This window comes from Pan troglodytes, chromosome 18, assembly GCF_028858775.2.
Source record: "Pan troglodytes isolate AG18354 chromosome 18, NHGRI_mPanTro3-v2.0_pri, whole genome shotgun sequence".
In the NCBI taxonomy this organism is placed as follows: domain Eukaryota; kingdom Metazoa; phylum Chordata; class Mammalia; order Primates; family Hominidae; genus Pan; species Pan troglodytes.
This window is the reverse complement of record NC_072416.2, coordinates 25,162,972-25,235,060: the sequence shown is the minus strand read 5'-3', so window position 1 is coordinate 25,235,060 and position 72,089 is coordinate 25,162,972. Positions and strand designations below refer to the sequence as shown.

Genomic DNA, 72,089 nt, shown 5'->3' with positions numbered 1-72,089 from the left:
TAATGTTTTTTTTATTTTTTATAGGGACAGGATCTCACCATATTGCCCAGGTGAGTCTCAAACTCTTGGTCTCAAGCAATCCTTTCACCTTGGCCTCCCAAAGTGCTGGGATTACAGGTGTGCACCATTGCACCTGGCTGATACTGTAATCTTAATGTCACAATGCCTTACCCATTGAGGTTCTCATACCCAATATAACGTAAACTATTGACTTCATCAAATCAGCAACTTGTAAATACCTTGCAGTCATAGATTTAGCTAAATCTCTTATGTTCAATGCCTATTTTTACAGTCTCTTAGCTGCACTTTGTCTTCACCTTCAGAGGGATACAATATACCTTTGCTGGAGCACTCAACAGCCTTGCCATTGCACACAATCTTTGTGGGCGAGATCTTAACCACATTCAATGTGACGGGGCTTGCTAGAAAGCTGCTGCATTCCATCCCTAACCAGGACATTCTTGAAAAAGGAGAGGATCCAAAGGTTAACACAATTGGCAGAACTTCAGGAAGTAATCTTAGCCCAGGATGCCTTGGCTAATAATCAGCCCGTCCACACACCTTTACAGACTCATGGACCACTGCCAATCATCTGGCCTTCTAGTCTTGCCAATGGCAGGAACAACAATTTCTTACCCAGAGTTTCTGCCTTTGGAGTACAGAACTCCACGAATCTCTTGCCTCATAGATATCCAACATATAAATCAAGGTCACACATGTCTCTGTACCTACAAAAACCACAGTACAAAGCCTCCCTAAGACACTTCTTATATCATTTTGTGTTCTGAACAAAGCACGCATTTCACTTCTCAACAGACATAATGCTGGGCTCTGGAATGAGTCATTCAATGGGACTTTCAATTTCCTTACCAGCCTCAGGACACAAGCCTCATAGAGAACCATAATGGCTTAATTAAACCAGTTCAAACTCAATTAACTGAAACATGGCACGTTTTTAGTCATCAGTCAAATATCAAGGGCGAATTGCAATGAAAGGCCTGTCAACAATTTTGACTCTGGGTATATAACCCAAAAGAATTGAAAGCAGATTATTGAAAAGATATTTATATACCCCTCCATGTTCATAGCAGCATAATTCCCAATGGTTAAAATCCAATGCTTATCCATTGACAGACAAATGGATAAGCAACATGTGGTATACCCATACAAGGGAATATTATTCAGCCTTAAAAAGGAAGGAAGGCCAGGCACAGTGGCTCACGCCTGTAATCCCAGCACTTTGGAAGGCCGAGGCAGGCGGATCATGAGATCAGGAGTTCGAGGCCAGCCTGGCCAACATTGTGAAACCCTGTCTCTACTGAAAATACAAAAATTAGCTGGGAGTGATCGTTGGCGCCTGTAATCCCAGCTACTCAGGAGGCTGAGGCAGGAGAATCACTTGAACCCAGCAGGCAGAGGTTGCAGTGACCTGAGATTGTGCCATTGCACTCCAGCCTGGGTGACAAGAGCAAGACTCCATCAAAAAAAAAAAAAAGGAATTTCTGCAATACGCTACAACATGAATGATTTTGTAGGACATTACGCTAAGTAAAATAAGCCAGTCACAGAAAAACAAATACTGTATGGTTCTACTTAAAGGAAGCCCATAGAGTTGTCAAAATTAGAGAGACAGAAAGTAGAATGGTGGTCCCCAGCGGCTGCAGAAAGACAGAGTGGGGAAATTATTGTTTAATGGGTACAGAGTTTTCATTTTACAGGATGAAGACTTGTGGATATGGATGGTGGTGATGGTTGCACAACAATATCAATTTATTTTATACCACTGAACCGTGCACTTCAAAATGGTTAAGATGGTAAATTTTATGTTGTGTATTTTACCATAATAAAAAAATTGTAGAGGGAAAAACAGTCTGCCTCCACTTTTGATATGGGACTGCTAACATCTTCCACCCTCCCTCTCCCCCTCTGCCCCACATCTGGGCAAGCTAAGAAAGCCTGCTGCTCTCTCCTCTGGCACCAGCTGGAAATTCACACCCAACAAGCCCTAGCCCTCCCACCAGACCCACATTTCATTCCCATCCCCATCGCATCCCCATCCCCATCCCCATCCCTAACCACCATAAATGCTAAGGGAGTTTCCTTCCCTGGTTTTCTGAAGCCATTTTTGGACCTGCTTGGGAATCTGCCCTGCTCTCTCAGAAAGCTTCATTATATGAGCAATAAACCTTTTCCTACCCTCTTGGTGCATGTGGTGTATCATCAGTCTTGACATCTAAAACAAATTTTGGGTGGTGGGGTCCATGTCTTTGCAGGGTGACCACAATAGTACCTGGCACATTATGTGTTTAATAAACAGAGATTACTGTCATATTTATTTTATTTTATTTTTTGAGATGAAATTTCACTCTTTTTTCCTAGGCTGGGGTGTAGTGGTGCGATCTTGGCTCACTGCAACCTCCACCTCCCGGGTTCAAGTGATTCTCCTGCCTCAGCCTCCCAAGGAGCTGAGATTACAGGCATGCGCCACCACACCTGGCTAATTTTGTATTTTTAGTAGGGATGGGGTTTCACCATGTTAGCCAGACTGGTCTCGAACTCCTGACCTCAGATGATCCACCCACCTTGACCTCACTTACAGGCGTGAGCCACCGCGCCTTGTCTCTGTTTATTTCTCCATTTAAATTGATGGATATATGCAAACCTGATCATTATCATACTTATGCCTAGACACAAGAGAGGCAATAAACTAATCTAAGTGATACTTGTGATGCCAAAGATGTCAGAACACTTTCTGGGCCAATGGCAGATACCTCATGTCACCAGATGCTAAGGGTCCACAATAAAAAGCACTGAATGAAAATTCTGAGGATAAATATCTCCAGGTTGAGGAAGAAGGTTGCACATATCGGGTGCTCAATAAATATTTGTCGAATGAATGAATGAGTGAATGGCCCCAGTGTGTGGGGCTTGGGAAGTGATTGGATATAGGCAGAGAAAAGGAACAAGTCAAAAATAATTCAGAAATCAAGAACAAGCAAGTTGCCTTGATACACTTCATTCCTACACTTGGCAAACTTTAGTGATTAAGGAAACAATGTTTTAAAAAAAGTTTTGGTGATGAGACATTCAGGAAGATCTATCAATAAATAGCAAACCTGGTCCTTTTTAAGACACTGTGTATAAAAAAATTCCAAAAAGATTAAAATCAGTGCAGAAACCAAAGAACCATTTTTTTCTATATCATATTGATCATTTCAAGTGGAACTGTTAGCTATCTTAGAAAAATTGTGGTTCTCAATTGCTTTTGCCTCTATCTCTGAACCACCATTCCTAAAGGAAAACATTCAACCAGAAAATTTCAGCACATCACAATCTCTCTGAAGATTAAGAAGTCTCTGTGAAGGACTGAATGTATAAATTGAAAAATTTTTGTTGTCACATTTAGGTAAAAGTGAAATCGTTCTTCATATCCCCTTCCTTTCCATCTGTAGCTCACCTATGTCAACTTTCCTCTCAGAAGTGAAATAAAATTAAAGCTATGACACTGAGTGTCAGTCATGGAGGGACACGTTCCCCACTTAGCCTTTGCTGAAGTGTTTCCAGAGACAACTGTCTAATGCCAGGTCCCCACTTAGTGGGCTGCACTTTTCTACTCATTTGCACATAATCCAGAAGTCACATTTTGGGTTCACAGTTTCCACTGGGGTAAGCTCATTAGGCCTGGCCACCTCTGTGCTTCTTGTGAAGTCTCTGATTTGAAGGATTAGTATCCTTTCCAGACTGTGTGGGTTGACTTTCACCCATCTGGAGTTGCTTGGAACAAAAATAACTACCTCAACTCCTTGTCACGAAAGCAAAAAAAAAGATAGCATTAGAGTTCTGAGAACAGGATGTCATTACGGGTTGTGCCTTGTCAGCTACAGGTAAGATATTTGAGTGGCTCCTCAAGCCTCCCCAACTCCCTCTCCGACCTCGCTACACAGTCTTCCCAGGTCTGGTATTTGACCTCCAGACTGCCGCCCAGAAAGCAACTCAGAGCTCAGCAACACCATGATGATGAAACACAAATATCTGGGCCCCCAACTTTGGAGACTCCACTGGTTGCTTTTGTGCAGCTCTTTCTATATATGACTTTCAAAATAGCAGCCAACCCTCTCAACTGTTGGTTGATCTGAATATGTAAAGTTCAGCCTTCAAATCCAGCAAACAGTCAGCTATAGGATAGAGTTCAGGTGCTGGGGAATGACCACGGTTGGCTGCTACATTGGGAACCCTGGTGACATCATATATGGACTTGGGAATGTAAAGAAACATAGGAAATCTGAATTTATGACTTTTCTAATCTCTCTATCGGGATCCTTTTTTGGAATCAAGATGATTTTCCTTCTAAAAGGTCATTTTATTACAGTAATGGGCAGGGTAGACATACCTCACTAGCATACTCTCAAAATTTCTTGCATGCATATGCTTTCTCCGGCATGCATATGCTTTCTACTACAACGTGAACAAGCCTACGAAAGCTAGCCTAATGGTGGATGAGAGACCACGTGGAGGAGAGCTGAAGTGCCCTAGCCAGCAGCTAGCCTACACCCACAGCTATTTTGCCTGTGTTCCACTTGTCCTATTTGCATAATATTGTTCTTTAAGTTAACCCATTCTTAATTTATTGTTTTAATCTTAAGCAATAATATTCAAGAACTAATGAGTTTTGTGTATTCATTATATTTTTCCATAATATATATTATACTAATAAATGCCCATTCAAATTTTTGTTTGAGTGCTCAAGTGGGTATCATTTAAAATAATCTTATATACTATATATAACAGCCAAGGTTTGGGCAACACAACAGAAACTGCATGAGTTTATTTTATCAGAATTTTTTAAACGGTATGGGAGAACTAAAAAAGTAAAAAAGGGAACCCTTGAGTTAACAAAGAGATAAGAACTACGTAAAGCAGTTACTGTCCTGAAGGAATAAAGGGAAGAGCATGGGGTTATTAGAACGTAGAAGTTTGGAACCACCAGGAGCTGGGACCCTATGAGGAGAGGGTTGGCCCCTGACAATGCTGGTGTCTCTAAGGGAGCTCCTGAGGCTGATTCTAGCAGTGTAGGGAAAGAAACTGGAAACTGGAACAATTTCCTCTGTAATCAATGGCCCTTGCCAGGGTAAAGAATCACTGCTGAAGAGATGCTACTGGAAAAGCAAGCAAACAAAAAGGAGGGTGTCCCTTCCCCTTCTTCCTTCCTTCCAGTCTCCCTCATGACAGAGCATCTGGCTGGTGACGGGAAAAGGTGCTCCACAGAGCACCACCCCAACATCACACGGGCATCTGCTGACCCACAGCTGACTGCAGATGAGGAAGCTCAGCCTAGGTCACACAAACGCCTCCCAGCTGAGTCTAGCCTAAATTGCCAACCTGCCAAATCATGACTAATAAGTGACTATTGTTTTAAGCCACTACCTTTAAGGGAATTCAGTATGCAGCAATAGCTATCTGATCCATATAGGCCTACGAGGCTATAGAAAAACTATCACATGTAATCCCAGCACTTTGGGAGGCCAGGGCGGGCGGATCAACTGAGGTCAGGAGTTCGAGACCAGCCTGACCAACATGGAGAAACCTCGTCCCTACTAAAAACACAAAATTAGCCAGGCGTGGTGGTGCATGCCTGTAATCCCAGCTACTTGGGAGGCTGAGGCAGGAGAATCACTTGAACCTGGGAGGCAGAGGTTTCAGTGAGCCAAGATCGCACCATTGCACTCCAGCCTGGGCAAAAAGAGCGAAACTCTGTCAAAAAAAAAAAAAGAAAAAGAAAGAAAGAGAGAGAGAGAGAGAGAAAGAAAGGAGAGAGGCTACTGCAGAGAAAAGTCTAGAAGGATGGGTTCATGGGTTCATTGAGAGACAATAGCTTAACAACCAGCACACCATAGTTGGCAAAACACTACCATTGAAAAAAAAACATGCTCAAAAGGGGAAATGCCAGTTTGGGTAAATATGCTTTTGTGTTGGAGAGAAAGAATTTGGAACAGGCTTTTCAGACCCCCTTAAGGCCCAACAAACAAATTATAATTTAGACAAGTCTGGGATTCTTCACAGCTCAGCTTGTGGTGATGGTATTAGCTTCACAACTCCAAACAAGTTAAGCTGTCTGTGTGAAATCTCCTCAACAACACCTCACTGGCAAACCTGGAGGTGCTGAAAACAGAGCTTTCAATTCTTGTTTGCAACCAAGGGAGTTGAGTTGGCAGATGGGCACTGTGTCCAGCCTTGGGAAAGGACATCGCAGACTTTGCATCCTAAGAACTCATAACCACAATGGCAAGGTAAGACACAAGCTCTTGAAAGTTTCCATCACAGTGCAGCACAAATGACCTTGGCTATGTGCCCTGTTATTGCTGGTCCCTGCTTAAAAATCTCCTGTGACTTCCAACCACACAAATTTCCTACCTGGTTGCAAAAATGCCCTTGATAATTCACCCCTCCCTCTATCTTGCCCCCTTTACAACGTGGCTTGGCAGCTCCTCCCATCAAGAGTTAAAATCTATTTCCTCACCCCTTGAATCTAGGCTGGCCATGGGACTTGCTTTGGCCAATAGATGTGGCAGAAATTATGGCGTGACAGTTCTAAGCATAAGTCTCAAGAGGCTTTGCATGCAGCAACTTTCTCTTAGAACCCTGCCACCATGTGAACAATCCTGCCTGGGCTAGCCTAATGGAGGATGAGAGACCATGTGGAAGAGAGCTGAGGTGCCCCAGCCAACAACCAGCCTACCCCAGAAGCAGAGGCATCTGCTGACCCACAGCTGACTCCAGATGCATAAGGGAGCTCAGCCTAGATCCAGAACGCCTCCCAGCTGAGTCTAGCCTAGACTGCCAGCCTGCCAAATCATGAAGTAATAAGGGACTATTGTTTTAAGTCACTACCTTTTGGGGGAATTTGATATGCAACAATAGCTCTCTGATACATATAGGCCTACAAGTCTATAGAAAAACTATGCTGCCTCTCTCTCCAGCCACACCATTTCTTTCTCTTCTCATTTACTATTCTAATTCCTCTGTGTTATAGTCTGTGTCCCAAAATTCATGTCAAAATCCTAATCTCCAAGGTAATGGTATTAGAAGGTAAATCTTTGGTAGGTGATCAGGTCATGAGGGTGGAGCCCTCATGAATGGGATTAGTAACCTTATAAAAGAGAACCCAGAGAGCTCATTTGCTGCTTCTGCCATGTGAAGATACAGTGAAAAAAGAAGCAGGCCCTTGTCAGATACGAGTTTGCCAATGCCTTGATCTTGGAATTCCCAGCCTCCAGAACTGTGAGCAGTAAGTTTCTATTGTTTATAAGCTACCCAGCCTATGGCATTTTGTTACGGCAGCCTGAATGGACTAAGACAGTCTACCTAGACCATTATTTCCCTTTCATCATCCACCAGCCAATTCCAGCACATCTTTTAGATCTCAGCTTAAATACTCCCTCCAAGACCTCCCTCTATCTCTAATATGAATGAAATCCATATCTCAAGTTCTTCACAGAATCCTCTACTCTTTCCTTCATGGCATTTGTCATAATTTGTAATTATATATCTAGCAAAGTTCTTTGTTGTTAAACATCTACCTCCTCCACTCTCCTAGAAACTCCACAAGGACCTCCCTGCACCCGGTGCCTAGGCAATGCCAGACACATAGCAGATGCTCCATTAATTATCTGTCAAATGACTGAATGGCTCCCAAGTTAGTTAACTGGGCACCCTTGATAACAGATTCTGGCCTATTTGAAGGATCAAAGAAGAAAGTGGTGCTACCTTCTCCCCTGCCACTATCTTGCCCACTTGTGGTGCCAGTTCAGGAGGTTTGGAATGGATGTGGCTAATGATAGACGTAGACTTATTGCCTTTCTTGGATCATAATTCTGCCAGGCTCTGAGTCCATGTGGCATCGATGGCTAATTGTCCTCCAAAATTTATCCTCTCTTCTTCCATTTATACCCTCCCATGGAGTTTTAACAGGGCATGTGGTCACCCTACTGGGATCTCACTTCTCAGCTTCCCTTGCAACTGGATGTGGCCTTGTGACTAAATTCTCATGAACAGAATGTGAGTGCAAGTGATGTGTCAGTATCTTCATCACTTTCCTAAAAAGGGAACTGCTGGTCCTCCACTTCCTCTCTTTCACCCTTCCAATGAGCCAGAACATGCATGTGATGCTGGTGAGTCAGCTTCAGTCACATGAATAAAAACAAACTCCAGGAGATGACTAAGCAATAAGACAGAAGGAACCCAAGTCCCTAGACGAGTTCACAGAACCAAGCTACCTATCCAACCCTGGGCCCACCTGAATTATAACATGAGAAAAACATAAGTCCTAATCATATTTTTGAAGCACTGAACTTTAGGGCTTCTTTGTGACAGCAGCCTACCCTCTAGTCTAATCAATATACCTCACCAAGTCTCCTGCTCCTAAGGGAGACAAAGAAGCAAAATGAGTCTCAAAACATCATCCAAATGGAATAGATACAGACCTGTAATCCCAACACTGTGGGTGCCCAAGGCGGGTGGATCACTTGAGGTCAGGAGTTTGAGACCAACCTGGCCAACATGGCAAAACCCTGTCTCTACTAAAAATACAAAAATTAGCCGGACGTGGTGTTGTGCACCTGTAATCCCACCTACCCACAAGGCTAAGCCGGGAGAATTGCTTGAACCCAGAAGGCGGAGGTTGCAGTGAGCCGAGATCATGCCACTGCACTCCAGCCTGGGTAACAGAGTGAGACTCTGTCTCAAAAAAATAAATAAAAATAAAAATAAATAGACCGTTAATTAATAGATATAGCCTTGGTCTGTGACCAAAGCTCAGAATGTTATGATATTCCTTTCCTATGTCACCTCAACTTGCCCCTGTCATCAGACAGGACAAATTCCCCACTGGTCCTTTGCACTCACAGCTGTTACATTTGAAATGGGAGTTTAGCCTTCCCTGCCCTGGTTCCTCCTTAGACTCATTTGGGAAAACAGGAAACGTTATTATTTCTGCCATTACCTTTATCTCATGGAGCCTGACAGAGTGTAACCAATGGTAGGAATTAAAACATTCTAATTGCCAACTCACAACAACTCCCGAAAAAAATCATTTTAACTCATTATACATATTAAATTATGACATGCTTAATGTCCAAACCTAATAGATTCAGTACTCAGGAAATCCCTTATACAGGTAGACACCTTTCCTCCTGTACTTTAAGAAAATCTTACATCAATATGCGGGACTTCTCAAATTTTTCTATCACAGTTTTCTTAATAGGAAGGAGAATTTGTGCCAAAAGATGTATGGAAATTTAGCACAAAGTAGCCCTCTACAAGCGGAGGATTTCTTTAAAGCATTGTGTTTTATCTCAAGATTCCATGGCAAATGTTTATCTTCTCTGCTTGTTTTAGTATGAAATAGTTTTCATTTGCTTGTCATCATTTTTAAGGAGTTGAAAATACAATCAACCTCACTCATCATAAAATAAAGGCAAATTAAAACTACTATGACGTATTTTCACCTATAAAATTGAGAACATTTTAAAATGTGATAATAGTTCTATTAACAAGGGTGTGAGAAAACAATTCTCAGGCAGGGCATGGTGGCTCACACCTGTCATCCCAGAGCTTTGGGAGGCCAAAGTGGGAGGATCGCTCGAGCTGAGGAATTCAAGATCCACCTAGGCAACATAGTGAGACTCTGTCTCTACAAAAAGTAAAATATAAATTAGCTGGGTGTGGTGGCATGCGGCTATCATCCCAGCTACTGGGGAGGCTGAGGCGGGAGGACTGCTTGAACTGGGGAAGACCAGGTTGCCATGAGCCATGATCACACCACTGTATTCTAGCCTGGGTGGCAGGACCGGACCCTGTCCCCAAAAAAAAAAAAAAAAAAAAAAAAAATCCCTCTTCCCTGATTGGTGGGACTGTAAGCTGGTGCAACCTCTTGGGAGGAGCAGGTGGTTAGAAAACATGTATCAAATTTTTATGCAAAATTTAAATAGACCCACAATTAGACCCTAGGAATTTATTCTCCAGATATTCTCATGCATGCATGCAAGGTATATTTGCAAAGATTTGTATCCAGCACTATCTGTAATTGCAAAAATCCAGAAGCAACCTCAGTGTCAATCCTTAGAAGACTGTATACATGAGATACTGTACATGTTGGTTGGGTTCTCCGAGAAGCGCATGCCCAGATAGAAGGCAAAAGATTCATTAGGGAGTAACACCTCTGCCAGAAAAGCAGAAGAGATAGGATTGGGCAGGAGGGGCCATTAGAGCACAATTTAGAGCTACCACCATTTCAGAAGGCAGCAAAGATTGCCTGTTAGAGAAATGGTCAGGCCCTTGTACCCTCAGTCACTGGATGGGAGCCACTCCAAGAAGACCATGACCATGACTTAACAGCTAAGGGGACCCTGAAAGAGCTGCCAGGTTAAGGCTATCAGCTCCTCACTCCCCACAGCTGGACAGAGAGCCTTTGTTTAAGGAGGATCTGAGCAGCTCATCTCCAGGTCTGGCACAAGGGTTACCCATAGAACGAAGATGGAAGACATGAATCTATATGTATTAGTATGGAACAATCTCCATGATAGATTTTTAAGTGAAAGAGCAATAGTAAATTGCAAAAGAGAACATAACGTTTTGGGACTAGGCAGAAGTGATAACCGAACAACAGTGTGAATGGAGTAAAATGTCACCGAATTGTACACTTTAAAGCGGCTAATTTTGCTATGTGAATTTCACCTCAATTTTTTTTTTTTTTTTTTTTGAGATGGTGTTTCACTCTTGTTGTCCAAGCTGGAGTGCAATGGCAAAGTCTCAGCTCACCACAACCTCCGCCTCCTGGGTTCAAGCAATTCTCCTGCCTCAGCTTCTTGAGTAGCTGGGATTACAGGTGCGTGCAACCACGCCCGGCTAATTTTGTATTTTTAGTAGAGACGGGGTTTCTCCATGTTAGTCAGGCTGGTCTTGAACTCCTGATCTCAGGTGATCTGCCTGCCTCGGCCTCCCAAAGTGTGGGATTACAGGCGTGAGCCACCGTGCCCGACCCCATCTCAATGTTTTAAAAGAGAGAGAATACAGCATGCTGTCATTTGTGTTAATTTTAAGAAGGAAATGAATTTATGTGCATGTATAAATGCTAGACGTGGAATCTCTCTGAAAGGAGCCATGAAACACTCATACTATGGTCTCCAGTCAGGAAAGAGACTTAATTTTCACTGTACGCCCTTGGTGCTGCTTAAATTTTTATCATGTGCATGTAATTACACCCTGTCGTTAAAAATCATTAAAGATGTTTAATTGTTCTGATGAAGGAATACATTACTTGCCATCAAGAAAAATGAATGAAAAATTTTCTGCGAGACAATTTTTAGCAAGACACTGTTGTATTGATCATTCAAGTTCAGAAAATTCAGCCTCCATCAAGGGGCACAAACATCATATATCAGGTTCAGTTTGTCCTCTCTCTCAGAGTCAAAGTGCTTTAGGAACATAGACACAATAAGTTTCTGGAACCAAATGGCAAATATCAAAACTTGCTAGAACAGGAGAAAAGTGTATCTTATTGAAAATTCACCAGCTGCTATACCATTCAGCATTGGGAAAATCAGCATACCTTCTTAGACTTCATTATTTTAAAGATGGCAAAATAGCCAAGTCATGGATGTCTCCCCCTTTCATCAAAATGTAAAGAACTAGCTGCCTCTGGGACTCTCCACCAATTTTCAAGCACGTCTTTTGAACCCATTTGATGGTGTCACTCAATAAGGGCACCTTTTTCAACTTGGCTGCCTCTTTTTGACCCAAAATAATTTCAACCCTTTTCTGCAGCTCCGGGCTTCACCAGGCTTTCTATTATTGCATGTACCTTTCACAGTGATTCTAAACCGACCTCGAATGAAGAGACAAATGATTTTTTATCTATTTGTTTGATTGCACTTCTCCTTGTACTGCTCCAAGACAAGCCTTGTCTTTTGAGTTGCAAAAAATACTAGCGCTCTATTTCCAAAGTCAAACAAGTGGCTTTTCAATGTCTCTGCAAGTGTTTTGTTTCATGCAGTCAGTGCTGACTTTTCTCGATGGAGAGACATATGGTTTGGGCCCATTTTAGCAACTCTATAATAAAACTGATTATAAAAATAAGCATCTAAGAATATCTTAGGCTTTTAAGATTGACACCACTGCTTGCTACTCAATTGCTAGTTGTGGTTGGCAGTGCACGCAGTGTCTTTGTGGTCAAGTTCATTGTGGCAAGCTCAGAGGTCATGTCAGATCACAACACAGGGACTTTGAATTGGGTGGACATCCATTCATTACGTGGCACACATCACGAGCTTCAAGGTTTTGCTTCAAAAACTCTTCTGTCTTCTAGGTGAAAGTATAAGTTTAAACTTACTGCTCTTTAAGAAAGTAAATGAAAAATGACACTAAAGTCCCAAAAGCCAGAATTGTCAGCAATCCTAGGTGCAGTTCATTCATTCATTCATTCATGTATTCATTCAATAAATACTTATGGAGGGCCTATTTACCTGGCAGCACTTCATGAGGCCCTGGAAATACAATAGTGAGCAATAAAAACACACTCCTTCACCAGGTGGAGCTATAATCTACTAGGGAGATATAGATGTTAAACAAATTATCACACAGGCCGGGCATGGTGGCTCACACCTGTAATCCCAGCACTTTGGGAGGCTGAGGCAGGTGGATCACCTGAGGTCAGGAGTAGGAGTTCAAGACCAGGCTGACTAACATGGTGAAACCCCATCTTTACTAAAAATACAAAATTAGCTAGGCATGGTGCTGCTTGCCTGTGATCCAAGCTACTTGGGAGGCTGAGGCAGGAGAATTGCTTGAACCGGGGAGGCAGAGGTTGCAATGAGCTGAGATCGCACCATTGCACTCCAGCCTGGGCAACAAGAGCGAAACTCCAACTCAAAAAAAAAAAAAAAATTATCACACAAACAAGTACATAATTCTATATTGTGAAGTGTCCCAAAGAAAAATATGCCACTCTTAATAAGTACAGGAGGCTTACTTTAATTTGGAAAGTTAGAAAAGTGATGTTTAAAGTGAGAACTGTAAGACAAGTCACTTTGTCAGTGCAAAGTGGAAAGAAAGTATTTTAAGTAGCAAGGAGAGCATGAGTAAAGACCACGGAGAAGGAAAGCGAGGATGCAGTTAGAGAAATGAAAGGACCGCATTGGTGGGGCACCGGGTGAAGGAGATGATGAAGAAGATGTAACCAGAAAGGCTGGCAGGGACAAGGTCATGCTGGGTCTTGAAGGCCAGCATGAGCACTTGAGATTCTTAAAGTAATTGCAAGGGAGCCTTTGAGGGTTTTAATGAGGGCAGTATCTTTATCAGATGTGCACTTGTTTGGGGTTTCTCTGGATTTTGTTGAAAGAACAATTTAAGCAGAAGGCAGATTAGGAAATAGGAGAATCGAGAGGCTGTATATGTTGAGACGCAATGGTAGCCTAGGGTGACAATGCAGGAAACGGGAAGCAGTGGATGAACTGGGGATATGTTTTGAAGGTAGAATAGATGATGGCTGGGAAGACAGTGACTGTTCAAGGGCAGGGGGGTTGGGGGAGGTATCAAGAATGTTTAGAATATAGCTAACCACATACCCTTTTAGAAACAGTCTTCTCTGAACATTTCTCCTGTCTCCAAGCCTCAGTTTCCTCATCTATGAAATAAGAACACTACTACTTCCTTTTTAAGGTTGTTAAACTGGTTAAATGAGATTATGCAGGGAAAGCATCACTAGTCAGTGCTCAAAAATGTGCTTTTTAAATTTCCTCCCTTTGCCTCGTATTCTCAACTTTGTCCTTTGTAATATTATTGTTCTTTAAGTGGGCTTGGTTTTGTCCTATCTTTGCCCATTCACTCACTGCTCCCCATCCACCCAAATCCCCTCTGTATTCTGTTTATGCAAGACTGAGTTTACCCCTTCTCAGTCCATTGACTTATCTCTCCTCACTCATTGACTTGTCCCAGGCAATTTATTCTGCAATCTTGGACAAAAATCTGGATTTTCAGCCAGGTGCAGTGGCTCACACCTGTAAACCCAGCACTTTGGGAGGCCAAGGCGGGTAGATCATTTGAGGTCAGGAGTTTGAGACCAGCCTGACCAACATGACGAAACCCTGTCTCTACTAGAAATACAAAAATTAGCTGGGTGTGGTGACGTGTGCCTGTAATTCCAGGCATGCCTGTAATCCCAGCTACTCAGGAGGCTGAGGCATGAGAATCGCTTGAACCCAGGAGATGGAGGTTGCAGTCAGGCGAGCTCACGCCACTGTATTCCAGCCTGGGCAACAAAGCGAGACTTCATCTCAAAAAAAAAAAATAATAATTCATTATGTAATCCAGCTTTGAAACACTCTTTGGCTACACTTTTGTATGCTTTAAGGAGGAACAAAACACAGATGGTCTCCAACTTATATTGGTTAAATCTACAATTTTTCAGCTTTACAATGGTGCAAAAACAATATGCATTCAGTAGAAACTGTACTTCAAGTACCCATACAAACATTCTGGTTTGTCCCTTCAGTACAATGTTCAATACATTGTGTGAGATATTCAACACTTTATTATAAAGCAGGCTTTATTTTAGATGATTTTGCCCAACCTTAGGCTAATGTAAGTGTTCTAAGCATGTTTAAGGTAGGCTAGGCTAAGCTATGATGTTCAGTAGGTTAGGTGTATTAAAGCAAGTTTTACTTAAGATATTTTCAAGTTACAGTGGGTTTATTGAGATGCAACCTCATTGTAAGTCAAGGAACATCTGTACTTCAGAAGTCATCAAAGCTGCATGAGCAGGACACAAGTCATATCAAAAGCCAGGTAGACATAATGCTATAAAAAATCCCTCCATTGGGCCGGGCACGGTGGCTCACGCCTGTAATCCCAGCACTTTGGGAGGCCGAGGAGGGTGGATCACGAGGTCAGGAGATTGAGACCATCCTGACTAACACAGTGAAACCCCGTCTCTACTAAAAATACAAAAAATTAGCCGGGCGTGGTGGCGGGCACCTGCAGTCCCAGCTACTCGGGAAGCTGAGGCAGGAGAATGGCAAGAACCCGGGAGGCGGAGCTTGCAGTGAGCCGAGATCGCGCCACTGCACTCCAGCCTGGGTGACAGAGCAAGACTCCATCAAAAAAAAAAAAAAAAAAAAAAAAAAAAATCCCTCCATTGTCAGAGTGTGAGCTTCCAGCTCATTATCCCAGAAGCCCGAGATAGCAGCAGTTCTCAGATCTTGTGATAAAGGTCATCTCCTATCCTGGGGCTCTCAGGACCGTAATGCAAGAGTCTCCCTCTAAACCTGCCAGCCCCAGGGCCTTTCCTGCCTTCCTCATCCTAAGTCCTGAAAAGTTCACTGGGCCAAATGGTGAACCACGCACTTATTGCCCCATAACCCTTGGTACAAATGTCTCCAAATATATCCATCAAGCCTACATGTAGTACTGAGAATAACAACAGTAGCTAACATTGATTGGACACTTCTAAGCCCCTTAAATCCATTATCTTACTTAATTCTCACAACACTGATCAAGAGTTGGATAAAATAATCCACTCTCAAGCCAGCAAATCTAAACCAGCCACTCTTCCGTATGGATTCCTGCTCTTATGGTAACAAGGGCTTGCCTTCCCCACCTTTATTCTTAACCCTTCTGGAAAACCTCTGCTCCTCCTTTTCTGAGATGGAAAAATTTATAAGTGAAAAACCATTCCATCTTTCTGAGGTGTGGAGGGAGGAAAACAATCACTCCTGCCTTCAACTAAGAGTGTGAAAAATAAGCTTAACTAAACCTGAAATACATTTTCAAATGCCTTTGAAAACACTTATAAATCAAATCACATTTGTCCATCTCTCTGCTCTTCAAAATTATCATGCATGCACCTGAAGTTTAAGCAAAGAAATCCATTAAACAAACAAACCTAAAATCATAAAACCCAGATTTAGAGATTTATCCGCTCAGTCTAATGAATGCCCAATTCAGAATACAATTTTGTCTTCAAAGAGCCCTGAAGGTTCTTATCTTTCTATAGTGTTAGCAGAAATATTACATCTTTGAAAAGAAGAAAAACATTATTCCCAGAGCTAAAACAGAAAAGGCTTTGAACTATTTTAGGGATAAATCAACTCACAGTTACCAATAAACCAAAAAGAATAAAAAAGACTGTTTCAAACCAAGTTGACTACTCTTACATATATTCAAGTGTCAACTTACAAATCAGTCTTTAAATATACACGTACACTTTCTAACTCTCCTGAAATGTCACCCAAGCCCCCATTCAATCAGCTAAAAACAATTTAATTCTTTCTCTAGGGAGGAAATTAGGTTATCAGATAAGTAAACCTTAAATACCATTTCTAGGCCTGATGTGGTGGCTCATGCCTGTAATCCCAGCACTTTGGGAGGCCAAGGCAGGTGGATCACTTGAGGTCAGGAGTTTGAGAACAGCTTGGCCACATGGTGAAACCCTGTCTCTACTAAAAATACAAAACTTAGCCAGGCATGGTGACAGGCACCTGTAATCCCAACTACTCAAGATAATCTGCATACCAATTGTGGGTAGACATAGGTTTTTGTCCAGAGCCCTCCACAGACCCATCCTTTACCTACCATTGTCTCTCGGGCTTCAACCTTATTTGAAAGTCTTAATTTCCAGTTCCACATACTGCAAACACAAGACCCAGTCTTTCTGGTTCTTATTTTACCTGGAGATTAAAATACAGGCTGGGCGTGGTGGCTCATGCCTGTAATCCTAGCACTTTGGGAGGCCAAGGTGGGTGGATTGCTTGAGGCCAGGAGTTTAAGACCAGCCTGGGCAACATGGTGAAACCCCTGTCTCTACTAAAAATACAAAAATCATCCGGGTGTGGTGGTGTGTGCCGACGGTCCCAGCTACTCAGGTAGCTGAGGCATAAGAATCGCTTGAACCCAGGAGGCAGAGGTTGCAGTGAGCTGAAATCTCACCACTGCACTCCAGCCTGGGCAACAAGGCAAGACTGTCTCCAAAAAAAAAATTAAGTTTCTGTCTTACAATATCATAAGAAAATGGCTGGACAGGTTTTCCCCAAAGTTGGAGGGTACTTTTGTGATGGGTTTGGTTTAAATTGGTTTAAAATATAAGACACATAGTCCATAGAGAATTCACCTATGGACTATGCTGCTAAGAGAATCTCAAAGAGATGCACTGTTATGCTCCAGAGTTTTGTGAGAGGCCACTAAGGTCAGGAGACACATGCCATATATATCAAGATGCTGTCAACAGAGAAAACCAGTGAGGTTTCAAACAGAAGCCCCGGTCCATTCAACCAGGCAGCCACTCCTCATTGCAGGTGCTGACCTGGGCTTCGGCTGCTTCTCACATGGGCAACTCTATATACTCTATTCCTGGGAGAAGGGCAGCAAAGACCCACTTATTAAATGATGTTTAACAATCCTCGGCCGGGCGCGGTGGCTCACGCCTATAATCCCAGCACTTTGGGAGGCCGAGGTGGGCGGATCATGAGGTCAGGAGATCGAGACCATCCTGGCTAATAAGGTGAAACCCTCTCTCTACTAAAAATACAAAAAAATTAGCCGGGCATGGTGTCGGGCACCTGTAGTCCCAGCTACCCAGGAGGCTGAGGCAGGAGAATGGTGTGAACCTGGGAGGTGGAGTTTGCAGTGAGCCGAGATCGCGCCACTGCACTCCAGCCTGGGTGACAGCCGTCTCAAAAAAAAAAAAAGAAATCCTCCAGGCAATTGTGTGACAGCTGGAATGAAAAATCAGGGGCAAATTGTACATATAAGGGAACAATTGTCCATATTTGTGTAAGTTACCCTCCGGAGTCTACAAGTTAAAAGGCACACTTTAATCAATTTGGCAACTTGCATGGCATTTTCCTCCACTATTTGTAGGATGCTGGTATCTCCTTAACAGCTACTGTTTTCCTATGCAACACACAATGACTTCTTGAACACATGGCAGCTTTTCATTTGTTCATTTAACAAATACTTATTGAGTTACTACTATGTGCCAAACACCATTATAAAGGTACTGAGGATACAGCGGTGAACAAGATGGACAAAAATCCCTGCCTTTGTACTACATTCTTGAGTGGGTGTGAGGAGACAATGAACCAAAGAATGAACAAACTGTGTATTGTGCAGGTGTGTCATGGGAAAAAAATGAAGGAGGGAAGAAAAGCGGAAAACGTCAGGAATGCACTTTCGTGGCGGGTGGCCAGACAGGTGGTCAAGAAGTGACATTTGAACTAAAGAAGGTATAAGTGAGCAAGCTATGAGGGAATTCGGCAAAACAATTTTGGAGGCAGAGGTCACAGCCAGCAGGTGCAAAGGCCTGGGGCAGGAGTGGGTCCAGGGCATGCGACGGATGGGGAGAAGGTCAGCATGGCTGGAGGAAGTAGGGGGTAAGCTCAAACAAGTCGCAGGTGGGAAACTGAGTGTATTGGACCTTGTAGGCAATTTTAAGAACTTTAGTTTCCACTCATTAACACGGAAAACCACTGGAAGGTTTTGAGCAAAGGAATAACATAATCTGCCTTTTTTTCTTCAAATGCTGTGAAACAAATACTTATTTGACCCTATCACCATTTCTACCTTTGGAAAGGCTATGGTGTGTTACTGGATGTTGAGGATAGCTTGCTCTTCAATGTGCAGTAACCAAACTGAATTCATTCTTTCTCAAGATGAGAGAAAGATAAGCCAGGTATGGTGGCTTTCTTAGATAAGCCAGGTATGGTGGCTTCTTAGATAAGCCAGGTATGGTGGCTCATGCCTGCGAGCTGAGGCGAGAGGATCACTTGAGGCCAGGAGTTGAAGACCAGCCTGGGCAACATAGTAAGACCCCTCATCTCTTAAAAATTTTTTTTTAGTTAGCCAGACATTGTGGCATCCGCCTGTAATCCCAGCTCTTTGGGAAGCTGAAGTGAGCTATGATCACGCCACTGCACCCCAGCCTGGGGGTGACAGAGTGAGACCCCCATCTCTAAATTTAAAAAAAAGACTGGATAGGGCCTGGTTAATACAACTAACTCCCCAAAATTCAAGTTTTTCATATAGGTCTTTTTAAAAAAATAGCTTTAATTGACATAAAATTCACCCATTTAAAGTTTACAATTCAATGGATTTTTATATATTCACAATGTAGTACAACCATCATTATAATTTTTTTTTTTTTCTAGACAGAGTCTAGCTCTATTGTCCAGAGCTGGAGTGCAGTGGCGTGATCTCAGCTCACTGCATCCTCCATCTCCTGAGTTCAAGCGATCCTCCCACTTTGGCCTCCCAAGTAACTAGGATTACAGGCATGTGCCATCACGCCTGGCTAATTTTTGTATTTTTAGTAGAGATGGGGTTTCACCATGTTGGCCACGCTTGTCTCAAACTCCTGGCTTCAAGTGATCCACCTGCCTCGGGTCCAAAGTGCTGGTATTACAGGCATGAGCCACGACACCTGCCCGTAATCTACTTTAGAACTTTTTATCATCCCACCACCCATTTAAGTCTTTACCCATTAGCAGTCACTCCCCATTTTCTCAACCCTTCCCGCAAAACCCCTACCCAGCCTTGGGCAACCACTAATCTACTTTCTATACATTTGCCTATTCTGAACATTTCATATCAATGGAATCATACAACATGTGACATTTTGCATCTGGCTTCTTAGAATAAGATTTTCAAGGTTCGTCTATGTTGTAGCATATATCAGCATTTCAGTCCTTTTGGGTTTTTTTTAACAATCTTTACCATTTTCAAGTGTATCGTTTCATGGCAGTAAGTATATTCACACTGTTGTGTAACCATACCCACCATCCATCTCCAGAACTCTTGTCACCTCTCCAAACTGAAACTCTGTACCCATTAAACAACAATTCCCATTCCCCACCCCACCCCAGTCCCTGGCATGGCAACCACCGTTGTACTTTCTGTCTCTATAAATATGACTACTCATACTTCATTTTTTAAATTGCCAAGTAATGTTTCATTGTATGGATATACTGTACAACAATTTAACTATCCATTCAGCTAATGGACATTTGGGGTCTTTTTAACCTTTTGGCTATCATGAATAATGTTCTGATACTTCGTGTGTGTGTATAGATAGATAGATAAATTAAATAGAAGATAGATAGAAGAGAGAGAGAGAGATTGGAGATGGGGTCTCACTCTGTCACTCAGGCTGGAATGCAGTGGCAGGGACACATCTCCCTGCAGCCTCAACCTCCCAGGCTCAAGTGATCCTCCCACCTCAGCCTCCCAAGCAGCTGGGACTACAGGCATGTGCCACCACACCTGACTAATGTATGTATTTACTTATTTATTTATGTATTGTAAAGACAGAGTCTAGCTATGTTGCCCAGGCTGGTCTCAAACTCCTGACCTCAAGTGATCCTTCCTACCTCAGTCTCCCAAAGTACCAAGATTACAGGCATGAGCCCCCATGCCCAGCCTGATACTTTTTTTTTTAAGTATTATTCCAGTTGCCTTGTTGAAAATAGACCCCAAGAAAGCAAATCTCAAACAGAGAAAACTGCTAGGAAGTTCTTGCTGGAATCCAGGTGAGAATGGATAGAGGCTCACATTTAAATGAAGTAGTCAGAAATAGCCACATTTGGATGTATTTTTATACAATTCCTGCTCCTGAAGTCTTCCCCACTCCTTTTTTTTTTTTAAACCATTACTACAATTGCTTTGCTGCCTTTTTGCTGATTTATTGGATCATGTGTTTAAAACACTGATGTGAACACCTACATTTATCCTTCTTACTGGGTATGTGTTAGGTATTTAACAAAGTCTTAGTTCTCCTGGAGTCTGCCTGCATGAACCAACCAAATATAAATCTGCAAAATGGGAACTCTACAGTGTCTCTTCAGTTTTGCTGTCAAGATTTCACAGCCTCAGCTTCTAAAATTATTTCATCAAGTTCAATGGATACATATTCTTGAACTCTTTTCTAGCCTATATTTTCCAACAATGTTGCTAACTATATTTCCATACCAGTCTTCTTATCTGACATACTGGTTAAAATGTCAAAAAGCAGAGGGTTTAAAAAGCTTTTCTCGGTGGAATGTGCTTCTCCTTCATACATGATATAACTTGATTTGAACAATGTCACAAAGATATTTTCTCTGTTAGATTAAAATTTTGTTTGCATGAATTTTTCAATAGCTTTAAGCAGTTGAATAGCAATATATGCAGGAAGAAGCTGAGAGACTTATGTAATAGATATTTCATGAATCTATTACCCACACTGCTGCCCAGGAAAGGTGCGCTGCATTAATAGAGAGGATTTTTTCCTGCTGAATACCTTGAGGAGTTGGCCAATACGTTTGGGAGTAGAAGTCAGAAAGGGCCAGGTGTGATGGCTCATGCCTGTAATCCCAGCACTCTGGGAGGCCAAGTGGGGTGGATTGCTTAAGTCCAGGACTTTGAGGCCAGCCTGGGCAACAGAGTGAGACTCCATCTCTAAAGAAAAAAAAAATCACAAAAAACTAAAATTCTCTGCCAAAATGGACACAGAAAAAACTGACAATCTAGAGAAAGATAATATGCAATGAAGCTAGACATGGCCAAATTAGAAAATGATATTGAGAGAGAACAAGAGCAAGAAAGAGGAGCTCTCAGCATTGAGAGGGCTGAGGATGCACAGAAATGACTGATGGGTTGGTTAGTTAGTTACTTTTTGTGAAGTGTGCAATGTAAATTTCACTTTGGTCTCCCCACTGGAATCATCAACTAAAGTCTACACTGCTATATCGGCTATCTATTGCTGTGTAACAAATTATTCCAAAACTCAGTGGCTTAAAACAACACATTTATTATCTCACAGTTTCTGTGGGTTAGGAATTCGAAGATGGGCCCCCTGCTTCAGGGTCTCCCATGGGTTGCTATCTAGGTGTAAGCTAGGTCTCATCTCAAGACTCAACTGGGGCAGGATCCACTTCCAAATGCACCCACATGATTATTGGCAGGATTCGTTTCTCATGAACTGTTGTCAGAAGCCGCTTTCAGATCCTTGCCACGTGGGCCTCTCCGAAGGGCAGCTCACAACATAACAGCTTGATTTATCAGAGGCAGCAGGCAATGAGGCAGAACAGGGACCTCTCTTAGAGACATGCAGCACTCCCACCCTCAAACATAGAAATAAAGAAAAATCTTAAGTTCCTTTAAGAAAAATTCCAGGCACTTAGCTAGCCCTTAAAAAATAAATAAGGCTGGGCACGGGGGCTCATGCCTGTAATCCCAGCACTTTGGGAAACCGAGGCAGGTGGATCACTTGAAGTCAGGAGTTCAAGACCAGCTTGGCCAACATGACAAAACCCCATCTCTACTGAAAATACAAAATTAGCCAGGAGTGGTGGCACATGCCTGTAGTCCCAGCTACTCAGGAGGCTGAAGCAGGAGAATTACTTGAACCCAGGAGGTGGAGGTTGCAGTGAGCCGAGATCATGCCATTGCACTCCAGCCTGGGCAATGGAGAAAGACTCTGTCTCAAAAATAAATAAATACATCAATAAACAACTTAATAAGCAAGAAGATAATAGTAGCTTAGAATAATGGGCAAAAAAGTTAAAATCATGGGATGTTTGGCTTCCCTATAAAAACTAATGTTCATAGATTGTTTTTCAAAAATGAGGACTCCCCACTAAATGAGTCCAGCAACACATAGGACTCAGATAAGGGGGACCTGAAGGCTAAACTCTTAACACTTTTCTCGGTTCTAAATTTCTTCCTAAGGGGAGTAGAGGAAGTCACACCCCAGGCCAGAACTAACATTCCACTGATCTCAAATTTTTAGACAAGGCTTCTCCTCCTAAGCCAATTACAAATCAAAACATCTTTAAATCTACCTTTGACCCATGGGTTCCCACTTTGAGACGTCCTGCCTTTTTAGGTCAAACCAATGTAGAGCCTCCCATATATTGATTTATAACTTTGCATGTAACCTCTGCCTTCCTGCAATTATAAATTCTTACCTATAAGCCATCCAGGAGCTTGCGACTTAAGCATTAACTAATTATCTTTGCTTGGTGCCCCTCCAATAAATACCCCACTTCCTCTTGCTACAATCCCAATATCAATGTTTGGTTTTGCTGTGCTGGGCAGGGGGACCCAAGTTAGGTTCAGTAACAGCAAGAAGGCAAGACAGAGTGTGTGCTAGCAAGACAGAAGTCCGTGTGTTTGGTAACCTAATCTCAAACTGAAATGCCATCACCTTTGCTGTGTTCTACTGATTAAAAGCTAGTCACTCATATGTTCATTGCAGCACTATTCACAAAAGCAAAGACATTGAATCAACCTAGGTGCCCATCAATGGAGGATTGGAAAAAGAAAATGTGGTACATATATACCATGGAATACTACACATCCATAAAAAGGAACAAAATCATACCCTTTGCAGCTACATAGATGCAGCTGGCAGCCATTTTCCTAGGTGAATTAACGTAGGAATGGAAAACCAAATACTGCATGTTCTCATTTATAAGCAAGAGCTAAACGTTGGGTACACATGGATATAAACATATGAACAATAAAAACTGGGGACTACAGCTGGGCATGGTGGCTCACACCTATAATCCCAGCACTTTGGGAGGCCAAGCTGGGCGGATCACTTGAGGTCAGGAGTTCAAGACCAGCCTGGCCAACATGGCAAAACCCTGTCTCTACTAAAAATACAAAAATTAGCAGGGCGTGGTGGCAAGCACCTGTAATCCCAGCTACTCAGGAGGCTGAGGCATGAGGATCACTTGAATTTGGAAGGTGGAGGTTGCAGTGAGCCAAGATCATGCCACTGCACTCCAGCCTGGGCAACAGAGCAAGACTCTGTCTCAAAACAAAAACAAACAAACAAACAAACAAACAAAAACGGGAACTGCTAGATGAGAGAGAAAGGGAGAGACAAAAGGGCTGACAAACTATGCTCACTATTTGGGTGACAGAACCAGTCATACCCCAAACATCAGCAACAGACAACATACCCATGTAACAAACCTGCACATGTATCCCCTATATCTAAAATAAAAGTTGAAATTATAGGCTATTCACAGTGGCTCATGCCAATAACCCCAGCACTTTGGGAGGCTGGGGCAGAAGGATCACTTGAGCCTAGGAAATCAAGACCAGCCTGGGCAACATAGGGAGACTTCCTCTCTACAATAAAATTAAAAATTAGCCAGGCATTGTGATGTGCACCTGTGGTCCCAACTACTTGGAAGGCTGAGGTGGGAGGATTGCTTGAGCCCAGGAGTTCAAGGCTGCAGTGAGCCATGATTGTGTCACTGTACTCATCCTGGGCCACAGAGCAAGACCCTGTCTCAAAAAAAGAGACAGCTCACTGTCAGCTCACTGCAACCCCCACCTCCTGGATTCAAGCTATTCTTCTGCCTCAGCCTCCCAAGTAGCTGGGACTACAAGAGCACATCACCATACCCAGCTAATTTTTGCATTTTTTTTTTAAGTAGAGACAAGGTTTCACTATGTTGGCCAGGCTGGTCTTGAACTCCTGACCTCGTGATCCACCCGCCTCAGCCTCCCATAGTGCTAGGATTACAGGTGTGAGCCACCATACCTGGCCGAGAAATTATTTTTTAAGTGAAAATAAAAAAATAAAAGCTAGTCACTAGGTCCAGCCCACAGTCAGGGCAAGGGGTCACAAAAGGACATGAATATGAGGTGGCAGGGATCATTTGGGGTCATCTTAGAAGCTGTCTACCACAATGTTCCACTATGAATTATTTCAGAGGATTCACACCTGGGGCAAGGAGGTACATCGATAGCATGCAACTAGAAGGAGTCCTGAGACAGTCATTTGCAGAAACCCTGGTGAAGTTTTGGTTTTCCTTGGCCATGCAATCAGGGGCTACTCACTGGCTGATGGACTCAGCTGACACCCAGATTAATTTGAGAACTGTATCCACAGTCATTAACTACGGGGCAGTGCCCAACTGTCCCCAAGCCAGAAGTAAGAGGTATGCATCTTCACGACCTCAATGACAAACTTGATCATATAAAATAGGCAGCATTCATTGACCTGGTTCAGGCTACGCCGGAGGTGGACTACCACCTGGAAACAGAGAGACATTGCGGAAGCTTCCCTGAGGTTCCCCTTGCAGCCTTCAGGGGTGAATTCTTTGACACTGGGTGTTTGAAATGGAGCAATCAAGGCCCCAGCAAAAAACAGATGCACACTCCAATGGGGTAATTGAGGACAGTTTAGGAAAGAGATTATTTACAGAAGTGTGGACAGGATTAAGAGAAAACAAGGATGTGGAGCACGCTGGTATTATCAACAGTGGGGTCTAAAAGGGAAGGAGAGAGAGAGAGAGAATCCTGGAACCCAGAGAGAGCTGTCGCTGTAAGACAGAGCTGCCCAACAGGAACTGTGGCCTTTAGGGAGAAACTGAGCCACTGCAAACTCTCAGCCTGGAAGGAAAGAAGCCAAGGGAATAAATACCCTGACCTCCCCTTCCACCCTCCAATCTCCTACTGGGTCCCCATTGGCCAGTCTGGCTCCCTGGGCACACCAGAGTTGAGAAGAATGGACAGCGGATTTGGAGGCGCAAGCAGAAGGTATCCAAAACCTAGACAGAAAGCCAGGCAGCTTCACATGAGCTTTTTAAAAGTGTAGAAGTCATAAAAATTCTCCTGGGAATGAGCAAACACATGGACTTTCAGAAGCTGAACACAAAATAACTTTTAAAATGAAAGTCTGCTCTGGAAGGGAAAAGGTGGTTCCTGGCAATGTGCAGAGGAGGATTAAAGTCCCCACCCTCAACTCCAGCCTGCTGCGTCTTCCAAGAGAGAATTCCCCAGAGCCTGGACTAGGGAAGCATTGGCGCCACTGGGAAAAGCTGCTACAGCCCTTGTTGGGCGGCTCTTTCTCACAGCTACTGAAGCTGCCTTTGCAAAGATTATGACAGTGAGAGAATCTGGTGTTGCTGACTCCATCTTGTTTCTAGCCTCACAGGCTAACTGTCCTCACTCATTCCTGGGCATAGGCCAAGTTAATCATGGGATGAATTATTTTATTTTATTTATTTGCTTTTTGAGACAAGGCCTCACTCTGTCGCCCAGGCTGGAGTGCAGTGGCATGATCACGGCTCACCACAGCCTCGAATTCCCTGGTCTCAGGGTGGTCCTCCCACCTCAGCCTCCAGAGTAGCTAGGACTGCAGGCGCATGTTAACTTTTTTGTATTTTTTGTGGAGATGGGGCTTCGCCATGTTGCCCAGTCTGGTCTTGAACTCCTGGGCTCAAGTGATCTGCCTGCCTTGGCATCCCAAAGTGCTGGGATTGCAGGTGTGAGCTACTGCACCTGGACAGGAATTTAGTTTAGAGTTTAATTTGAAAGCAAGGATGATAATAGTGTTCCACTAAAACTGATTCCCTCATTGTTTCAGGGCTGAAACCACCTTTGTAAAACTAAGGAAAGGCCACAAGATTAGGGAGGGGCCTGAATTCTGCTAAAATGGAGGCATAGTCTTAGGCATAGTTTTAGAACCAGCCATTGTTCTATAAGTCACAAGATTTGTGACTTCCCCAATTGCTCCTATAGATAACATCACTATTATAGAACCTAGGATTGGTCTTGTAAGATGTTTTTCAGACTTTGCATTCTGGCAAATAACTGACCCCACCTGGACTTGTAACTCATGACTCAACTGGTCCTGTGGCCCCTACCCAGAGGTGGACTCAGAGCACCAGGACCATTTCCCACACCTCTATTGCATCCCCAACTAATCAGCAGCACCCATTGCCTAGTCCTCTGCCCACCAAACTATTTTTGAAAAACCACAGGCTGGGTGCGGTGGCTCATACCTGTAATCTCAGCACTTTGGGAGGCCAAGGCAAGGGGATCACCTGAGGTCAGGAGTTCGAGACCAGCCTGACCAACATGGAGAAAACCTGTCTCTACCGAAAATACATAATTAGCCGGGCATGGTGGCACATACCTGTAATCCCAGCTACTTGGGAGGCTGAAGCAGGAGAATCACTTGAACTCAGGGGGCGGAGGTTGCGGCGAGCCAAGAGCACACCATTGCACACCAGCCCAGGCAACAAGAGCAAAACTCCACCTCAAAAAGAAAAGAAAAGAAAAACCACCACAACCTCCAAGTTTTGGGGGAGACTGATTTGAGTGATAACTCCAGTTCTTCCACATGGCCAGCCTCAAGTTAATTAAACTCTTTCTTCACTGCAATACCACAGTCTCAGCAAACTGGTTTTGTCTATGCAGTGTAGGAAGGTTGAGTAATCACACTACAGTTCTTTCTGGATTCCAGGAGTCTCTCTCCCCTTCCCTTTTAGACCTGGTTGGTAAGGGCTCTGTGCTGTTGACAATTTCAGAGTACCTCACATCCTTTGTTTCATTTAACCCAGTCCATGCTTCTGTAAATACTCTCTTTGCTAAACTGTCCTCAAGTAATTGATTTTAATGTGCATCCATTGCCTGCCAGGACCTGATTAGTCCATTTCAAGCATCCAATATCAAAGAATGCACCCAAAACAAAGACACTGTTAGGAAACACAGAACTGGGCACTGCAAAGGTCTTTGAGCATGACACAAGGATGTTGCAAGAGCAGCAGGCCCAGAAGGCAAGTGGGGATTGAAGAACCTTAACAGCATATTCACGGGGCTCAGTCCTAGGATTCAGCATCATGACATATCACCTCCAAGCTTCCATGCTTTCATTTGTATAGCTAAGACTTGACAAGACTAGTGAGGGTGTCCGATGATGAGGACAGTCAAGGATGTTAAATTCCTGACTATACATTAACAAGCAGGAAAAAAACTAACAAACCTGCATTAGTGTGAAGACCAGAAAGGCCTGTCCACAGAGCCAGATGACAAGGTACAACAGGATGCCGTTGAAAAAAATCAGACTAGATAAGAGCAGGTTGCTGTGTGAGCAAACTCAGACCATACAAGAGAACTATAGGCCCCTCTCCTCCAGCCCAGAATTCCTGCCCTGAGTGATGCTAAATCAGGAGGAAGAAAAGCAGGAGATGATATTGGCTACCCTCAGGGGACAGGAAGCATCACCTGGTTGGACTACCAGACTGCCATTCAAACTTATATACATGGAGTCAGTCGGGTATGACTCAGTCCCCTGAGGCCAAATGTCAGCGAGGAGAGTGGGAGGAGCAAATCTCTCTTCTCCATTACAGTTGTCTCCGGAACAAACCCAGGTCTCAAGGCAAAGGCCTCACACACTATTTTGCTATTTTGTCACCCACATAAAGTTTTCAAAACAGGATCCCTGTAGCTCATCAGGCACTCAGGTGCATCAAAGCTGAATTCAGGGTAAAGATTGATGCTGTGGCCCAGTGAAGCTGAGATGCCCATACTCTCTCTGTTCAGGTTATAGAGAAAATGGGCAGTTTGTGATCACTTATACCCATAATAAAAAACAATTTGTGTGCATCTCATGAGCAAGAAAAATAAACAGGAAAAAAGAAAGCAACCCAACTACTTGTAAGTATAAGGAAATCCAACCCATATTTGTTCATATAACTGAAAGGTCCAGGGGCAAACCTGCAGGTATGGTTTGATGCAGGTGCCAAAATCTTTTGCCAGGACCCAGTGTTTCTCACGCCCTTTCTTTTTTCTTTCTTTCTTTCTTTTTCTTTTTGTCTTTCCTTCTTTCTCTCTCTCTCTTTTTTTTTTAACAGGATCTCGCTCTGTCACCCAAGCTGGAGTGCAATGGTGCAATCTCAGCTCACTATAGCCTCAACCTCCCAGGCTCAAGCAATCCTCCCACCTCAGCCTCCTGAGTGGCTAGGACCACAGGCATGCACCACAATGCCCAGCTAATTCTTTTCATTATTTATAGAAACAGGCAGTCTCACTATGTTGCCAGGGCTGGTCTCGAACTCCTGGGCTCATGTAATCCTCCCACCCACCTAAGCCTCCCAAAGTTCTGGGATTACAGGTGTCAGCCACCATGCCTGACCTCACACCATTTCTTAACTCCATTCTTCTCACTCCATTTCTTAATTTCATTCCTTTATAAAGCTTCTCTTCTTACTATTTCAAGATGGCTGCCCAATTCATGTGCAGAGGAAAGAGAAGTTCTTTCTCTTTACTCTGACAGTTGAATAAAAAATCCAAAGCCTGGCTCTCTTTGGTCCATCCCTGAATCAGTCATTATGGCCTGGGGAATGGAGTATGCTAATTGACTTAAGGGAATCAGGGCCCAGCACTGGAGTGAAGGTGGGGCTAATGCCACCTAATCCACTGGAGAGTACCAAAAGTGTGCTTCCCCAAAGGAAATTCACAATACTGTGGGAAAGGATGAATTGATGCTGAGTCCCTATAAATGATAAATGCAAAAGATAAACATACCAGGCCCCACTCCTTGCAGGAAGCAAAAGATCCTAGAGGGAGAGGCTGACATGGAACAGGATGTCTGACCAATAAAACTTCTTCCAATGAGGATTCACAGACATAGTCATACCTTCCAGGCTAAGTAAGGCTCAATTCCAGGCAGCTGTCTGTCTCAGCTCCTCATGCACATCTGTCGCTTCTGTCTACCTAGCATTTGTTTCTCCTTTATTCAGTTCTCATTGCTGTGTAACAAATTGACAGAAGTGCATCAACTAAAGCAACACAAATGTATTATCTCACAGCTCTATAGGTCAAAATCCAAGCACGGCTCAACCGGATTCTCTGCTCAGGGTCTCATGGGGCTGAAATCAAGGTGTCAGCTGGAGCTGTAGTCTTATCTAAAGCTCAGGGTCTTCTTCCAGGATGATTGGTTGTTTTCAGACTTCCGCTCCTTCTGATTATCTTGAGATAGGAGGCAGGACTTGACTCTGGAGGTGGGGCTTGGACACCGGACCAAGTTCAGGACTAACTAAAACAGAGCTGGGAGGGAAGCAGCTTTCCCTAAGACACACCCACCAGTGTGCCAGGTCAGTTTACCATTGACACGGCAATACCTGGGAGTTACCACCCCTTTCCATGGCAATGACCTGATGACCTAAAGTTACTACCCCTTCTCTAGAAAGTTCTGCAGAAACCACCCTTGAATCTGCATATAATTAAAAGCAGGTATAAATATGACTGCAAAACTGCCCAGAGATGCCACTCTCTGCTTACAGGGTAGCCCTGCTCTGCAGGAGCCGTCATGGAGCTGTAACACTGCAGGAGCTGTAACACCACCGCTTCAGTAAAGCTGTTTTCTTCTACCTCCAGCTTGCCCTTGAATTCTTTCCTGGGCAAGGCCAAGAACCCTCACAGGCTAAGCCCCAGTTTGGAGTTCATCTACCCTGCATCAATATGACTGAGGTCTTGTTTTCTTGCTGGCTATCGACCAGAGACCTCTCTTACCTCCTAAAGACAAACCTAGGTCCTTGCCCTGTGGCCTCTCCATAGGCTTTCTCACACTTTGAGCATCTCTGACTTCAGGAAGGGCCTAGTCCCTTTTAAAGGTGCACCTGATTAGGTCAGGCCCACCCAGATGCTCTCCCTTTTGATTAACTCAAAATCAACTAACTAGTAGCCCAGTCAGGGCAGGGCTATTCCATCACATCCTCTAATTGTGCAGCACTGGAGAGGAGGAGATTGCACAGATTGTGCACACCAGGGAGCAGGGATCTTGGGGGCCATCTCAGAATTCTGCCTACCACATTTTAGTAATTGATCTCTTCTGGAATCAGTCCTTTCCTGCTCAGTCAATGTTATTTGTGGTAGGATTTAGGGTAATCAGACCTAGCCTTGGCCAATTGGTGTAACCATTGTCTGGGCCACAGTGGTCAGATCAGAAATGGGCACCTGCCTCAAGCAAGCCCAATCAGACCTAACCTGGGGACTTTTGCTGAAGTAACTAGGAAAGATCTCTCTCTCTCTCTCTCTCTCTCTCTCTCTCTCTCTTTCTTGTTATTGCGGAAGTGTTAGGCTGTAAACTTAGAGCTGATGGTGGACACCATGTGCTATGATTCAAATGACCCCCCAAAACTCATGTTGAAACTGAATCCCAAAAGTGGGAGCATTGAGAGGTGGGACCTTTAAGAAGCGATTGTATCCCTCTTGAGGGCAGAGCCTTTACTGACCACCTAATGTTTTGTTAAAGCTTGTTCTCCACCACCCCTATCCCTACCATCACCATCTGGAGCTGTCGATCCTTTCCTCCAGATTTCTTTGCTCCATAATATTTATCACTATCTGATACAGGGGTGTGTGGATGTGAACATGTATATGTGTGCATGTGTGTGTTTATGGTCCGCCTCTCCCAGCCCCCAGTAGACTGTAAGCTTCATGAAAGCAGGGCTTTGTGTACTGTTGTTTCTGTAGCATGGGGTCTGCCAAAAAAGTAGGTTCTCCATAAATGTTTGTTAAATGAATATATTCTGATTCTATCTCCGCCCTCCTCCAGAATGGATCTAAAGTTTCCCAATCTTTGCCTGAGTGAGTGTCCTACTGAGTTCAATTTTGTTTCAGAAAGGACGTGTGTATGTTCACCCATACACTGCACAAATATGTAATGGACACCAGCCATGACCAGCCTACTGGGGACTGCTTGGCAGTAGCAACACGGCAGCGAACAAGACAGATGAGCCGCCTGCCCACAGAAGCTTACATTCGGGTGGAATACAGGCTGGTGAGTTGTCATGTCGATTCCTCCAACCCCAAACCCTTTCCAGTATGGCAGGTCCTGGAGCTGGACTGGCCACCATTGAGAATCCACCCAACTGCCCATCAGCATCTCAAGTTCCCTGTTGCAAGATGCCAGGGAGCATGAGAGAGGACCATGGGGGAGAGTGAGCTCTCAATGAACCTGGTGTGGCAGGGAGAAGACGAAGATGGGGCAGATCCCCAGGGGGAAGACAACTTAAGGGCAGACTTTTTGAACTAAGTTACTTCAAAGGGTCTTCCATCTTCCAGCATGAGCAGAGAAGATGACCACACACCTGGGGGAGAGTCAGATGGCTTCTTCAATTGGAACGTTCTTCCTTAAGGATGACCTAATATAGCACATGACCTGAAAATCCTTCTGGGAGATTCCAGGTAAAAGGGCCTTGATTGCACCAGGGAGAGAAGCTAAGTTGTAGATTTGGGGGAAATGAGTGTTAGAACAGTGAGTGCTCAAGGGAAGTAGTTAAGTGAGCCATGAGATACAAAGTCTGCCATGGCAAAGTAGGTGGAACCACCATGTTATGAGTATAAGCTCTGACCCCAGCTTTCCTGTGATTTCTAGGACCCTTGGTCTTGAAGATGGGAAATAAATGGGTGCATGACAGAAGTTAAAGACCATTATCGGGTATCAAGTACCATAGCACTTTTTGGAGGCAGAAGAGCTTGACAAATGGGCATAGTGTACATAGTAAATGATGGTAAGGGTAAAGGATAAAATGTATCATCTTCCTGTCATCAGAATGGGACCAGCACTGTGTAAGGTGGGCATGTTAATGACATGATATATAAGACAGCTTTTGCTACAATAACAAGGAACTCCCTAGGCCTGGCACGGTGGCTCATGCCTATAACCCCAGCACTTTGGGAGGCTAAGGTGGGTGGATTACCTGAGGTCAGGAGTTTGAGACCAGCCTGGCCATCATGGCGAAACCCTGTCTCTACCAAAAAATACAAAAATTAGCCAAGCAAGGTGGCACATGCCTGTAATCCCAGATACTCGGGAGGCTGAGGCACTAGTGGTGCTTGAACCCAGGAGGCAGAGGTTGCAGTGAGCCGAGATCACTCCACTGCACTCCAGCCTGGGTGACAAAGTGAGAGTCCATCTCAAAAAAAAATAATAACTTAAAAAAAGAGAAATAACTCTCAAATCCCAATAGATCCCTATAACAAATATTTGTTTCTTGCTTCTGAGTCTTCAGGTTGGCTGTGATTACACTGGGTTTGGCTTGGCTGAGCTCAGCTAGGTTCTGCTGAGCTCAGCTTGGCTCCAAGGTTTGGGTTGAGTTCAGGTCTGCTCCACATGTCCCTTCACATGAGAAGCAATTGCCAAGAGGTCAAGTCAAATCATGCAGCACATTTAAAACTTCTGCTGGGGGAAAAATGTTGTGTCTGCTCACATTCCAATGACCAAAGCCCAAAGTTAGAAGGGCAAGGAATTAGACTCTACCTATTGAGATGTACTACAAAGTCACATGGCAAAAAGCTTATAATTCTAATAAAGGAACTAAGCAGAATCACTAGGAGCAATCACCTAGTTCGCCACACATGGAGATGTGCCACAGGGACTCAGAGACTGGAAGGAATTCCCCAGGGCCAGAGTTCTCCTGGGAAACTACAGCCTCCACCATTGCCTCCCAGATTTCATCAGCATCTCTGTAGTCTGGCTCATCAGAGACCACAACGGAGATAAAGGCAAATAAAGACTTCAGCTGCTGGCAAGCTGCAGATATCTCCATGGATCAGCCAAGCCCATGTCTCTTTCTGAAACAATCAGTAATCGGGGAAGCAACAACAGAAAAGCGTAATACAAACTACCTATGGTATTGGAAGAATCCCAGGAATAGTTGGAGGTCTTGAATGAATTTGAAGAGGGTACTCAGTTCAAGACTACTTTAAGACACACACTTTGTAGATGTCCCAACTAGATACTGTGTGGCCTGGGAATTCTGCAATGTTTACTTTTTTTCAATTATATTATGTTATAATATATTTATAAGAAATATATATCATATATAAGATTATATATAGCTTATATATCTATATATAATATATATTATATATCTGAATATAATCTTTGATATATATCTCATATATTATCTTATATATGATATATTATCATATACATGAGTTATACGTATCTCATATATATTATTTTCTTATATATATGAAATATATCTCATATATATAAGATATGAGAGCTATATATCTCATATACAGATAGATATAGATATCTATCTACATCTATATTCCCAGGCCACACAGTGTCTAGTTGGGACATCTACAAAATGTGTGTCTTAAAGTAGTCTTGAACTGAGTACCCTCTTCAAATTCATTCAAGACCTCCAACGATTCCTGGGATTCTTCCAATACCATAGGTAGTTTGTATTACGCTTTTCTGTATATGAGATATATATCTCTCATATATGAGAGATGTATATGAGATATATATCTCTCATATATGAGAGATGTATATGAGATATATATCTCTCATATATGAGAGATGTATATGAGATATATATCTCTCATATATGAGAGATGTATATGAGATATACATCTCTCATATATGAGAGATATATATCTCATATACAGATAGATATAGATCGTTCCATCACCCAGGCTGGAGTGCAGTGGCACAATCATAGTTCATTGCAGCCTCAAAATTCTGGGCTCAACCGATCCTCCCACTTCAGCCTCCTGAGTGGCTGGGACTACAGGTGTGTGCCACCAGGCGGGGGCTAATTTTTCATTTTTTGGAGACAGAGTCTCACTCTGTTGCCCAGACTCAGATGTAGTGGTGCAATCTCAGCTCACTGCAACCTCCACCTCCCAGGTTCAAGCAATTCTCCTGCTTAGCCTCCCAAGTAGCTGGGACTACAGGCACGTGCAACCACTCCCAGCTAATTTTTTGTATTTTACTAGAGACGAGGTTTCACCATGTTGCCCAGGCTGGTCTTGAACTCCTGAGCTCAGATACCTGCCCGCCTCAGCCTCCTAAAATACTGGGATTACAGGAGTGACCCACCCACTGCCCCCAGCCTTTTTTTTTTTTTTTTTTTTTTTTTTTTTTGGTAGGGACAGGATTTCCCTATGTTGCCCATGCTGGACATGAACTCCTGACCTCAAGTGATCCTCCTGCCTCAGCCTCCCAAAGTGCTAAGATTATAGGTATGAGCCACCACGCCTGGCCCAATATTTCTAAAGGCCCCTCAAGAGGCAAAAGTGGGCAAAGGACTTTTAAGGACAAAAAATGCCTAGTATTGAATATTAAGTTGTTTACTGTGTTGTAACTCTCTTCCATGACTTCAGTAAAGCAGAGTAAACACACACATGCCCCAAGACACAGTAACCTCTGTTTGGTAGTACAGCCCATCACAAGCAGCTGTGGCTGAACCCCTGGGTACCAGGACTAGAGAAGATAACTTCATTGTAAGTTCCACTGGATGTTAGGCTGAAGTTGCAGCCCCCATCAAGCCAGGCTTGGTGTCTGGAGCGGGCCTGAAGGTAGAGATTCTGCAAAAGGATCTAACTGGGGTGATATTCAAAAAATTTAGAAGCCAGAATGGCACAGGTCCTGACCGATAAGAACCAAAGCCAACATGCTGTGATCTGCATACAAGTGCCAGTGATCCCTGCCTCCAGCTGAGGAGGGCTGTGAAGGATGGAGGCTAGAAATCCATCAGGAGAGCTGACATTGAAAGGTGAATGGGAGCAGCACCTGCCAGCGTGACCTGCTGCTTTCCTGCATGCAAAGGACTGCGCATTTCAACCTGAGACCCTGGGGTTCCTGCAGGGCATCAGCTAGATTTGTCTTCCTGCCTGGGGTGATCACCAATTATATGTGCTGTGAGGCAAACTGTCCTCCCGCCAGAGGAGGAGGTGAAGGGATTTACAGAATCTCTCTCTGATCTGACTTATTAGAGAAGTTAAAGGACACCCATCCAGGAGGCAGCACAGTGCAGAGATAAAGAAGTCAGGATTCAAATTTGTCCTATCTGGGAAGCTTAGACAAGAGCTCCTTAACCTCTCTCACACTCAGTCCCCTTATCTGGAAAATGGGAATCCTAACAGTGCCTACCCAGCAGGAGCATGGCCACAATGAAATGAGCTAATGACACAGTGAAAGCCCTTAGACACCCTGACCCAGAGTCAGCCCTCTGTAATGGGAGTCATTATTCAAGATGGGAGGAAAGAAACAGGAATTAGATCAGAAAGAGATGAAATACAAAAGCTACATGAAGTTGGCAGTGTGAAGCCTGACTCACAGGAGAGTGGATTTTGTTACTGTTTGCTTTTTCTTGTCCAGGATAATCCAAGACCGGCAGAAAGTGAGAATACCGATTGAGATCCAAGGACATCCTCATGGGAGTCTGTGCAGACACGTTCTCATCAAGAACCCCTCTCCAAGCAGCTGGTCCAGCCCAGCTAAACTGGGGGCTGCTGTTTGTAAGAAAATTAATGTTCTAGGCCAAGCACGGTGGCTCATGCCTGTAATCTCAGCACTTTAGGAGGCCAAGGCAGGCGGATCACTTGAGGCCAGGAGTTCAAGACCAGCCTGGCCAACGTGGTGAAATCCCGTCTCCACCAAAGATGCAAAACTTAGCTGGGCATGGTGACGCATGCCTGTAATCCCAGCTACTCAGGAGGCTGAGGCAGGAGAATCACTTGAACCCGGGAGGTGGATGTTGCAGCGAACCAAGATCATGCCACTGCACTCCAGCCTGGGTGACAGAGTGAGGCTCCATCTCAAAAACAAAAACAAAAAAATTAATGTTCTGTACCTGAGGAGCACCCATTTGCTGCCACTTCCCTGCCAGGATGAAGGAAAACCAAGTCAGACATTAAATAACACGTGCAGGATCACACCTTTCACACTGCAGTCTTAGTTTTCTATAAAACCACGTGACCTCTGAAAATACACTCCAGCCTCTGCAACACCTACTCATGACGCTTTGTAAAATCCACCGCCTTTTAGGGACACCAAGATTTTCAGAAACATGCAGTTTTCTTACCTCCAGATGAGATGTCTACTGTGGTTAGGTGACTAGGAGGAGAACCCAAGGTGTGCTGATGGCAGAACAGAAGCACCTAGGATGCCACCAGGGAAACGCCCTGACACGCAGCTGTGATGCTGTCTTCGAGAACGTGTTTGCAAACACCGCTGCTGCCCCCCTTCCCTGAGCCCTGACTTCCTAAACCTAAGGCTAAAAGCATCCTGGGAATTCCCGGAAGTCACTTCATTCTAGCAGGATCGAGCCAGTGGGTGGAGTTTTCTCAGCCCGCCAGGATCACATCAGTGACTGACTTACCCAATGTACTTTTATTTTTTATTTCAACCAATTCCCCAAAGCCCAGAGCAACTTAAAACCAGAAGAGCCACCACCATCTCCACCAAAAACGGAATATTTTGAGAGTTTAATGATAACTTCACAGCCATCCATTCAGCTGAGTCCCAAGGAAATGGAAGACACCTGAAAAATGTATTTTTAAATTGATTTAACGTTGAGCCATGTTAAATGTTTTAATTTCCAACCAATGCAGTGCCCACCAAAACATCAATTAGTCCCAGCAATCAGGCAAGAATACTGGCTTCTGCTCAGGGATTCATTTATTTCAGCTCTGCTAAATATCGTAGAGGAGAAATCCAATGTAGCCTGTAGCTTCAAGAAAGTGAAATTAAGCCCAAGTAGAAACTAGATGAGGCCCTGGCTAAAATGGTGCCTTTTCTTGCACTGCCTCTCTCTGGTATCTCTCTAAAGTGAGGGCAGCAACTTGATTGTAAGGGTCTCGTGCTGTTAACAGAAAACACCCTTCCTTCCCCACAGGTTCTCTGTCTCCAAGCTGGAAAACAAAAGAGGCTGCAATGGGACAGAGAAGGGCTTCCTGCTGAGGAGATGAGTGGGCTTAAGAATTTGCAAGATCAAAAATCAAAACAATTAAACCCATGGAGATAGAGTAGAAGGAGAGTGAACAGAGGCTGGGAAGGGTAATGGGAGAGTTGGTGGGGAGGAGGCAGATGGTTAACGGGTACAAAAAAAACAGAAAGATGAGTAAGACCTACTCTTCCATAGCACAACAGGATGACTATAGTCAACAGTAATTTTTTTTTTTTTTGAGATAAAGTCACTCTGTCACCCAGGCTAGAGGGCAGTGGCATGGTCTCTGCCCACTGCAACTTCTGCCTCCTCAGTTCAAGCGATTCTCCTGCCTCAGCCTCCCGAGTAGCTGGAATTACAGGCGCACACCACCATGTCCAGCTAATTTTTGTATTTTTATAGAGATGGGGTTTCACCATGTTGGCCAGGCTGGTCTTGAACTCCTGACCTCAGGTGATCCACCTGCTTCGGCCTCCCACAGTGCTGGGATTACAGGCGTGAGCCACTGCACCCGACCCTATAGTCAATAGTAATTTAATCGCACATTTTAAAATAACTAAAAGAGTACAGTTGGATTGTTTGTAACACAAAGGATAAAGGTTTGAGGTAATGGATACCCCATTTTACATGATGTGATTATTACACATCGCATGCCTGTATCAAAACATCTCATGTACCCCATAAATATATATACCTACTATGTACTAACGAAAATTAAAATTTAAAAAAATTAAAAATAATTTGCAAGATCATTTTTAATAATTATTTTTCATTTGGGGTGCATTTTCACCATCAAGGCCCCAGGGTTTCCCTGCCCTAGATGAGGGTCTGGATCCAGGGAACGGTGTCCCACCATCTGGAGCATCCTGTCTCTACACACGTTGGCCAGCTGCTTGGGGCAACACAGGACGATGCGCTCAGGCCACTCACCACAGGAGCTTGGCCATTAGAACCAGCAGGGGACAACCAAGCCAAAGACCCCACGACTGGAGAGCTCCTAAAAGCAAATACAAAATAAGAGTACACATGAAGTTCTGGCAGCAAGCAGAAGGTAGACACATCATGTCCAACTCCCCGAGTCTCTCTCTGGGACCACTTGATGCAGAGCCTTGATTTGTTCGTCTCTTAAATGGGAACAATGACCCCCAAAGAGGAGGAGGGGTGGGGGAGTGAGAATTAAATGAGATTGTGTCAGTCAACATGTACTAGGGAGCTTGTTAGAAACACCAATTCCAGGATCCCCTGGAGATTCTGATTTAGCAAGTCTGCCAGGAGACCCAGGAATTTGTATTTTAAGCACCTCTCCCAGGTGATTCTGATGATTAAGCAACTTTAGGAAAGAAAAGATTAGGGCTCCGGTCCATAGGAAGGGTTCATCCAATGGCAGCCCTCACTTAGGCCCTTGGGGTGAATGAAGGAGGGGCATCCAGGATCTTGCCCAGCCAGGGACATGCAGGGAACATCTTTTTAAGGGGCCCTCATCACTTTCTGACACTGCTGTTTCAAGGGAAAACTGGTCACACCTTTCTGCAGGGGATTTGACAACATCCATTAAAAAAAAAAAAATTGAAGACAGTCTCGCTCTGTCACCCAGGATGGAGTGCAATGGCGCCATCTCGGCTCACTGTAGCCTCTGTCTCCCAGGTTCAAGCGATTCCTCTGCCTCAGCTTCCCTAGTAACTGGGACTAAGGCATGTGCCACCACACCTGGCTAATTTTTGCATTTTTAGTAAAGATGGGGTTTCACCATGTTGGCCAGGCTCATCTCAAACTTCTAACCCCAAGTGATCCACCTGCCTCAGCCTCCCAAAGTGTTGGGATTACAGGCATAAGCTGCCACATCCGACCAACATCCATCAAAATTATAAATGCAGACCCTGTGATCTAGCAATCTCACTTTGAAGAGTTTATCCTACAGACATACTGCACAGATGCAAATTATATCAGGTCAGGAGCTGCAGCATTGTTCATAACAGCCAAAAAAAAAAGAAACAACTGCAAGGTCCATCTACAGACCTCTGGTTGAATACAGTTACGGCATAGCCATAAAACCAACAATGGCACAGCTCCTGTGCACAGATACAGAACTCCCTCCAAAGTATATGGTTAGGTGAAAAATACAAGGTGCAGAATAAGGTGTATAATAAGCTTTTGTGAAAAGTGCAGAGATCATCTATATTTGATTTGCTGTGTATGCATAGAATATCTCTGGACAAATACACAAGAAGCTGCTAACATTGGTTGCCTCTGGGGAGGGAACAGGGTGGCTGGGGGACAGGGGCTGGAGGAAAAGATTTCACCACATGCCTTTCAGACTTTATATATTCGGAACCCTGTGCATTATCTATTGCACATATTATCTATTCATGCAAAACGCTATAACATTTACAAATAACTTTTAAATATATGCATATCATATTTCAATGGAAAGGTTTTTTGGTTGCTGTTTGTTTGTTTGTGATGGAGTTTTGCTCTTTTGCCCAGGCTGGAGTGAACTGGCATGATCTCAGCTCACTGCAACCTCTGCCCCCAGTGTTCAAGCAACTCTCCTGCCTTAGCCTCCCGAATAGCTGGGATTACAGTTGCCCCCCACCACACCTGGCTAATTTTTGTATTTTTAGTAGAGACGGGGTTTTGCCATGTTGGCCAGGCTGGTCTCAAAACTCCTGACCTCAGGTGATCCGCCCACCTCGGCCTCCCAAAGCGCTAGGATTACAGGCATAAGCCAATGTGCCCAGCCTCGATGAAAAGTGTTTTAAAGTAATAATATAATACATCAAAAGGCATGATTTATGTTTTCAAGTGCCACCTCTGGCCACTTGTGGCTGCAGAAATGGGGAATACTCCAATTCACCATCCCTATGTGAAGGCAGGATAGGGAGACATTCAAGTCAGGAAAAGGTGGAGTGGAGGTTTTAGTCAAGCACCAAGTCCTCTGACTTCTCTGGGCACTTGCCCATGCCGGTACCTACTCCTGAGACACTGTCTACCTCGCTAAGCCCATCTTCTTCTCACCTTGTGTCTCACCTGAGACATCACTGACTTTAGGAGGTTTCCTGACCCATGTGTGTTCCCCATCTCAGCACCCAGCACCTGCCTCATGTTCACCAGGGTACATGTCTTCCCTCCCTGCCAGGCTGCACCGAGAGCTCAATGAGGGCAGGGAACATCTCTGTTCCCCATCTTGTTAGAAGCTATCTCCCCAGAGCATGGTCCAAATGTGGTGTTAAGAACAGAAGGCACCACAAAGAAGTGAGAAAGTGAAGGGGAAATGGGGAGAGCTGTAAGAAAGGCATGGGGGAGAAAAAGGAAAGAAGGCCATGTTCCCAGGATCCAATGCCACTCCCTGGGGAGGCTTCTCTATCTTAGCTCAGCCCTCAGTCACTATCACCCTCCCTGGTCTTGTCAGATTTGAAATATCTTCTTCATTTACAAGAGGGCCTTATCTATCTTGCTCACCTCTGTATTCCCAGCCCCTACTGCGGACTTGGAACATAGTAGGTGCCCAGTAAACATGGGTTGAATTAATTAATATTGGACAGGCCAGGCTTGGTGGCTCACGCCTGTAATCCCAACACTTTGGGAGGCTGAGGTGGGCAGATGACCTGAGGTCAGGAGTTCAAGACCAGCTTGGCCAACATGGTGAAGCCCCATCTCTACTAAAAATACAAAAATTAACCAGGTGTGGTGGCACACACCTGTGATCCTATCTACTGGGAGGCTGAGGTGGGAGGATCGCTTGAGCCTGGGAGGTGGAGGTTGCAGTGAGCCGAGATCGCGGCACTGCACTCCAGCCTGGGCGACAGGGCGAGACTCTGAGTCAAAAAAAAAAAAAAAATAATAATAATAATAATAATAGTTCATTATTATTGGATAGTGAGGAGGGAGTTTGCAAAGGAGCGGCTAAAATGAAATTAGTCGTGAGATTCTGATGTTATGCGTTCTGGGTAGGGGCGGGAGAACTGGAAGATGTTTAATGCCCCCCACCCAAGGGCAGCCATAGTTGACAATCACTAATTCTGAAGCTTGGTAGGGAAGCTTGATAGGGACTTTGGGTTTTTCACGGAGGGCAGAATCCCCAGTGACTGTCAGAGACCTCGCTCTGAATCTTAAGAACCTCCCCACCCCAGGCCTGACAGGGAGGACAAGGAAGGAGAGTGGGGCTGGGACGCGGGGCAGAGGGCGGCTCTGCTCACCTGCGGGAGAACGCGAGGATGAGGTTCTAGTGGGACCGGCGCTAGCGGGCGCGTCCTGCCAGGAGTGAGTCTTGGCGCCATCTAGCGCCTGCTGGAGGCTCTGCAGCTGCAGTGGACTGAGCCGCCGGCGCCGGGCGTGGGTCACCGCCGCGGCGTTCTCCGGACCCAGGGAGGCGATCTGCTCCGCGGACAGCTCCTGCAGGAGGCAAAGGGGCAGCACCCTCACACGGGGCCCCTCCCCGGATTTCCCACATCTCGGGCGTCCGCGCAAGATGCACACAACTTTGTCATCCCCTTGTGTGTATCATGTGTGGTCCTCTTTAAGATATTTCCTTAAAATTAGATCACGCTTGCACTACCAAAGTAAATGCATTTAAAAATAGAAAATTTAAAATGGAAGTTTCCAAAAATGGAAAGCCGGCAGACTTGCCATAAGCAAGCATTAAATAGGAGCCGCAAAATAAAAATAAAACAATATTGTTGAATCCTAGCTAGATTTGTCCGCCAACAATATCTGAACCCCTGGCCTCTTGAAAAAAAAGAGAGAGAGAGAGAATATAAAATGTACTATACAGAGTTAAATTGACGCTTCCTTCTTGAGGTATTTAGAAGTACTAATGGAGAGTTGAAAAGGGAAGCATGATTTCCTCCCTATGTGGCAATGTTCTTTAATGCAATGCAAGACAGCTTCCCAGTGCTTCAAGTCTTCCACCTCCTGAAACACTGATGTGGAGGGGGAAACACAGGCCTTAAAGATCAGAGGCCTGAATTCGAGCCCCTGCTTTGCCACATACTTGCTGTGTCACCTTGAAGAAATTACACAGCCTCCCTGGGCTTTGGGGATAAATGTGAGACGGCATAGAGAACTCATCTCCTCTGCTGACTGATTCTGATCCTTTGGTTTGACTGCCTGAGCACCATGTGATGAGCTCTGTGAGGGCTCCATGGAGGGAAAATGCAGTCATCTATTGGTGATATCTGCTATGGACAACATGAGTTGGAAATTCTGCTGGCCAGACTATGTCTTCAAGGACTGTGAACAAGGTGTCTTCTGAAGTCACTTCCAGATCAAAGGACTTGGTGACTCGTTCCAATGGGACTGGAATACGAAGGGGACTCTATATCATCATGTTTATTTTCTAAAGGCCCTGAAGAATCTGGGAAAGATGCTTATGCTCCCTCATCCCTTCCTCTCCTGTCAGTCACCCTCTTCTCCTCTTTTGTCCAGGTAGATACTATCCTGGAATCATATCCCTCTGTGTAAAGCCCTTCCAGGAACCCCACTCCAGAACACAGTTCAGGCTCCTGAAAAAAACTCTGCCCACCTCTCCAGCCTCCACATGGCATTCTTCACTCCAGGAGAGTGGGTGCCAATATTTACAGTTCCCTAGAGGCAGCATCTTTCTGTGCACCTCCTTCTGCCTGGAACACTGTTTCTTCTTCATCGCCAGCTGTTCTCCAAGATTCAGCATCTGGTCGGTCAAGCGCCATGGCTCATGCCTACAATCCCAGCACTTTAGGAGGCTGAGGCAGAATGATTAACGGAGCTCCGGAGTTCGAGACCAGCCTGGGCAACACAGTGAGACCCCCCTTCTCTACAAAAAGTTTTTTTAATTAGCCAAGTGTGTAGTCCTAGTTACTTAGGCTGACGTGAGAGGATTGCTTGAGCCCAGGGGATCAAGGGTGCAGTGAGCCATCATTGTGCCACTGCACTCCCTTGGGCAACAGAGTGAGATTTTGTCTCAAAAAAATTAAAATTCAGCATCACCTCCTCTCCTCTCACCACACACACACACACACACACACACACACACACACACACACACACGGTGGGGTGGTCACAGAGGTACTTTTTTGGCTTCCATATACCATTAACACAGAGTCTGTATTCTAAAAATTATCTCTTTTATCAATGTTGCTGACTTGCGACCCACAGGCCAGATTGAATCTCTAGGCCTACGGCACTGTGTTTTCAAAAATAAATTCAGATTGGCTGCCAACATTTAATTATCAAGCAATTCCATATGAAAATGAAGATTTCTGACTTCTTGAAAAAAGTGAAAAGGAAAATTCAGCAATCCTGGGCCCACATGGCCACACTGCATGAATGTGCTAGGAATGAGAAGCAGCTTCCACATTTAGACAGGGCTCTCCAGTTCACTTCGGTCTCTACCCAGCCTACTGCACCTTATGTTACCTTTTAGGCCCCTGAAGGCACTATGTGATAACCCCTTCACCTGTGCATCCTTAGGTGCACCTACCCTGGAGCCTGCCACAATGTAGGTGATCAGTAGGGATTTCTGGAATAGATAAATACCTGTACAAGGAAGCAGCACAACAGCACTCCAAACAAGACCAAGAGAAAGTGCTTAGCAAAATGCCAGCATCCAAGACCAAGCTGCTTGTCCCATGCAGAGTGCCCCAGAGGGGAAGCAGGTATTTGCTCAATGGCTTTGAGGACTGCTATTTATTGCCCTCAAACAGCTATTATGCCTGCAATGTGCTCGGAACTGTCCAGGATGCTGAAGTGATTGAAGGTCGGCTTTCTTTTTTTTTTTTTGAGACAGAGTCTCGCTCTGTCGCCCAGGCTAGCGTGTAGTGGAGCGATCTTGGCTCACTGCAAGCTCCGCCCCCCAGGTTCACGCCATTCTCCTGCCTCAGCCTTCCGAGTAGCTGGGACTACAGGCACACGTGACCACCCCAGCTAATTTTTTTGTATTTTTAGTAGAGACAGGGTTTCACCATGTTAGCCACGATGGTCTCAATCTCCTGACCTTGTGATCCACCCTCCTCAACCTCCCAAAGTGCTGGGATTACAGGTGTGAGCCACTGCACCTGGCCTCGGCTATCTTTCTTGAAATGAACAAGTGATGTGGCACTGGGGGAGTTTGTCGAGCCTGGTTTGTGTGTTTTATCCAGAAGTGCTGGACAAAATGTGTTCCCACATTACGCAGCAAACAGGAACACCAGAATCACTGCCTCCTCATCAGAGCAGACTATTCCCACCAAACACTCCCCTAATCTTGTATACAGACAGAAAAAAGGGTCGCAAGGTCATTAGATACCCTGCTTCCCTTCCTTCAAATGATCCAATTTCACCCTCTCAATTTTTTCATAGCAGTTTTTCACCTGTCCTCTTGTGATTTTCCTAATACTTTTCTTTAAATCAACTAAAAATATATATATATATAGAAATATATATATATAGAGAGAGAGAGAGATGGTTTCGCTCTTGTTGCCCAGGCTGGAGTGCAATGGTGTGGTCTTGGCTCATTGCAACCTCTGTCTCCCAGGTTCAAGTGATTCTCCTGCCTCAGCCTCCCAAGTAACTGGGATTATAGGCATCCACCACCACACCCAGCTAATTTTGTATTTTTCATAGAGATGGGGTTTCACCATGTTGGCCAGGCTGGTCTCAAACTCCTGACCTCAGGTGGTTGGCCTGTCTCAGCCTCCCAAAATGTTGGGATTACAGGTGTGAGCCACCATGCTTGACCTAAATCAACTAAAATATTTTTATTTAATTATATCTTAAAAGGAAATGTTACAGAGGTCCACAATCCCTCATCTGCAATTCCGAAGTCCAAAAATAATCTGAAACCTGCAAGTTTTCCCCCAAAGTTTAAGTCAAACTTATTTATCGGCAAAACTTGACCTGAAGTAATGTGAGGCTATTTATTTATAGTCTCTATTTATTCCAATTAGTGTGGCTTGTCACAGATTTCTTCACAGAAATATTAATGTGTTTGCTTACAAGGTGCTTCCCCAGACACTGCTGGGGGTATGAAGTTACATACAGTAAATGTACAGGGTGATCTTTTCAAAATCTGAGAAATTCTGATTTCTGAACTATATCTGTCCCCAGGGGTTTTTGTAAGGGTTTATGAACCTGTCATACCACCATAAGTAGAAAATCAGTACCACTTGCTAGAAGAAGAGAAGATGACCATAAAAATAAATATAATTAAACTACATATTGTAATTTTAAGAAAAAATGTTTTTTAAAAACACCTAAACTCACACAGATCTCCTCTGACCCCATCAGCAGAGCCTGGTCACAAGCCTCTAAATTCCAAGGCCCATCACCTGTTTCCCTGTGTGATTTGAAATGGGGTCAAGCTCCCATTTCTCCTTGAAGAACTGAGCACCTACTTTGAATATCTCATCAGGAAGGCATTTTATTGCTGATGGCTGGAAATATGGCATCAAATCCTTGTCAAGCATCCGGAGCTCTGCCTTAGTTAATCCAGCTGGGGAGAAAAAGGAATCACAGGGGTTTAGTTCAAGCCATCAGAACTCTGCTTGTTTTATTAATGGTGCTGCATAATGCTCAGATCTGAGTGTTCTAGGCAGGCATCATTCCTTACAAAAGGCCCTGGAAATCACACTGGGGAATCAAGTTCCTTCATCAACTCAGAAAAAAAAAATGTGGGTCACATTAGCCCTGATTGGCCTCCTACAGTGAAACGCATGCCCAGAAGGAACTTCAATTTACACACTTTCAAATTTTGTATAAACCTACTTAGGGGCCAATTAAATCACATTCTAAACTAGCGGTTTTCCAAACTTTAGTGTACACAAGAATCTCCAAAAGAGCTTGTTTTAAAAGCAGATTTGCAGACCCACCCTCTGCAACTTCAAATCATGAAATGTAGGTTCTACTGTAATGCCACTGATGTTTGCTACACATGGCCAAGGATAATGTTTTATTTTGTGTCCCCACATTTGAGTTTGGAAAGGGAGAGAAAGGTATGCTCAGGGTGAGTCTTACCTGCAATGGTCCCAAGCTCCTGCAAGACAGAACTGGTCCACTCAGTGGGATCCCCAAACACAACTTCAGCCTTCCTCTTAAACTCGGCTAAGACATGTGTGCTGCAGAGCAGGGTCCCAATTCTGGCCACTACCACCCTGGTAGTGGTTAAAGAGGGAGGGATATAATATGAGCATGGACTCTTCAGCCAAAAAAACACACACACACACACAAACACACACACACACACACACACACACACTGCACAGTAGGCTCAGCAGGGACAGCAGATCCAGCTTATCTCATTAGCCCAGTGAGATTTTAGCCCAGAAAGGTGCCAAGTGTCAGGAGGTGGAATATCTGGATGGATGGATGGATGGATGGATGGATGGATGGATGGATGGATGAATTAACCCATTTGCCATTTTGCACATTCATATTTTAGTTACCTGAATTCTGAGATCTTTATAAGTGGGATTTCAGTGATGTTTATAGCACACAGGGTTGCACCAAGTCCTACCAAATGAAAGCTCTTCAGGTCCTGGATACTGTATCCTGAATCATCCAGGTACCCTTGCAAAATGGATTCAGCCTAAAAAATAGTAAGAATAAAAGATAAACCATCCAGGAATGATCAAGGTCCCCAGGCCTGAGGGGATAAATAAGCTGTTGCTGTAGTCTCCTGACTGATCTCCCATCCTACTCCTCTGGAATCCCCACTCCAAACCATCCTGGCCTCTGCATCCAAGTTCATGTCCTTAAGATACTACTTCAACTGAGTATGTCCCCTAATCTATGGAAGTGTCTTCAGGCAACGAATATCTTACATCCTTCACCAATATTAAAGGCACTTGTGTCCTGTGTGTCTGCTGCTTATTTCCTTCAGTCACTCTTATGACCTTCAGACAGTTTGGACATACAACTTCTTCTGCATCAGGATCCAAACTTTTCCAGCATCTTTTTCCACAACGTTTCTTCTCCCTTTTTTTTTTTTCTTTTCGTTTTTTGGAGACGGAGTCTTGCTCTGTCACCCAGGCTGGAGTGCAGTGGCACAGCTCGCTGCAACCTCCACCTCCCCAGGTTCAAGCAATTCTCGTGTTTTAGACACCCAAGTAGCTAGAATTACAGGTGCACATCACCACATCTGGCTTTTTGTATTTTTTGTAGAGACGGGGTTTCACCATGTTGCCCAGGCTGGTATCAAACTCCTGACCTCAAGTGATCCACCCACCTCGGCCTCCCAAAGTGCTGGGATTATAGGCATGAGCCACCGCACCCAGCCTTTCCACAACCTCCAACAAAACCTTATAATTTCCTGTCTCTTTGCCTTTGTTCAAACCAGTCCTTTCATCTGAAATGCCCTTCTGCACTTCCAAGTGCAGACATTCTTTTTTTTTTTTTTGGTTCAACTCAAATGTCACCTTCTTCATGAGGTTTCAGCCAGAATGATTTTTTCTTCCTCTGTGGTCCTACAGAAATATGTTTACCCCTTCAATTCCAATGTTTACTCTTCAATTCCAAGAGTAGCACACAAAATGCTTTGGTGTTAAACTATTTTAAACGAAGCCTTGATTTAAGGCAGCTGACACATAAGTCTCCATAATTCTAGCACAGTGGCTATTCATCATTCATAACTTCCTCTGGAGAACCACCTCTCTTGTATTCCTGCTTCATGTGGTTCAGTCAAAGCTAACTGCACCAAGTTCCAGGAGTGATGAATTTCAATTCATACCTTAGCCTAGCTGCAGTCACTGGTTCTGGATTGGACATGTGATTTAACCAGAGTCAACCAGAACTTTGAGTGGAGCATTAGGGGAAGAGCTTTCTTTACTCTGGACTTGAACTTAGAAGGATATACACAAGGATCTGCTGGAACCTACCACATGCAGGCATAGAGCCTGTCTCTCAATGAAGCCAACACAAAGAAAAGCAAAGTTCAAAAACATGATAAGAGACAGATTCCCACCCAGAGTGTTGAAGATCCTGGATCCAGCTGTATCTGAACACTACCCCTGAACTTTCCAGTAATGGGAGTCAATAAATTCCTTTTTTTTTTTTTTTTTGAGACAAGGTCTCACTCTGTCACCCAGCCTGGAGTGCAGTGGCATGATCTCTGCTCACTACAACCTCTCTCTCCCAGGTTCAAGCGATTCTCATGCCTCAGCCTCCCCAGTAGCTGGGATTACAGGCAGGCGTGAACATGCCTGGCTGATTTTTGTATTTTTAGTAGAGAAGTAGTTTCACTGTTGGCCAGGCTGGTCTCAAACTCCTGACCTCAAGTGATCTGCCCATCTCAGCCTCCCAAAGTTCTAGGACTACAGGTATGAGCCACTGCACACTGCACCCAGCCCCTTTATTTGTTCAAGCCAGTTTGTGTTGGGTTTTCTGCCACTTGTAACTAAACATGTGCTGATTCATTTTATCTACCTATGTAGGACCTGAGGAGGCATCCAAGCCAATCCTATGAAGATCAGCTACAAAATAAAGTCTGGGCTGGGCACAGTGGCTCACACCTGTAATCCCAGCACTTTGGGAGGCCGAGGCAGGAGGATCACTTAAAGTCAGGAGTTTAAGACCAGCCTGGCCGACATGGTGAAAGCTTGTCTCTACCAAAAAAATACAAAAATTAGCCAGGCGTGGTGGCACGTGCCTGTGGTCCCAGCTACTTGGGAGGCTGAGGTGGGAGGATTGCTTGAGCCTGGGAGGTGGAAGTTGCAGTGATCCAAGATTGTGCCACTGCACTCCAGCCTGGGTGACAGAGTGAGACTCTGTCTCACAAAATAAAGTCTGGTTCCTTCAGTGCTCATGGGAGCAAGTAAAAGAGATTATAAGACCTCACAAGGCAAAGATGAGGAGACATCCAAGGACAGACCTCTAAGTGGAAGCGAAAATCACAGGCTATAGTCAATCTTCCCAACTCTCTTTGTTTTTTTTTGTTTTTTTTTTGAGACAGAGTCTCACTGTGTCACCCAGGCTGGAGTGCAGTGACATGATCTTGGCTTACTGCAACCTCCATCCCCCAGGGTTCAAGTAATTCTTATGCCTCTGACTCCCAAGTAGCTGGGATTACAGGCGCCCGCCACCACACCCAACTAATTTTTTGTGTTTTCAGTAGAGACAGGGTTTCACCATTTTGGCCAGGCTGGTCTCAAACTCCTGGCCTCAAGTGATCTACCCACCTCAGCCTCCCAAAGTGCTGGGATCACAGGCATGAGCCACCATGCCCAGCCCCCATCTCCTTTTAATGTTAGTCATCACCATCACACAATATAGATCATTAAGGTGTTGAGAGAAAGTGTTGAGGAAGATTGTGAAATGTTGCAATGAAATTCCATCTTCATGGGCTGGTGCTTCCCACCCCTCAGGTGTGTTTAAATGCTACCTACTCAGAGAAAACTGCCCTCTGGACTCTTTCATCTCAAACAGCCCTTCTTCCCACTATTCCCATGAGCACCTTGTCCATTTTCCGCATCACTTATCGTGATTTTTCAAATTTTTCACTTTGATTACTCACTTTTTTGTCTGTATCACCAAGTAGGCTCCCAAAAGAAAAGGACCATATCCAGGTAGTTTACCAATGAGTCCCCAGCACCTAGCATAATGCCTGCCACACAGTAGGAGTTCAATAAGTACTTCTTGAGTAAGTAAATGAATGAATGAATGAATGAATGAAACAACATCTGAGTGAGTGACTTACAGAAGTCCTGGGCAATATATATTATTTGACATGCTTCATTTTGCTGCCTTCATGTAATAGACTGGCTTCAGGAAGATTTCTCATGTTTCTGAAAATCGGACTGGTCAGTGTCCTCATCAAGTTGTCCTCCATGATTACAAAGCTCACAGCTACTATGGGGGCGGGGGATGCAGTGACACCATGCTTAGACTTATATGTCTTTGACTTAATGGGACTGTATATCCAAAGTGGTAATAGCTAACATTTATTGTAGCTAACATTTCTTGAGTGCATACTGTGTGCTGGCACCACTTTGACCACTTTACACATACTATCTCATCTAATCCTCCTAAATAACCCTATGAGGTAAGTATTAATAGTATCCCTAGTTTGCAGATGAGCAAACTGAGGCAAGGAGAGGTTAAGTAACTAGGCCAAGATCACACAGCTAGAAAATGATCGTTCTGGCCAGGTGCCGTAGCTCCTGCCCGTAATCCCAGCACTTTGGGAGACAAAGGCGGGCAGATCACCTGAGGTCGGGAGTTGGAGACCAGCCTGACCAACATGGAGAAACCCCGTCTCTACTAAAAATACAAAATAAGCAGGGTGTGATGATGCATGCCTGTAATCCCAGCTACTCAGGAGGCTGAGGCAGGAGAATTGCTTGAACCCGGGAGGCAGAGGTTGCAGTGAGTGGAGATTACACTCCAGCCTGGGCAACAAGAGCAAAACTCGTTCTAAAAAAAAGAAGAAGAAGAAGAAAGAGAAAAGAAAATGATGGTTCTAGGATCAAAACCCAGGCAGTCTGATTCCAGGGCCTATACTCTTAGCCAGTGAAGGTGTTTGGCTATGGAGAAAAGATGGAGATTCAAGTTAGTTTTCAAATTTTTCTTATTAAGTCTTCACAATCAGGTTTCACTAGTTGACTCAGAGCAATTTGGGCTCCTCAACTATCAGGCACGCTCACTTTAAAATGAAAGTGCAAAAATACAATTTAAATGAAATTACTTTGAAGATATGGTATTAAATTGTCCTTGCCACTGAAACCCGGAAAATGCAAGCTCAGCCTGCAAGGTGATAAGTTAAAATAAATTTCCTTGAGTGATGAGACCAGTGTATATGTAATGATTCTAAGACAATTAATACCAACACTTTTAGGCAATATTAACCGTTGAAAATGAATAGCTTTAAGATTTCAATCTCTCTGTTCATCCCTCTGGCTTCTATAATAGTTTCTTCCCTTATATTGGTTTTTGAGCTGAACTATCTGTTAATGTAGTTCCGTCAGGTCTGACTATTAATCTAGAAACATGCATTTAAGGTTGATTGGGAGCTAAAGTTGAAGAACTGACTACAAATGATACATGCAAGTGTTAGGTTTTCATATCCTCTTCAAACATATTGATAAATCTCACTGCCATCCATGAGAATTAAAATCGGTGCGAAGGGAAGGAGATACCCTAGTTTCCAGATGTATTTTTCTGTTTCTCCAAGACTGCAAATAGAATGATTTTAATAGCACAGTGTGATGTGGCACTTCTCAAACTAGTCAAAACCAGTTTTAGAGTCAAAGAACCATGGGATTATAGAATATCAGACTGGAAGGAACCTCAGATTGTTGGGGCTAACCCTCTCATCTTGCAAAGGAGGAGACTAACCCAGAGAAAGGGGCTGTAATGATGATGATAATGTTGATGATGACAATGCAATGATGTCAATATCAACATAAAAACAGCTAATTTTTATTGACTACTATGTACCAGACATTGTTCAAAATGTTTTCAAGTATTAACTCATGTAATCTTCATGGCCAGGACCTGCATGTTGCCCAGCTCCAGGGGTGCACCATTCACACTGTATTCTGTTTGAATGGCGCCACTCAGAGTTATGAAACATGGCCACCGTGATTACAAAAAGCTCAAAAGAGTAGGGGGACATTCATTGGTTTTGGCTGCTCAGCGTCCACACTTTTTCTTTGGAAAATTACCCTCTATTAGCTTCCTATTGCTACTCTACCAAATTACCCCAAACATAGTGGCTTTAAAAATACACGTTTATTCTCTTATAGTTCTGGAGACTGTATGTCCTAAAATGGACTAGAAGGATGGGTTCCTTCTGGGAGTTCTAAGAAGAATTCATTTTCTTGCTTTTTCTAGCTTCAAGAGGCCACCTGCATTTCCTTGGCTCATAGCCCCATCCTCCATCTCCAAAATCAGCAGCAGAGCACCTTCAGATCTCTTTCTAGGTCCCTCTGCTTCCATTATCATGTCACCTTCTCTATCTATGACCCTCCTTGCTCCTTCTTAAAAGGACCCTTGTGATTACATTGGGCCCACCCAAATAATCCAAGATAACCTCCCCATCTCAAGATCCTTAATCACATCTTCAAAGTCCCTTTTGCTCCATAAGTTAACATAGTCACAGCTTCCAGGGGTTCAGACATGGACATCTTTGGGGGACCTTAATCAGCCTACCACATATCCTTCCCAACTCGGCTCATGTGGTCATGAGATGGTGATAAGATGGACTCCACTCCCTGATGCAGGCCTCGCCAACCAACATATTCAACCCCAGACCAGAGTGGTTGCTCAGCGGCGGGCAACTACATGAGTGGAGTCAATGCTGAGGCTTTTCCAAAAACTAATAAAGAAGAGGCACATTTTTATGGGCTTGTTAATTAGGTTGTATATAAGCCTAGTGCTGAAAATGACCACTGAGAGAGCTGCCTAAGAATGAAGATAACATGGAAGGGCTAACACTTCCCTTTCCAGCAGTACAGTGGATTAGACACCCTAAACTTCTCTCCCAATCAAAACAATTAAAATTCTGGGAAGAACTTCTTCTTTAGCCCATGAAGGATTAATTAACATAGGAATTGTCCACCCACCATAAACAACTAGAAAATTTAACAAAATATATAAGACAACTGCATCCGGATATGGAACAACAGAATCCTAATCCCAGAAGAAGAAAAACAAACAAGATGAGCCTTAAAATTACCCTCACTTACTGCCAAAAAGCAGTTTCCAAGACATGGATCAGGAAGAGGAACCAAAACAAGCCCAGTGGCCCAGCTGAATTGAGGATACAGAGATCCAAGTTCAGAGAGGCCACGGCACTTACCACTTGGGCAAAGTATTGGAGAGGAGGAAACTGCAGAGGGTTCCAGAAAGCTGCAGAGATGTCTAGTACTGACTGCTATTTTGCACATGCAAAGAGTGAAACTCCACATAGGCAGGAAAAGAGTCATCAGTAATCAGAAAGGATTAGGCTGAGCAACTTCCAGAGCTCATATGGAGCTGGAAATAGTTCACATTCTCACCAGCCAAAGTAGAGAGATCTTGAAATACATGGAGCATTAGGTAACATCCTCAAAGGAATCATGTCACAGTAATGATGATAAATTAACAACAGAATAAAGGTCACTCTGGTTTTACCCTAACAAAACTCAAAAGGAAGCATCAAAAGGATCAAGCTGATTTGAAAGTAACTTAAGTGTATGACAGAACAAAGCCCAATACTCTTCAAAGAAATACAACTAAATCAAATACTCAACAATGTAAAATCCACAATGCTCATCACCCAATCAAAATTGCTAGGCTTGCAAACAAAAAAAGAAAATATGACTCATAACTAAGAGAAAAATCAGTCAACAGAAACAGACTCAAAAATGACCATGATGAGGAAATTAACAGTAAGGATATGAAGGCAGCTCTTATAAATATGGAATAGTTAAAAGACCCAGAAACATCCACCCACCTGTCCCGGGGTCCATTCTGTTTGCCAGCTTAGGGAAGCCACAGTGTCTATGGAGCTGAGGTCCAGCTGCTCCAGCTCACTCTCATTAAGAGCCAGAGCAATGCGCCCCAGGGAGACGATATGGTGTTCTCTCCAGTAAGATGGCATGTCCCAAACCTTTAGGCAAAAAAAGAAAATAGATTAGACTGAACACTGGTGATGGTATTTACAATGATTTGAATGTTTGTGCCCCTCTAAAATGCATATGTTAAAACCTAATCTCCAATGTGATAGTATTGGAAGGTTGGGCCTTGGGAGATGATGAGGTCATAAGGGTGGAGCCCTCATGAGTGGGATTAGTGCCCTTGTAAAAGAGACCCCAGAGAGCTAGCTACAAGCTAGTCCCTTTCCACCATGTGAGGACACAGTGAGAAAGCACCATCTATGAAAAACAAGTCCTTACCAGATACTGGATCTGCCAGTGCTTCAATTTTTGATTTCTCACCCCCCAGAACTGTGAGAAATAAATTTCTGTTTATAAGTTACCAGTCTATGATATTTTGTTATAACAGCCTGAATGGACAAAGGCAGTATCTAAAATAGACATAAGGAGGCTAGGTGCAGTGGCTCACACTTGGAATCTCAGCATTTTTGGAGGCCAAGGCATGCAGATCACATGCGGCCAGGAGTTCAAGACCAGCCTGGCCAACATAACGAAACCCTGCCTCTACTAAAAATACCAAAAAAAAAAAAAAATTAGCTGTGCATGGTGGCGCACACCTGTAATCCCAGCCACTTGGGTGCCTGAGGCACAAGACTCACTTGCAGAAGTTGCAGTTAGCCAAGATGGTGCCACTGTACTCCAGCCTGGGTGACAGAGCGAGACCCTGTCTCAAAGAAATAAAAATAAAACAGACATAGGGAAACCTATTGTGCAGCATGGTGACCACAGTTGATAATAATGTGTTGAATGGTTGAAAATTGTGAAGAGAGTAGATGTTAAATATTCTCACAACAAAAACTGACAACGGACAAGTATGAAAGGTGATTGACACGTTAGCTTGCTTTAACCATTCCCCAATGTATACATACATCAAAACATCATATTGTATATATGTATACACCATAAATATATATAATTTGTATTTGTCAACTATCCCTTAATAAAAAATAAATAAAAATTAAAAAGACATAGGGTAAATCTTAATATAAAGCTCTCTTTTAAATCAATAATAAAAAGATGACTATATTTGTTTTAAAAAAAGATAGACAAAAGACATCAACAAGGAATTCACAAAAGAAAAATTAAATGTATGGGGAAAAGTTTATTCTCAGTCATAATTAAAGAAATATACATTAAAAACAATCAGACCATGTTGATTCATCACATGTCAAGAAGTATAAAGACTTATCACCATTTACGATACTGGAAAGATACAAGGTAAGGGATACCCTCATTTGTTGTAGTTGAGAATATAAGTTGGTACATACTCTTGAGAGGGCAATTTGGCTATCTGTATCAAAAGCTTTTAAAGTATTTATATTCTTTGACCCAGAAATTCCACCTCTGGGAATTTAGCCTGAGTAAATGAGACAAGTACCCAACAGTATATGTATAAAGGCATACATTGAGGCACTTTTTTAATGCAACCTGAAAGTCTAACAATTAGCTAAATAAATAAGAACTAACCATAAATAAAATGAAGTTGCCCCTGTGGATACCTCCACCAAAGATTGGTTCCAGGACTTCTTAAAGATACCAAAATCCATGGATATTCAAGTCCCTTATATAAAATAGTGTAGTATTTGCATATAATCTATGCACATCCTCCTGTATACTTTAAATCATCTCTAGATTACTTATAATACCTGATGCAATATAAATGCTATGTAAATATGTACAAAATGTTATGTAAAAAATGCTACTGTATTTTTATGTGTATTGTTTTTTATTGTTATATTGTTATTTGGAGCATTTTTTCTAAATACATTCTACTTGAGGTTGGTTGAATCTGCAGATGTGGAACCCACTGATATGGAAGGCTAATTGTATTACAAAGCTATTTAAAATACTGATATAGGCTAGATGCTGTGGCTTACGCCTGTAATCCCAACACTTTGGGAGGCCAGGCAGACAGATCACTTGAGGTCACGAGTTCGAGACCAGCCTGGCCAACACTGTGAAACCCCATCTCTACTAAAAATACAAAAATTAGCCGGGCATGATGGTGGATGCCTGTAATCTCAGCTACTTGGGAGGATGAGGCAGGAGAATTGCTTGAACCTGGGAGGCAGAAGTTGCAGTAAGCCAAGACCACACTATTGTACTCCAGCCTGGGCAACAAGAACAAAACTCCATCTCAAAAAATAAATAAATAAATAAAATACTGACATAGATGTACATTTTGGATATGAAAAAATATGCAGTCTGTACTGTTGGGTGTAGAAAGCAAGTTATTGAATAGTAGGTAAGTATAATATCATTTTTGTAAAACATGAGATATATGTATGAAATATATAAAATAATATTTTTTATATACATAGTTTTGGAGTGTGGTAAGCTTCAAGTGAATATACCAAAATATCAACAGTGCTTATCTGCTGAACAGTGCTTATCAAAATATCAACAGTGAGTAAAAGATTATCACTGATTTTCTTCTTTATTATTTTCTGACTTTTCTACAATAAACTTGAAGTACTCATATAATACATAAATACAGTTATATTTATAATTTTAAGACATTGAATTGTTTAACCCTTGAGGGTAACTAGATATTCCACAACCATGTAAAGAGCTAAAACAGGGCTGGGTGCAGTGGCTCATGCCTGTAATCCCAGCACTGTGGGAGGCCAAGGTGAGCAGATCTATTGAGGCTAGGGGTTTGAGACAAGCCTGGCCAAACAAACCCCGTCTCTACTAAAATACAATTATTAGCCAGGCGTGGTGGCTTGTGCCTGTAGTCCCAGCTACTCAGGTGGCTGAGACACAAGAATCACTTGAACCCGGGAGGCAGAGTTTGCAGTGAACCACAGATCGCGCTGCTGCACTCCAGCCAGTACGACAGAGCAAGACTCTGTCTTAAAAGAAAAAGAAAAAAAAAGAAAGAAAAGCTAAAACAGGCCACAAAGAGACCTTTTCCTTTTATTTATTTATTTGAGACAGAGTCTCGCTCTATCACCAGGCTGGAGTGTAGTGATGTAATCTCGGCTCACGGCAACCTCCGCCTCCCGGGTTCAAGCAATTCTCCTGCCTCAGCCTCCCGAGTAGCTGGAACTACAGGTGCATGCCACCACACCCGGCTAATTTTTGCATTTTGAGTAGAGATGGGGTTTCACCATGTTGGCCAGGCTGGTCTCGATCTCTTGACCTCGTGATCCGCCTCCCAAAGTGCTGGGATTATAGGCATGAGCCACTGCACCCAGCCTATTTTTATTTATTTTTGAGACAAGGTATCAGCTCTGACACCTAGGCTAGAGTGCACTGGCGCAATCTTGGCTTACTGCAACCTCCACCTCCCGGGTTCAAGCCATTCTCCTGCCTCAGCCTCCTGAGTAGCTGGAACTACAGGCACACGACACCACGCCTGGCTAATTTTTGCATTTTGAGTAGAGACAGGGTTTCACCATGTTGGCCAGCCTGGTCTCGAACTCCTGACCTCCCGTGATCCGCCCCCCTCGGCCTCCCAAAGTGTTGGGATTACAGGCATAAGCCACTGCACCCAGCCAACAAAGGGACCTTTTTAAAGATGGAAAGCTACTTCCAGTCCTCTTTTTACTCCTTTCTGTTATATTTTCAGACAAATTTGCAAATGATTCTGAGAAAACCTGCTGTGAGCAGCAGCTGGGGCTCTCCAGGTGAAGGAATAAAGCCTAATTCTTGCAAACCACCTTGGTCAGAGGCACTGGGACATCCACAGAACTTGATTCACTGAGCATCTGCTAGATGCCAAGACACATCTCATCCCATTCTCTGCCACAGCCCTAAGAGGGAGGAACTGGAAATTTCCTCCTTTCTCAGATAAGGAGATCACAATATCACTGAGCTGATGCAGTAAAATTTCAAGATGATGTATGGGAAAACTGCTCGAGGAGGGCTCTATGTGCAGAAATGCTGAACTGGTTTTGGTGTTTTTCTTTTTTCCTCTGTTTAATGTTTCCTCCCTGAGGTGGGCTTCACCTGTATTGCTTTCTCCTTCAGGGTCATCAGCTGAGGCCGGCTGAAACCCTGGACAGCTCCCAGCAGTTCCACAGTCCTGATGAATGTGTCTTCCTCCATGCACCGCAGGTCCTCCAGGGCCCAGCAGGCGTTGGCTTCGGCCAACTTGAAGATGTCATCAGAAGAGGGGGCCACGACTCCATGGCAACCTGAAGAAAGGAGAGATGCAGGGAAGGAGAAGAGGAAAGAGAATTTCAGGAAATGTTAGTGTATTGAAATGAGTAACATTCTTCGCCAGTCAGATTTATGCATGGAAGGGACTACAGAGTAAAAGCAGAGAGCAGGAGCCCAGGGACCAGTTTGAATCCCACTTCTGCCATTTCTTGCTAATTACTGGGTAACAAAGTCATGGAAATGCCAGCTTTTTGCACATCCACATGCACAAACTAGGAGTGGTGCAACATTACAATTAAACTACAAATTCCTTGAGGGCAGTAAGAGCTGGTGGTGAACAGTCCTGACTTTCGATTCAAATCCAAGGCTATTTAACCTCTCTGTATTTCAGTTTTCTTGTCTATAAAATGGAAATAAAATCACCTCATAGGATGGTTGTGAAAACCAAATGTGTTATATGTAAAGCACTTAGAACAGTGCCACGCATACAGTAAGCACTCGATATACAATTTCTGTTGCCTATCTTACCCCCTATGCCTTTGAGTTTGCAACCCAGCATAAAGATTCCAAAATTATGCAGCAGCCTTCCTATAAAAATGGGAAGATGGGCTGTGCGGTGGCGCATGTCTTTAATCCCAGCACTTTGGGAGGCCAAGGCAGAAGGATCACTTGAGCCCAGGAATTCAAGACCAGCCTGGGCAGCATGGTAAGACCTCACCTCTAAAAAAAAAAAAACTACAAAATATTAGCTAGGCATGGTGGCACATGCCTGTAGTCCTAGCTACCCAGCAGGCTGAGGTGGGAGGATCACCTGAGCCTGGGAGGTCAAGATTGCAGTGAGCCGTGATCACACCTACTCTCCAGCCTGGGTAATGGTGAGACCCTGTGTCAAAATAAAATAAAAAATAAAAACCAGGAAGATGAGTTGCTGTCCATGAAAATCATAGTGGGGGTTGTGGCTTTCCCATCCCAAGAGAAAAGAGAAATGAGCCCATTGCATTTCTCTTGGCAACAGGAAAAACATCCATTTCGGTCTTTGAATAATGTGAACCTTACCTACTCAAACCAGTTACCAACCAACATGCAAGTGAGATATTGTCGTTGCTGGATCTGATGTGCCCAACCTGGGAGAAAACTCTAGGATCCTTAAGAGCAACCCTGGATTTCTTATCTTAGCAGCAGACCACCACTGATGCTGACAGATGCACCAACCCCACCCAAGGCCAGGGTATTTCCCGAGCCCCATGGCCTCTCTCTTCTCATTGCACCTTCAATGGAAATTCACTGCATTCCAATCAAGAGGCAAAAGTAGACCAGATCAAAGATGCCAGTTGTGGTCCTCAAACATCTTTATCATAAGCCACTTGGAGAGGACTAAAGACCCATCCCTCCCTAGGCCAACCCCCAGCCCACCCTCTAGTGAAAACAACATCAGTGATAGCACAGAACTAGAGAGGGCAGAATGGTTGACTAGTATATCAGGAACTTGGTCTTATCACTGTGTCTGTCCAGGGCTTAGAATAGAGCCTGGTACATAGTAGGTGTTCAGCAAATATCTGTGGAGTGAGTGAACACACACACACAAATTAATATAAAACCAAGCGGTAATTCTGCTAATCCATTAATCACTAAAGCACAGCAGCAATTAATACCCAGAACCAACTAAAGAACACTCAAACTATGCACTGATACCAGAGCTTCCTTCCCCTGAGCATGGAAAGCCTTATTTTGTGTACCACATGCACACAGTAAGAGCTCTGCAATATGATGACATGGACTGCTAGACCTTGAGGGCAGTGGGAGCCAGTGGTGGTCACCACCAGCTTTGGGTACAAATCCAAGAACTGCCATTTACTAACTCTGTGACTTTAGACAAGTCCCTTAGTCTCCTAAGCCCCAGTTTCCTTCATTTAAAAAACAAGAGAACACCCAAGCCTGGAAATCTGCAGCCCTCAATGGGAATAGGCATTTTCACGCCCAAATGTTAGGTTTTGGCCTGCCACATCCCACTATCCTGTACCCATATAAACCCCAAACCCCAGGCTCCATGAGCATACAAGCAGATGAGCAGATGAATAGAAGAGAAGAGGAGCAGAAGAGCAGCATGGCAGAGAAAGGAGCGTCTGAAGGCCAAGAAGAGTTTGGCTGGGGACAGTTGGAGAGGAGATTGGTCACAGGACAGCCAAACTCCAGGGGAAGATCATCTTCCCACTCCATCCCCTTTCTAGCTCCCCATCCATCCCACCGAGAGCCACCTCCGTTACCCAATAAAACCCCACATTCACCAAGAAAAAAAAAAACGGGAGAACAAGATAATGCATGGAGGGATAATCACCCATGTTAGACATAAATCCAATTGTGATACTTCTTTGCTCGATGTCACACGATGCCTCCACCCAGAGTAAAAGCCAAAGTCATTAGGGTTTCCTTTAACAGTTGCTACATGGCTGGCCTTGTCTCTCACTCCCCTCCAAACACACTGGCCCTTACCTCCCACTCATGGAAGTGGTCCTGTCGCACTCTCTGCCTGGAAGACTCTAATTGAAAATATCCACATGGCCCACTCTCCCTTGGGTCTTCATTCAAATGTCACCTTCTCAATAAGATGTTCCTTCATGATTCTCTTTTCACATGACAGTCCCCTCTCAACACTCGTGGTGCATTCCCTTGCTTTATTTTCCTTCTTGGCACTTTTCATACAATATACCATATATTTTACTTATGTATGGAAATTTATTGTCTTGCTACCCTCCATTTCAAAGTAAGCTCTTTATTTACAAAATTGGTGCTTAATGAATATTTGTTGGGTGGATGAAAGCAAGCACTGACTGTCAACTACTATCATTGGGGGTGATTAACTTTGTCTCCTCATGCCTGGCCCCAGTCTGCACTTAGTAGGTGCATGGTAATAATAATAAAATATCTAACACTTGGACAGGCATGGTAGCTCACATCTATAATCCCAGCACTATGGGAGACCAAGACAGGAGGATCACTTGAGGCTCAGAGTTCAAGATCAGCCTGGGCAACACAGCAAGACCCTATCTCTACAAAAAAATAAAAAATTATCCAGATGTGGTGGTGCATGCCTGTAGTCCCAACTACTCGTGAAGCTGAGGTGGGAGGATCCCTTGAGTCCAGGAGGTCGAGGCTGTAGTGAACCATGATTGCACCACTGCACTCCAGCCTGGGTGGCAGAGCGAGGCCCTGCCTCTATAAAATCAAATTTTAGGCCGGGGGCAGTGGCTCACGCCTGTAATCCCAGTATTTCGGGAGGCCAAGGCAGGTGGATCACCTGAGACCAGCGTTCAAGACCAGCCTGGCCAACATTGTGAAACCCCGTCTTTACTAATAATACAAAACTTAGCCAGGCGTGGTGGCACATGCCTATAATCCCAGCTAGTCAGGAGGCTGAGGCAGGAGAGTTGCTGTAATCTGGGAGGTGGAGGTTGCAGTGGGCCGAGATCATGCCACTATACTCCAGCCTGGGTGACACTCCAGCAAGACTCCATCTCAAAAAATAAAAAAAAATCAAATTTTAAAAATATCTAATACTTATTAAAGATCTGCTACATGCCAGGCATTCCGGTAAACATGTTTCTGGGTTTAAACCCATTAATTCTCACAATAACCCAGTGAGGTAGAGACTTTCATTATCCCCATTTGATAAAGGATGAAAACTGAGGCACACAGAGGTTAAAGAGCTTACCCAAAGCCACACAGCCAGTAAGTGGCAGACTCAGGAGTGAAATCTAGCCAGCCCGGCCCTGTCACTGCTATGTTAAACCACTAATCCATGTTGGTCCTTTAAGTCAATCCTACTGAAATGTTTGTTACACATATTCACGCATCAAACCTACTAGCCTGGGTATGGAGTATGGGACATGATTCCAGGTCACTTTACAAAAGTGTAACTCTTTTTTTTTTGAGACAGAGTCTCACTGTCACCCAGGCTGGAGTGCAGTGGTGCCATCTCAGCTCACTGCAACCTTCACCTCCTGGGTTCAAGCAATCCTCGTGTCTCAGCCTCCTGAGTAGCTGGGACTACAGGTGTGCACCACTACACCCGGCTAATTTTTGTGTTTTTAGTAGAGACAGGGTTTCGCCATGTTGGCCAGGCTGGTCTCGAACTCCTGACCTCAAGTGATCTGCCTGCCTCAACCTCACAAAGCGCTAGGATTACAGGCTTGAGCAACCGCACCTGACCCAAAAGCGTAATTCTTTTGCTTATAGATTTTGTCATTCTATTGCTTTGCAGACATTTCATCCAGTTCCCTGCATAAGGAGGCCTCTTGATGTTAGGGACCCTGCCCAAAACATTAATTACTATGCCAACAGTGGCTCAGATACCCTGGAAACACTCACCAGGCATAGGGTCAGAGCTGGGGATCTTATCACTGCTGTTGCGAACAGATTGAAAGACAGCCCAGAGGAATTCTTTAGGGGGCAGGGTCCTGGCCATCTTGGAAGCTGCTTGCAGAAGGATCTCAGGAAACTGTGTGAAAGAAGATGAAAGAAGAGGAATAATAATTAAAACCCCTTAAATACAGATTGAAATTAGAGTTGAAACTGTCACACTACTTACTGCCTTCATTCTTTGTTATAGCAACTTCTCATATAAATCGAATCCCTAGTCCCACTAATGTGGTCTCTATAAAGAATCCTATGAAATGATACTCAACTTCAATAAAAATCCAATAAAGTCTAAAAAACATAAGTAAATCACTTTTCACCCATCAGATTGTCAAAAATAAAATAAAGTGCTAATACTTAATACTGGGCACATTCATTTTTCCGTGGGACTCTCAAACTGTGCACTATTAGCAGAGCAATCTGGTAATATCGACAAAAAACGTAGGTTAGGCCAGGTGTGGTGGCTCATACCTGTAATCCCAGCATTTTGGGAGGTCGAGGCAGGCAAATCACTTGAGGTCAGGAGCTCAAGACTGGCCTGGCCAACATGGTGAAACCCCATCTCCACTAAAAATACAAAAATTAGCCAGTCGTGGTGGCATGAGCCTGTCATCCCAGTTACTTAGGAGGCTGAGACAGAAGGATCACCCGAGCCCAGGAGGCTGAGGTTGTAGTGAGTCGAGAGCATGCCACTGCACTCCAGCCTGGGTGATGGGAGTAAAACCCTGTCTCAGAAAAAAACAAAAAAAAATGTATGTGTACCTACCCCTTTTATGGTTTGGTGCTATTTCAAAGTTTTTACTAAACTTTATATTTGATATAGTTTGGATGTGTACCCCACCCAAATCTTATTGAAATGTAATCCCCAGTGTTGGAGGTGGGGCCCAGTGAGAGGTGATTGGATCATGGGGGCAGATTTCTCATGAATGGTTAAATACAATCCCCTTGGTACTGTCCTCACAATAGTGCGTGCGTTCTCTCGAGATCTTGTTGTTTAAATGCATGTAGCACCTCCCCCATCACGCTCTTGCTCCTGTGTCGGCCAAGTAAGATGTGTCTGCTCCCCCTTCGCCTTCCGTCATGATTGTAAGTTTCCTGAGGCCTTCCCAGAAGCTGGGCAGATGCCAGCATCATGCTTCCTGTACAGTCGGCAGAGCCATGAGCCAATCAATCCTCTTTTCTTGTCTTTTTTTTTTTTTTAAGAGTCTTGTTCTGTTGCTCAAGCTGGAATACAGTGGTGTGATCTCCACTCACTGCAACCTCCACCTCCCAGGCTCAAGTAATTCTCGTGCCTGAGCCTCCTGAGTAGCTGGGATTACATGCATGCCGCACCAAGCCAGGCTAATTTATTTTTATTTTTATTGTAGACAAGGTTTCACTCTCTTGGCCTGGCTGGTCTCAAACTCCTGGCCTCAAGTGATTCGCCCACCTCGGCCTCCCAAAGTGCTGGGATTACAGATGTGAGCCACTGTGCCTGGCAGTGTTTGTTTGTTTGTTTAGACAGAGTCTCGCTCTATCACCCAGGCTGGAGTGCGGGGCACGATCTCGGCTCACTGCAAGCTCCGCCCCCCGGGTTCACGCCGTTCTCCTACCTCAGCCTCCCAAGTAGCTGGGACTACATGTGCCCACCACCACGCCCGGCTAATTTTTTGTGTTTTTTAGTAGAGACGGGGTTTCACCCTCTTAGCCAGGACGGTCTCAATCTCCTGACCTCGTGATCTGCCCGCCTCAGCCTCCCAAAGTACTGGGATTGCAGGCATGAGCCACTGCACCTGGCCCTTTTTATTTTATTTTTTTTAATTTAACTTTTATTTTAAGTTCAGGGGTACATGGCAGGTTTGTTATATAGGTAAGCTTGTGTCATGGAGGTTTGTTGTACAAATTATTTAATCACCCAGGTATTAAGCCTAGTACCCATTAGTTATTTTTGCTGATCTTCTCCCTCCTCCCACCCTTCACTCTCCAATAGGCCCCAGTATCTGCTGTTCCATTCTATGTGACAACGTGTTCTCATCATTTAGCTCCCACTTATAAGTAAGAACATGCGGTATTTGGTTTTCTGTTTCTGCATTAGTTTGCTAAGGATGATGGCCCCCAGCTCCATCCATGTCCCTGCAAAGAACACGATCTCATTCTTTTTTATGGCCACATAGTATTCCATGTAAACCTCCTTTCTTTATAAATTACCCAGTCTCAGGTATTTCTTTATAGCAATGCAAGGATTGCCTAACACAGGTCAGGTGCGGTGGCTCACACCTGTAATCCTAGCACTTGGGAGGCCCAAGCAGGCAGATCACCTGAGGTCAAGGGTTCAAGACCAGCCTGGCCAACACGGTGAAACCCCATTTCTACAAAAAATACAAAAATTCACTCGGCATGGTGGTGTATGCCTGTAATCCCTGCTACTCAGGAGGCTGAGGCAGGAGAATCACTTGAACCCAGGAGGTGGAGGTTGCAGTGAGCCAAAATCGTGCCACTGCATTCCGGCCTGGGCAACAGAGCTAGACTCCATCTCAAAAAAGAGAAAGAAAAAAAGAATTGCCTAACACAACATTTGTCATGAAAAGGAGGTGAAGAATGGTTGTCTCAACATCCTGGGTGGAGACTAGCAATGAGGGGACTTAGGGGACTTTGGGTTGCCTTGGAGAAAGTGCCATTTCTCATCTAGAACGAATACACTTTGTCAAGACTCAGGATTTTATTAGAAGGCCTGTCTATGGGCCCAGATAATCCATCAGGCTCTACAAACAGCTATGCCTCACTGGGTCCCAGCTCACCCAGAGAGCAAGCCTCTCAGCCTATGTAGCTCCCCTTTCTAGTCTCATCTTCAGAATTAGAGTCACAGTCTAGGCCAGCAGTTCTCAACCCTGGCTGTACGTAAGAGTCACCTGGGACACCCAGAGCCAGCCCCTAAAGATTCTGACTCAGTCGGGCTGGGCTGGATACCATGGATTGGACCCTCTTGGAATCTCCCCAGGTGATTCTAATGTGCAGCTGAGGCTGAAGGCAACCGCTCTAAGACAGTTAGCTTTTAGAAAGCAATGTGCATAGCGGAGTGAATGGCATTTTCCATTTTGTATTTTCTAAAGAAGAGTGTGTATATGCTCTTGTGTTTTTAGTAGAGACAGGGTTTCGCCATGTTGGCGAGGCTTGTTATATAGGTATTTTTATACCTATATAAAACTTGTTATATAGGTATTCAGGATATTTCTGAAAGGATGCAGAAGAGATTGGGGACAGCAATTGCCTCTGAAGAGGGAGGCTAGGGAACTAGAAGTCTGGGGTGGGAGGGAGACTTGCTTCTCATCCTATTACCTTTGGTGCGATTGGGATTTGTTAACCAGGAGCATGTATTACTTGTTTTATTAAACATTTCCAGTATTTAAAAAAAGAGTATACAGAATAATACAACAAAACACCCATGTCCTCACAACCCAACTTAAGAAATAAAACATCACAATATAAATAATAAGTCCTTCCTTCACTCTTTGCCTTCCTCCTTCCCCAGAAGTAACTGTCACTCTGAATTTGGCATTCACTTTTACACTTCTCTTACATATAAACTCGGCTTACATTTGCTTTAAATTAATTCAGCTACTATTTATTTATTTACTTTGTATCCTACTATAGATATTCTTTTGCAATCTGGGTTTTTTTTTTTAACTCTACACTGTGTTTTTGAGATTTCAGTGTTGATACAAGACTTTTTCAATTTCAGAAGTTGATTTTTTTAAGATTAGATAGATATATGGATGTTCTCACTGATATGTGGGAGATAAACTATGAGGACCCAAAGGCATAAGAATGATACAATGGACTTTGGGGACTTGGATGGAAGAGTGGGAGGGGCCAAGGGATAAACGACTACAAATATGTTGCAGTGTATACTGCTCAGGTGATGGGTGCACCAAAATCTCACAAATCACCACTAAAGAACTTACTCATGTAACCAAACACCACCTGTACCCCAATACCTTATGGAAAAATAAAAATAATAATAAACATCTAAACATAAGAAAAACAAGGAAGGAAAAAAATAGATGGATATATAACATTTGTGCATCAGGGCCGGGCCGGGCATGGTGGCTCACGCCTGTAATCCCAGCACTTGGGAGGCCGAGGCGGGCAGATCACTTGAGGTCAGGAGTTCAAGACCAGGCTGGCCAACATGGTGAAGCCCCATACCTACTAAAAATATAAAAATTAGCTGGGCATAGTGGCAGGGGCCTGTAATCCCAGCTACTCGGGAGGCTGAGGCAGGAGAATCACTTGAACCCAGGAAGCAGAGGTTGCAGTGAGCCGAGATTGCATCACTACACTCCAGCCTGGGCAACAGAGGGAGACTCCATCTCAAAATAAAATAAAATAATAAAATAAAAATAAACATTTGTGCATCAACTGCTTATAACTATATATTCAGACATCCAGAATATGATTTTACTGTGACTGGACTTCAGAATGTGTGCTGTGTGTGATCCTAGGTGAAGTTGTGTGTGTTCAGGCCCTGCTGAGCATGTGTGACCATGTGCACCTTGTGCCTGCAAGTGCAGGTATGAGAGTGTGTGGATGTGCTTTGTGGGGGATCTGATTGTCATTCAGCAAACATTCACTCCTTTCCTGCCCTCCACCTCCATGGAAGGAGACTCTTTCCTGCCCCAATAAAGTTGGTCTTGGTCATGTAACTTACTTTGGCCATTGGAGTGTGGCAGAAGTGACAGCGTGCCAATTTCCAACCTAGGACTTAAGGAGAATTGTACTTATCCCTTCCCTTTTTTGGTAGTTTCACACCTTCATGGTGAGAAAAACAAGTTCTAGAGCAGGGCTGCCCCAGCGACCCACAAATCAGGCAGCAAGAAACATATGCGAATTGTTCTATGCCCTTGAGATTGTGTGGCTTTGTTATGCAGCACAAATGACTAACTCATGCTTATTTTGCAGGACCCTTGGCCTAGACTGTCTAACTTCTGGAGCCTTACTCCTAGAAAAGTGTCATGCCCAAATGTAATGATCAATAAAGACTTGTTATTGGATTAAATGTGCTTGCACATGTGATTGCATACACTGGACATACATGTGCATGTGCATAGGGCACCAGCCAGTGTGAGAGCCAGAACAGGCATGCGTGTGAGATGCACACTAATAGCAGAGTGGTAGCTAAGTAATATCTGTCTGCACACATCTGCCTGGGGGGCCACACAAAAGGGCCTGAGTTCATTTAGCTGTGGCCTCACTCCCTTTTCCAGAACCTTGCACATCTTGGAATGGAGCTGGAAACATCTTAGCCCTTGGAGGCAGGGAGGAAGCTTCCAGAACCATAGACAGCAGTAAACCCAACGCTGTATAACTGACCACACTTTCTCTCCCCTTCAAACTCCTTCAGCCTTCTTAAGATGGAGCACAACATTACCTTTGTGGCTATAGAGCTTAATTCATCTCCTGAGAAAAGTACTAGAAAGGGTCCCAAGTCCTTCGTGGTCTCGGCTGTCCAGTGCTGAGGGAGTCTAAAAAGAGATAATAACCAGTAAAGGGAAAAAACATGCTGTGGTGGACATCTGTTGCCTTTTCCCCCAGCACCCTTTTCTTTCAGGAACAGATTGTCTTATACTCATGTCAATCACATGGTCCCACTTCCTTGACCAATAAAATTGGCATGTGATGCAGGCTGACCAATCAGAGTCATCCCTGGGAGTTTTGATGGAACTATCAGAGAAGCTCTCCTTTCTCTGGTATCTCTGGCAGTAGGGGAGGATATTGGAGGACATTCATATTACCAAGTGGAAAAAGTAAAGACCACACCAAGGAACACAGAGCTGAGGGATGGGAGGAACATATTCCTGAAGATATCATTTGAGACACGGGATTCAGCCATGCCTGAAGACCACCAGTGGAGTTTCCCATTACATTCCATTCCTGAATTCAATACATTCCCGTTCTCTTTAGTTTGAATTAAATGATTGAATTTCTGCCATTTACATCACAGTGTTTCCTTCTTCTCCCTCCTCAACAGAAGAGTAATTATATATTTCTTCCTTTTAATTTACCATAACAGTCTTCTCTTAGAATAAGAAAAAACCTTTCTCTTGAACTTGGCAGGATAAAATAAAGGCACTGACCCAGAATCCACTGTTATTCTTGTATAGATCATAAATGCCTACAGTGAAGAGCATTACACTATCTTTGGTGACATCTCTAAAGGAGGTCTGCCCAATTAGCAGTGACAGCTGGTGGGAATGCAAAATCATACAGCCACTTTGGAAGACATTTTGGTGGTTTCTTACAAAAGCAAACATGTTTTTGCCATATAACCCAGCAAACACACTCTTTGGTATTTACACAAAGGAGTTGAAAACTTACGTCTACATGAAAACCTGTATATGGATGTTGATAGCAGCTTTATCCATAATTGCCAAAACTTGGAAGCAACCAAATGTCCTTCTGTAGGTGAATGGCTAAATAAACTGTGGTTCATTAAGACAATGAAATATGATTCAGCACTAAAAAGAAATGAGCTATCAAGCCAAAAAAGACCTGGAGAAAACTTAAGTGCATATTACTAAGTGAAAGAAATCTATCTGAAAAGGCTATCTACTGTATGATTCCAAATATATGATATTCTAGAAAAGGCAAAAGTATCAGTGGTTGCCAGGAATTAGGAGTAAGAGAGGAATGAGCAGGCAAAGCCCAGAAGGATTTTTAGGGCAGTGAAAATACTCCGTATGATACTATAATGGTGAATACCTGTTATTATATACTTGTCTGAACCCATAGAATGTAAAGAACCAAGAGTGAACCCTAATGTAAAATATGGACTTTGGATGATAATGAGAATCCAATGACGATAATGTCAACATAGGTTCATCAGTTCTAACAAATGTACAACTTTGGTGGGGGATCATGGGGAGCTTATGCGTGTATGGGGTCAGAGGGATATGGGAAATCTCTATCTTCTCCATTTTTCTGAGAACCTAAAACTAGTCTTAAAAATAGTCTCTGGGGTGAGGCATGGTGGCCCATACCTATAATCCCAACACTGTGGGAGGCTTAGGTGGGTGAATCCCTTGAGCCCAGGAGTTCAAGACCCACCTAGGCAACATGGTGAAATTCCATCCCTTAAAAAAAAATTACAAAAATTAGCTGGGTACAGTGATGTGCACCTGTGGTCCCAGCTACTTGGGAGGCTGAGGTGGGAGGATCACCTGAGCTCAGGGAGGTTGTGGCTGCAGTGAGCTGAGATCGCCCTCCTACACTCCAACCTGGGCAACAGAGCCAGACCTTGTCTTAAAAAAAAAAAAAAAAAAAATTCTGGGTTTCTGGCGTTTCAAAAAAAAAAAAAAAGGAAAGGTCAGGGCACATGGCTGCTACAGTCCTCTATTAAGCAATGTGCCACAGCAGGGGTCCCTGACCCCTGGGCCATGGACATGTACTGGTCTGTGGCCTGTTAGGAACTGGGCCACAGAGCAGAAGGTGAATGGTGGGTAACAATTGAAGCTTCGTCTGTATTTCTGGCTGCTCCCCATTGCTTGCATTGCTGTCTGAGCTCTGCCTCCTGTCAGATGAGCAGCATCATTAGATTCTTACAGGAGCATGAACCCTGTTGTGAATTGCACACACGAGGGATCCAGGTTGCATATTCCTTATGAGAATCTAATTCCTGATGATTTGTGGTGGAACAGTTTCATCCCAAGACCATTACCATCCTGCACCCCATCCCATGCCGCCTGTGGAAAAATTGTCTTCCACAAAGCTGGTCCCTGGTGCCAAAAATGTTGGGGACTGCTGTGCTTTAGAATCTGCCATGAATCTGCAGCCTCTATTATATAGCTCCCTATAGACTTTGCTTCCTACCGTCTTACGTTCTGCCTTATAGGCATTTGAGTTTGCAACCCTTGTTTTTGTTAGTATGCTACGCTGGTGACATTGACCAAATTGACCACGCATTAATTATAAGCTTAGTTGGTGATGACCTCAACGGAATAACGTGACATAAGTATTGTGACAATACTTCTTGCATGTATCTGCAGGTGGAATTGTAAACCTGGTGGTCCAAGATGGTCTAATTCGATCTTCCTATGTATCTCCTTATATTAATAGTGGTAACATTTGTGGTGGTGATTCAGCATTTCAATGCCTCTTCTCATGGCAACAACAAACGTTTTCCTTCTGAATCAACATTAACCTAGATGTTACTGCGGATCAAAATTAGACTCTACATTTTCAACCACAGAAATATTGGGCAGTAAAAGTTTTTCTTAATATTGATTGCCTACATAGGTTGTGTAATTAGGATATGTTTATAGTACTATGATTCGTGTGTGGCTGCTACAGAGCTGGAGGGGGTAAAGCAACAGTGTTTTCTCAGTTGTGTGAGCAGCATTACATTATAATAAATCGGTAATATTAAACTGGGCTGATGAGAGTTCCAAAAGACTACTTTAATGTTCATATGGAACCAAAAAAGAGCCCGCATTGCCAAGACAATCCTAAGCCCAATGAACAAAGCTGGAGGCATCATGCTACCTGACTTCAAACTATACTACAAGGCTACAGTAACCAAAACAGCATGGTACTGGTATCAAAACAGACATATAGACCAATGGAACAGAACAGAGCCTTCAGAAATAATACCACACATCTACAACCATCTGATCTTTGACAAACCTGACAAAAACAAGAAATGTGGAAAGGATTCCCTATTTAATAAATAGTGCTGGGAAAATTGGCTAGCGCTATGTAGAAAGCTGAAACTGGATCCCTTCCTTACACCTTATACAAAAATTAATTCAAGATGGATTAAAGACTTAAATGTTAGACCTAAAGCCGTAAAAACCCTAGAAGAAAACCTAGGCAATACCATTCAGGACATAGGGATGGGCAAGGACTTCATGTCTAAAACACCAAAAGCAATGGCAACAGAAGCCAAAACTGACAAATGGGATCTAATTAAACTAAAGAGCTTCTGCACAGCAAAAGAAACTAAGATCAGTGTGAACAGGCAACCTAGAGAATGAGAGAAAATTTTTGCCATCTACTTATCTGACAAAAGGCTAATATCCAGAATCTACAAAGAACACCAACAAATTTACAAGAAAAAAACAAAGCCCATCAAAAAGTGGGCAAAGGATATGAACAGACACTTCTCAAAAGGAGACATTTATGCAGCCAACAGACACATGAAAAAATGCTCATCATCACTGGCCATCAGAGAAATGCAAATCAAAACCGCAATGAGATATCATCTCACGCCAGTTAGAATGGCGATCATTAAAAAGTCAGGAAACAACAGGTGCTGGAGAGGATGTGGAGAAATAGGAACACTTTTACACTGTTGGTGGGACTGTAAACTGGTTCAACCATTGTGGAAGACAGTGTGGCGATTCCTCAGGGATCTAGAACTGGAAATACCATTTGACCCAGCCATCCCATTACTGGATATATACCCAAAGGATTATAAATCATGCTGCTATAA

At 43.8% G+C, this 72,089-nt stretch overlaps 1 protein-coding gene across 3 annotated transcripts; it reads right to left on the bottom strand.

The window, feature by feature from the left end:
- Window positions 1–38,038: 38,038 nt before the first annotated feature.
- LOC129137286 (otoancorin-like) lies at window positions 38,039–69,915 on the bottom strand. 3 transcript variants are annotated; one of them, XM_063796851.1, is made up of 10 exons: window positions 68,978–69,912; window positions 68,031–68,124; window positions 62,576–62,705; window positions 58,058–58,245; window positions 53,902–54,057; window positions 46,916–47,058; window positions 46,488–46,624; window positions 45,869–45,966; window positions 41,717–41,912; window positions 38,039–38,517 (listed from the first exon to the last, which is right to left on the bottom strand). In XM_063796851.1, exons 3-10 carry the CDS (start codon window positions 62,670–62,672, stop codon window positions 38,447–38,449), a joined length of 1,086 nt encoding a protein of 361 aa, XP_063652921.1. In that variant the 5' UTR covers window positions 62,673–62,705; window positions 68,031–68,124; window positions 68,978–69,912; the 3' UTR covers window positions 38,039–38,446. The 3 variants fall into 3 exon arrangements, with proteins under 3 accessions (XP_063652921.1, XP_063652922.1, XP_054524225.2); XM_063796852.1 differs by lacking the exon at window positions 45,869–45,966 and having other exon boundaries at window positions 68,978–69,915; XM_054668250.2 differs by lacking the exons at window positions 68,031–68,124; window positions 68,978–69,912 and having other exon boundaries at window positions 62,576–62,852.
- Between the last annotated feature and the right edge of the window lie 2,174 nt (window positions 69,916–72,089).

What these genes read in the sequence shown, in the direction of transcription:
- LOC129137286 (XM_063796851.1), bottom strand. Translation starts at nt 62,672, where the DNA reads ATGGCCAGGACCCTGCCCCCTAAAGAATTCCTCTGGGCTGTCTTTCAA. An exon ending in TGAAGGAGAAAGCAATACAG is followed by an intron (nt 54,058 to 58,057) that starts GTGAAGCCCACC and finishes TTTTGCCTAAAG; the next exon opens with GTTTGGGACATGCCATCTTA. An exon ending in CAGAATGGACCCCGGGACAG is followed by an intron (nt 47,059 to 53,901) that starts GTGGGTGGATGT and finishes ACTATTTTTTAG; the next exon opens with GCTGAATCCATTTTGCAAGG.